This window comes from Sinohyriopsis cumingii, chromosome 2, assembly GCF_028554795.1.
Source record: "Sinohyriopsis cumingii isolate HCF-2022 chromosome 2, ASM2855479v2, whole genome shotgun sequence".
NCBI lineage: Eukaryota > Metazoa > Mollusca > Bivalvia > Unionida > Unionidae > Sinohyriopsis > Sinohyriopsis cumingii.
Window position 1 is genome coordinate 37,146,708 of NC_142962.1, and position 72,089 is coordinate 37,218,796.

General features: G+C 38.4%; 1 protein-coding gene across 3 annotated transcripts; it reads left to right on the top strand.

The window, feature by feature from the left end:
• The first annotated feature begins 15,026 nt into the window (after window positions 1-15,026).
• Window positions 15,027-45,875, top strand: LOC149804652 (uncharacterized). Of its 3 annotated transcripts, none has more exons than XM_089942882.1 (2): window positions 15,027-15,162; window positions 40,137-45,875. In XM_089942882.1, the coding sequence occupies exon 2, from the start codon at window positions 40,220-40,222 to the stop codon at window positions 41,459-41,461; it is 1,242 nt and encodes a 413-aa protein (XP_089799008.1). In that variant the 5' UTR covers window positions 15,027-15,162; window positions 40,137-40,219; the 3' UTR covers window positions 41,462-45,875. The 3 variants fall into 3 exon arrangements, with proteins under 3 accessions (XP_089799008.1, XP_089799022.1, XP_089799015.1); XM_089942896.1 differs by lacking the exon at window positions 15,027-15,162 and adding an exon at window positions 15,175-15,267; XM_089942889.1 differs by lacking the exon at window positions 15,027-15,162 and adding an exon at window positions 26,278-26,418.
• Window positions 45,876-72,089: the final 26,214 nt, after the last annotated feature.

Here is a 72,089-nt window from a genome sequence, read left to right on the forward strand (position 1 = left end):
AAATTCTTAACCACACCACAACTTTCAGTTTCTACCACACATCATTTGAACTAGTCCAAACCAAACTTACACTGGAACAAAGGTCAGTCCATTTTTTTCTGCCTATACCGCCCTCCTCCTAGTAGAAAAAACAAGCTGACTGAATCTCTCTTTTTGGAGCCGTTTCCGAATCTCTTGGAGTATGGAAATTCGATAGGTGGCAACCTGATTATTCTTGGAAATTTCAATTTTCACTTTGACTGTCCCGGAAACCCAAACACATCAAAACTCCTAGATTCCATTAATGTTTTAAACCTCAAACAGTCAGTTAACCAACCCACCCATAAACATGGTCACATTTTAGACTGGATTCTTCATAGACTTGATGCTAATATTCTACGTTCCTCCCTGGTATCCCACGAACTTGCATCAGATCACCTCTAGATTATATGCCATCTTGGCGTATCAGTCCCTAACCCTCCACCTTTATTTGCTACTAAGAGAAACCTCCGTATGATAAATAGAACCAAGCTAATGCATGACATCAATCAAACCTAACAGCTTGCTTACCACCTACAGCAGAACAACTCGATAACTGTCTGCGTTCATTGCTCGACAAACATGCCCCAGCCACCAAGCACAGAGTAACAATTCAAAAGTGTTCTCCATGGTATAGCAGTGTTAGGGACCAGCTTCTCACTGCTAAAAGAGATCGCTGTAAAGCTGAGAGACTTTGGCTTTCCACCAGACTCACTATTCATAAGCAAATCTACGAAGCCGCTAAGAAGAACGTCACAAACATAGTCCATGCAGCAAAATCAGTCCACTACAGTACCTAGATCATGGAAAGTTCCAACTGCAAAGAGCTCTTCGAGATTACTAACAAGCTAATGTCAAGGTACACCACTTCCAACTTCCTTCTCTCTAGTGGACCTTCCGGACCTGATTGCAAATTTCTTCCGTGACAAAGTACAAACCATTAGAGATAAGCTTGACAACACAATTTCATTTGACTCGTCATCACCGTACAGTTGGGCTACATAATTTCAGCGGCAACCATCAGCAGCATTTGAACCTGTCTCTATCAATTTAGTACGTACAATCGTGATGAAGAATGCACCAAAGTCATGTGAACTTGATCCAATTCCAACATCACTGCTGCTCGAGTGCTTAGATCCAGTATTGCCTTCACTAACTGATGTTATTACCTCTCTCTCTCATCAGGGGAATTCCCATCATTTTTCAAAACTGCCATTGTAAATCCTCTGCTGAAGAAACCAACACTCGACCATAACGATTTAAAGAACTACCGCCCAGTTTCTAATCTCCCATTCATATAAAAAAATCTTAGAAAAGGTTGTTCTATCCCAGCTTGCATCTCATCTGAATTCAACGTCTTTTTAGCAATGTACAATCTGCATATCGCCCTTGACACAGTACTGAAACTACTCTTCTAAAAGTAGTTAATGACATTCTCTCTGCTTTGGATAGCATAAAGATTACAGTCCTCACCCTCCTTGATTTGTCTGCAGCATTTGCCACAATAGACCATGATATATTACTTCACTGTCTCCAGCATGTATTTGGCATTTATGATACTGCCTTACTTTGGTTAAAGTCCTACTCGGTCAACAGGACACAAATTGTGTCTGTAAATGGAATACACTCCAGGTCAGTTGATCCATATTGTGGTGTTCGACAGGGGTCTGTTCTTGGACCTGTTCACTTCATTCTACACACTCAGCCGCTCTCAAGTGTCATAGATCATCATCCAGTGTGTCACCAATTGTACGCTGATGACACCCAAATATACAAATCTAGCCACCCAGCTGAAGTTGATGCTACCATCCAAGGTGTAGAGAGGTGCATTTCTGATGTGAAATCATGGAAGTAGTGTATGGGGATACCGTAGGGACAAGGGGACTTTAATGTTAAACTAGGAGGGTTGTACCCTGGGGACTATGTAAATTTAACATGGAGAGGACAGAGTTTGTACCCTAGGGACAATGGGAATTTAAGATGGTGGAATGGGACTGTCTAGGGACATTGGGAATTTAACACGGGAATAGATCGTAGGACTGTCTAGCGTCAAGGGAAAATGGAACAGGGTGAGACTGTCTAGAGACAAAGGAAATGGAACAGGGTCGGGACCCTATTTTAATAAGGTCCCGACCTTATGGGTCTATGGAGATTGAACATGGGAAAATTTAAACAGGGAGGGTCTCTATATTTTTTTTTAAAAAAAATAAAAAATAAAAATGAGGTAGGCAATGAAAGTCAAGATCTTTTCGAGACCTATGAGTGGCCCTCAAAAGGGCCTTTGGTTTTATGTTAATATACCCTTAATATTAACATAAAGGGCATCTGTGAGATACTTCTTCTCAAGCTGCACCTGACTGCAGGGCCATATACTAATACTCTCTTTAGGCATCCTTGCCTCTCCACATATATCCTTCTTATCCACATGCTGGTGTCTGTCCTGTGGACAACTGTCCACTTGGATCGGGCATACATCGGTATGTCCGTCCGGAACATTATGGAAGAAACAAGAGTTGATGATTGCACGTCGGTCCACATGTTGGGGGTGCCGAGAACAGGTGAAGGAATGCAGTGAACTGCGCTTATTTATAGGGAGAGGAAGGATTGAAATGGATTGAGTTGGTTAACCAATCCAAACACGCGTTACAAAATTCAGTCAGCCCACGTCCAATCCGAAGAGAGCAGTCTGTGACGTCACATGTCCTATATAGATTCGCTAGCGCCTGTGCGTAGTCAATCCATGTGACAGTTTTTCAACATGACGGAAACTCAGGAAACGATAAATTGGGGTGCACCAGCAGTGGAGACTACCCAAGCGAACCCGGACCTACTTTCAGAAGAGGTGATTGGGATTTTGTGGATTTTCTTACTTCGCAAGAATTTGTTCCGGAATCTTCGCCACCTTCTCCTTCATTACCGCAAGAGGATAATTTTAGACAGAGACAGAAAGAAGAATTGGAGAAATTTATACAACAGCAACAGGAAGCGGAGCAAGCTTTTCTCCTACAGCAACAGCAACAACAAGAAGAGGTAAGAAAAAAACAACAACAAGAAGAAGCAGCAAAGAAACAAGAGGGTGAAAGTCAAACGGTCACGGTACTGTTGGACATTTTAGCGGAGTTAAGAAGTCTGAAACAAATGTATCAGACTTCTTTATTACGACCGAAGAGAATACGACCTTCCCGAGCTAAACACTACAACTCTGTGACTAAGCCTACCGTACCACCCTTAGTGATTTCAGCCAAATCATCATCATCATCAACAGTACGCAGTCCAGAAGTAGGCCTTGGCCGTGGCAAAGGCTTAAGGCAGTTAAAGTTGATTGTTTAAACTCACCCATACACCAAAAAGGCCCTTTTCAGGGCCACCAATGTTTCTCGAAAAGAGATAGTATTTCAAATGCCAACATCCATTCAAACTCAAAAATAACCCCATTTTACCCATATAGTACGTGTCTGTGTATAAGTGCGTGAGTGTAGGTTCTTATTTTAAAATCAAAACCCAAATACACTTACCTTTTTATACCTAATTTACTCTTTGATAAATATTTACAATCCAATTCACAATTCACATCATAACACTTTAAAAAGTCCATAGACATCATCTGTCTCATTGTTCACTCTCTCTGTTTTTTAAATTTCTTCACAGTCACAGTCTTTCCCTCCTCTTCATCCTCACTTTCTTCCCTTCTTTTCTTCTCCTGTTTCTTTTTCTTCACCTGTCTGCTTTCTTCCTCTTCTTCTTCTTCCTCTTCTTCTTCTTCCTCTTCAGAATCCTTCTCTTCTTCTGACTCCTCTTGTTTCTTAGGGAAATCTGCAGACCAATGTCCTTTTTCTTGACAATAATAATAGGTGTCTTGACTTTTATCTCTTCTAGCCCCTTTTTTCTTTTTTGATGGTCTGGATACTCTGAAGACCAATGCCCTTTCTTCTGACAGATATAGCAAGTATCTTGACTTTTATCTCGAAAGGAAGGAGAGTAGTCCGACGACTGGTCTGAAGAAAAAATTTTAATGACGCCTCGCAACGCTCTGATGAAACGTTCGATCTGGGTAGTCTCTTCCATCGTTCTGCTCGGTTTGAGAGTGAAATGAATAGTGAAAGGACAAGACACATACCATTTATATACGCTGGTCTGGCATGACTATAAAGTAGCCCATGGTGTTTAAACTTTAGTCATTTGACTTTTTGCTATCAAGATGAAACGATCCAATTCATTTGAGAAGAAAGAAGAAGAAAGTAAGAGGCAGAAACGTGATCTATCGCCTCGTACAAGAGCTGAAGTTTTGGCACAAATACATGCCAGTGATTTTGAAGAGGACATGAGTGAACCAGAATCCAAACCCAGAGTGTTTTCCTCTAAATAAACTTCACCACCCTTAGTCAACCCTGAAAAGTACTATTCCATTCAAGAGACGGAAAAGCGTCCCTCTAGAAAATTTAGAACCACGGCTTACAAATACACGGTGAAGTTTAAAGATTTCAAGTCCGAAGTACCGTTAGAGAAAGCAGAAGGGTTCATCACCGAGATGTGGGATTCTTTGCTCACCACACTCAAGCGACAATGTCAACCCAAAGAAGACGATCGCTTGAGACTTTCCATACAACACGACGGCTTGAAATCCCCTGTTTGGATCGAGTTTAGCACCCCTGCAGAATTGACCGCTTCCAAAGTCATAGACAAGATTCAACACGTGCAACATTCCAATGACCAGTTTGACATCACCGATGGAAAAGCCACACTGGACATGACCCACGTCTCTCCTCCTCAAGGGACTGGACGCAAAAAGGTTTTATTAGTGAACGGTCTTCGCAGCACCAAAAAGAGCCTCGTCCAAATTCACAATTCTCAAGACCAGATGTGTTTCGCCAGGGCTATCGTGGTGGGACGAACCTATGCCGACAAGAACGACACGGCAGAATGGAAAAGAGCCTGGGAGAGCATTCGAAAATCGGACTGAGCCAAACAACGAAATGAAGCAGAACTCCTGTTACAACAAGCTGGCTTTTCCAAAGACACACCCTGTGGCATTCCTGAAATGCAAAAATTGCAAAATGTCCTAGCTCCACGCTACACCTTGAAAGTGTACCCTCAAGAAGTGTGTGGGTCTCTGTTGTTTCGAGGCCAAGATTTTAAGGATGGAAAATACATTCATGTCTATTATCACGATGAACATTTCGATACCATTACCAGTATCACCGCATTCCTGGGATACAGTTATTACTGTGAGAAATGTGACTATGGCTATAACAATCGAGAACAACACAAACATTGTGGATCGAAATGCTCAGGATGTTTGGCTTCTCAACCCTGTCTGGACGAAGGACAAGAACGAGTGCATTGTCCTGCTTGTCTGCGCACGTTTGTCAGTCCTACCTGTTACCAAAAACATTTGAAAACACAAGGTTCACAGAAGAAATGCGCTTGTCAACTGCTGAGATTGTGCTCCGCGTGTGGACAAGGCATACGTACCAATAGTGCCAAGGCACACGTATGTCGAGGAAAGAAAAAATGTCACATTTGTCACCACATCGTGGACTTGGAACACCAATGCTACATGCAAAAATACCAACCCCAACAAGAGAAAGAGGTTGGTCACAAAAAGAAAGGCAATTTCATCTTTTTCGATTTTGAATGCATGCAAGAGACCGGCATTCACATTCCTAACTTCTGCGTGGCTCATCGAGCGTGCGAGAAGTGCATTGAAGAACCTATCTTGAGTTATTGCCCTCACTGCAGCAAGATTCCTGGAGGACGTGAAAAAATCTTTCGGGGACCGAACACGCTAGCCGATTTCGCTCGATGGGTCTTAGAACCCATCGACAAGACGTGGAGCCAAGAGGACATCGAACGTTACGGAGATTGTCATCGTCATGCCACAGTGATGGCTTACAATTACTCCGGATACGATGGACAGTTTCTTCTCAGATACTATACGGAACAAGGCACCGAGCGTCCTAAAGTGACTTTGAACGGAGCCAAAATCATTTTCATGCAAGTGGGAGAAGTGCAGTTTAAAGATTCGATGAGCTATTTGGCCATGCCTTTGAGTCGAATGCCTAAAACGTTTGGAATGACAGAAATGGCTAAAGGGTACTTTCCACACTTTTTCAATACGGAAGCCAATCAACACGCCGTTCTACCTCCATTTGCCTGAGGCTCACTATTACGATCCCGACAACATGCGTACCGAACAACGAGAAGCTTTCTACGCTTGGTACCAGGCCCATGCCTCGGACCCTTTTGACTTTCAGGAAGAAATGCTAAAGCATTGTCGTTCCGACGTGGACATTTTACGGCGTTGCTGTGGAAAATTTCGAGAACTGTTCATGGAACACGGAGGGGTCGATCCTTTGAAAGAAGTTTGCACCATTGCCAAAGCGTGTTCCTTAGTGTACAGACAACGATTCATGCATGAAAACACCGTGGCTGTCATCAGTCCTCAATCGACCAACTTTGTCAAACGTCAGTACTCGGTCAAAGCCCTAAGCTGGTTACATTACTTGTGCGACAAAGAAGACAAATGGATTCAGCATGCCCGCAACGGAGGAGGCGAAAAGACCATCGGAACGCATTCGGTCGATGGTTGGGACTTAGAAAACCCCAAGATCGTGTACGAGTTTAACGGTTGCTTATTTCACGGATGTCCCGTCTGTTACCCTGATCGTAACACTAAAAATCAGTTTTTACATCGAACCATGGAAGACTTGTACCAGGCCACTTGTCAGCGACGCCTAAAGTTAGAACAGCAAGGATACCAAGTGGTGGAAATGTGGGAACACGAATACGATCACCGTTTGAAAACCGATCTCGAATTTAAACGCACCGTGGAAAGCTACCAGTTCATGGACCCGCTGAACCCGAGGGATAGTTTGTACGGAGGAAGGACCAATGCCACCTGTTTGCTGTACCAACCCAACGAACAGAAAGGAGAAGAAATCAAATACTTGGACGTGTGTTCGCTGTCCCCAAGAAAAGTGGAGTGTTGGCCGTAGGAGATTGGGTACGCATTGGCAAAACCAAACGCACTTTCGACAAAGGTTACTTACCTGACTGGACTACCGAATTGTTTCGTGTCACTGAACGAGTGCATAGTCGTCATCCTGCCGTCTATAAACTGGAAGACATGAACGGAGAAGTGCTCAAAAGAACGTTTTATTTGCCCGAGTTACAATGTGTCACCAGAAAAGAAGACGACGTGTACGACATCGAAAGCATTCTCGAACGCAGAAACCGTAAAGTGGGCAAACGACGTGTCAGAGAAGTCAAAGTACGTTGGAAAGGATATCCACCCAGTTTTGATTCTTGGATCGACGAATCGCAAGTCATCGACTATAGAAAGAAGTGACCATCATGCCCTTTCACACAGACGCAGCTACGGCGACCACTTCTTCACCCAGTTCTTTTCTGTAAGATTTACAAAAATAACCCTTGTGGGTGTGGTGTGGAGAACGTGTGCCTAAAACGCAAATCCTCTTTTTCTGCCAAATCTTTGTGGTGTATTGTGTCATCGGGGCAGCCATCGCCAATTTGAGTTTGCAACAAGGAGACAAACAATTGTGGACCATTTTATTGAGCAGTTGCATCGGTTACCTGCTTCCCAATCCCTCCCTGAAATTCTCCTCGAACGGGAACAACGGAAACCTTGTGTCCAGTACCAGTGCCAGTCACCACTCCAATAACAACAATCCCATTTTGAGCGGAGACACGCCTCTGACTTCTAGTAACCCCTCAGACAGCCACAGAACTCTGGAATTATGAGCAGTAACAACCAATTTTACTTAACCTTACCCAGTGACAGTTCCGTGGAGGTGTTTCCCAAGAACACGTTGTGCTGTTACACGGTCAAATTACCTCAGACCATCCAATTAGATCACGAAGCCCATTGGGAAGTGGCTTTGGTAGAAATCATTCACCCAACCCAAGTCCTCAATGTCCTTCCTAATCAAAATTTTTTTTACGGTGGAAGTTCATGACGAGCAAATGCAAAAGTACTTGAATTCCCATGTCAAATATGATCACAAAACCTATGATGACAAAACTCAAAAGTGGTCCTACCACTTGTTCGTTCCTTCAGGCTATTATTTTAGTGATCAACATTTGGTCAGCACCATTACCTCCAGATTTAATGTCGTGTTTCTGAAAGCTTTGGAAAGTGTCAAAAAAGTGTCACCGTGGAGTACCACAAAGCAGCTCGTTGTTTCCTAATGAAATTTGACGGGGGTAAAATCATGTCTATTTTATTTTGTCCTGAATTGTTTGACATGTTGGGCGGGGACATGGACATGAGGATGACTATGATCAAGAAAAACGAATTACCAGTCATTTCCGACAACGATTCTTTTACCAAGTTATTTCGTTCCCCGGTAGAACTGAACCAAGGACTGAATTTGATCTTTGTGTACTCCGATGTGGTGGAGTATAACGTGGTGGGACACACCTCCGTACCGTTACTGCGTGTCATTCCTTTCAAAGTGGATTCTGCCACGGTCGCTGACGAAGAAGGTGGAAACACTTATCACGTTCACCGCGAATTTGTACATCCTCACTATTTGCCTGTCAGCAAGTCTTATTTGGACACGGTCAACATTGCTATAAAAGGAGATCTGGGACAAAATATTCCATTCACCAAAGGGAAAGTCACGGTGAAACTCAATTTTCGAAAACGGTTCTCTCACGAGTTGTAAGTCATGTATCCAGTGTACCGAGGGTTTGCTCGACAGCGAGGACACGGTTTAGGAGATATGTTAAAATCGGCTTTTCATTCAGTGGCTCCGTTGTTGAAAGCGATGGTGACACCCGTATTGCATGCCTTGAAAGATGCCGCATTGACACACGGTAAAGAATTTCTCCAAAAATGTCATCATTGACAAACAAAACCCCAAAGAAGCTTTCTTGAGAGCAGGCAAAAATGTCTTGTTGCAAGCAGGCAAAGACCTTTTGGGTCAACGAGAAACTCCTATAAATGCCCTGAACCCTCCTGAGTCAGGCATTCCAACTTCCCTGACGAGACAGCAAGGACAAGGCAGAAAGAGACGAAGAAGAAAACACCCTTTCACCAGACTTCACACTTCTAAAGCTAGAAAGACAAAGAAAAGAAGAACCGTTCGAGACTTAGACGTTTTCGATTATTAAAGTATTGAGAAACAGAAGAAAAAATGATGCACCGAGAGTCTTGCGCCTGTTCCAAGTCGGAACTGGATCTGTTTGCCATGCCTCCCACCATGATGACCATGCAAGAATACCAATGGGTGGAATTTCATCCCGTCTCCTCTTTGACCGATTCAGCTCCCATCGAGTTTGATATCAAAGGTCAGCCCGAAGATTACATCGATCTGAATAGCAGTTACCTGTATTTGAAAGTCAAAGTAATCAAAACGCACAGCACCAATCCAGGAGACGATGCTAGAGTAGCTCCTGTCAACAATTTCATGCATTCCTTGTTCAGCGAAGTGGACTTGTACTTGAATAACAAACTGGTCAGCAGCAGCATGGATACTTACCCTTATCGTGCCTACCTGGAAAATCTCTTTACGTACGGAAAAGAAGCCAAGAATACTCATCTGGATGCTTGCGTGGTATGGAAACCTGACACAGCGGGTGATAATTCGTTTAACGATACAGCCCTCACAGCAGATGACGATCCTCACAATGTGGGGTTTAACACACATAGAAATAAAATTCTGCAAGGACGTAGTTTAGAACTGATGGATCGTTTGCATTTGGACATGTGGTTAGAAGAAAAGTATTTACTGAACGGAGTGGATATTCGCCTGAGACTGAATCGTAGCAGTACCGCTTTCCATTTGATGGCCCATGCTAACGAGTACAAAACCATCATCCAAGAAGCCAGGCTCTACGTGCGACGCGTGGAAGTGTTACCCAAAGTGGGAAACGACATCAGTCAAACGTTGAGCAGAACGACCGCCAAGCATCCGATACGACGCGTGGAAGTAAAAACGTTCACTATTCCTGCTGGACAGCGATCCATGATCGAAGATCATCTGTTCCAAGGCCAGTTACCCAAGCGTTTGATCATTGGTATCGTCAAGAATTCAGCCTTCAACGGAGTCCACAACGAAAATCCTTTCCTGTTTCATCATTACAACGTAGCCAAGATCGAAGTCAGTCGCGATGGCAAGACTCTGTGTACCCGACCCTTTGAGCCTAAGTTTGGTGACAGGAATTACTTGAGGTCGTACTTGTCCCTGTACGAAGCCACCGGACAGTTAGGAACCAACACCAGTCACGGCATATCGTGCGAGGATTATACAGGAGGCTACGATTTGTGGGCGTTTGATTTCACTCCAGACCAAGGCAGCGACGAGGGACATTTCCACCCTATAAAATCCGGCCAGATTCGTGTGGAACTTCAGTTTACTAATCCTCTACCTGACACAGTGAACGTCCTCCTGTATGCAGAATTTGACAATACCATAGAAATCAACAGTTTAAGAGAAGTCATTCTAGATTATTAGAAGCTATGGAAGACTGTTATCCCTCTTTACCTAGTGGAGAAACTTTAGACATGGAATGTGAGGAGACTGTGGAAGAAGAAGAATCCCAAGACAAAGACGAAGAAGTTATCATGATGAAGTCAAGATGGCCAGAACAAGAAGCCCATTTAGTCTCCTGTTTTGCTACAGTCCTGGCAGATAAAATGAAAGAATTGATCAAGGAAGAGTGCTATGGATGTCACAACGATCATCCCAGTCAAATTCAACACGACAAATGTTTGATGTTGAGTCAAGAAGAAAAATTGGACGAATATCTGGACAAAACTTTGGGTCTCATCGAGATAGAATTCGTGTTGCATCAGTGGTATAAAGGCTTACGTGGACATTCTTCTCCTCCATTAACGCCTCTGGAGTGCCGTCGCATCGAATCTCTCTTTGACCAGAGTAAGAAGTCGGAGCTAGACGCCTTTTACTTGTCAGGCATTTTCCAAGAGAAAATCAGGATCGAATTGATCACTTATCATTACCTGTGAAGAAAAAATCACACAAATAGATGGATACCTGGGAAATTTATTCTCTTTTGAACCACAGTTCGTACACTGCTTCTTGGAATCCTGTCGTCTGTGCTAAAGATGATCTCCCTCATCGCAAACCTCAAGACCATCAAGCTTATGTGATCAACGCGGACGACGGTCATCTCCCAGGAACCCACTGGGTAGCCGTCTACTTTCCTCAAGAAGGATGTGTGGAATATTTCGATTCGTATGGGTTGCCTCCTTTGGAAGACGATATCATTGACTTTATGAGAAGAAATGCTCAGACCACCCGATTCAATAATGTGAAATTACAAGGCACAGATTCCTTGGTGTGTGGACAATATTGTGTGTATTCTCTGCATCATCGCAGCCTGGGCTATTTCTTAGAACATTTAGTGACTCATTTTGATCCTCGTTCTTCTTCTAGAAACGATGTGAAAGTAGACAAATGGTTTTGTGACTATTATGCTTATCTTTTGTCTCAAGCTAGGAAACGTAGTGTCCATCAATGGCCTAATCACTTCCAACAGTGGAAATCACAATTTCATTCACAACGTTGTCAGCCCTGTCCAAAATAATGTGTTAGTTGAAAAAAATGTTTGTAATTTGAAAAAAAATGTTTTGATGTTATATTGTTTGATTATTGTTAAAATGTTATAGTTACTTGTTAGTGTTAAGTGATTTTGAATAAAAAAATGTTGTGTTTTGAAAAAAATACCTTTGTGGTTTGTTTGGCTATAGGAATCTTGATTCATGCTCTTTGACTTCTTACTATCCCTCTCATGACACTCATTGAACGGTCCGACTCGAAAACCCTGTAGGGATGTTATCTTTCACGTCCGCGCTTTGACTTTAAAGCCGGGGGTAGCCTCCAGTCTAACCATCCATTGTCGACTCATCCTCCTACGAAGATGTGCTCCAGACTAGCTAAGCTAAACGAAGCCTACGTGAATTTGCATAGGGTCAGACACAGTCTGATACCGAAGCCAGAAGAGATAGAGAATGTGAGAATGTTAAAAGTCACTGAAGACCTGATAGAAGAGCTCTTCAGAGAAGAAATTAACAGGGAGAAAGAAGAATGGACAGAGAAGTACAAACTTCAGAAACAGCAGAGAGAGCAGCAACAGCAACAAGAGCAGCAGCAGCAGCAACCTGAACCTGACAGAGGCTATGTCGACTGTCGTATCGATACCAAAGAGTTCTTCTTCTCTTTCCGAAGAAGCAGACCTTATCCTGGGAGAAAGCCTATCGTCAGAGGAGGCCGCAATCTTAGAACCTAAAAGATGGCCATAGCTTCAAGTTCACACGCAAAATACAGCCCTTTTCAGGGCTACCCCAACCTCTAGAAAAGAAATAACAATCAATTGCCTATAATAAGTTAAAAAATAAAAGTGCATGTATAAGCACATGAATTCTTTATCTTACTTAGAAAGAGAGAGAGAGTGTGTGTGTGTGTGTGTGTGTGTGTGTGTGTGTGTGTGTGTGTGGATAGTAGATTATGGTTATGTTATTTGTCTAGTCATTACTGTGTGAATAGTAGATAATATGAGAAGAGAAAAGTAGGGGATGTTTTCCTTCACGTCCGCGCGTTTTAAGTGATGATCTAGGTAATATAAGATTTGGGTCTTAGAGGGATGTTTTCCTTCACGTCCGCGCTTTTTATATAAGAACCCACAACGTTCGTCGTTCGCACCATTCTACAAAGAATAAAAAAGAAGATGGCTTCGAACCACCTTGACAAAATTAAAAAATTGCAAGACGTTTTGGACAATTTAGGAATAATGGAGCAGATGTTGGTAAGACTGGACGAGGATCGCTATTCTTATAGTCCACATAGAATAAAGATGGAGATAAACAACTTAAGAAAACTAAAGGAAATCATCAGTTATCTGTTGAAAGAAATAAAGGAGGAGAAGGAGGATGAAGAGGAAAGGATAAGGATGAGAGAGTGGAACGAAAAAATTGAAAAGGAAGAAGAAAATGAGAAGAGGAAGAAAGAAGAGGAGGAGAAGCAGAAAGAGAAGAAAAAGAAGAAAAAGGAGGAAGAAAAGAAAGAAAAGAAGAGAAAAAGTGTAGGACAGAAAATAAGAAGCTGGTGGAAAAATAGAAAAAAAAATAAAAGAAGAAGAAGAAAACCAAAAGCCCTTTTCAGGGCCACTCATAGGTCTCGAAAAGACCTTGACTTTCATTGCCTACCTCATTTTTATTTTTTTATTAAAAAAAAATATAGACCCTCCCTGTTTAAATTTTCCCATGTTCAATTTCCATAGACCCATAAGGTCGGGACCTTTTTAAAATAGGGTCCCGACCCTGTTCCATTTCCCTTGTCCCTAGACAGTCCCACCCTGTTCCATTTTCCCTTGACGCTAGACAGTCCCACGATCTATTCCCATGTTAAATTCCCAATGTCCCTAGACAGTCCCATTCCACAATGTTAAATTTACATAGTCCCCAGGGTACAACCCTCCTAGTTTAACATTAAAGTCCCCTTGTCCCTACGGTATCCCCATACACTACTCATGGATGACTTGCAACAAGCTGCAGATGAATGATGATAAAACTGAGGCCATTCTGATCACAACACAAAGACTTTCTCATTCACATCCTTTACCTCAAACAATAAATATCAGTAACACTAACATTAAATTCACGCAGTTAGTACAAAACCTAGGTGTTACTCTCGACAGTACTCTCACATTGCACCAACATGTCATGAACATATGCAAGGCTGCATATCTTTATCTGAGATGCATCAGCTCCATTCACAATTATTTTTCAGCTGATGCCACTAAAATACTTGTGTGTTCCTTTGTACTATCTACACTGGACTATTGTAACTCAATTCTGTCTGGTTCATCTCAATATCTACTCCAGAAACATCAAAAAGTTCAAAACACAGCTGCTGGGATCATCCTTAAAGTACCAGTCCAGAGTATACATAGCCCCCACTCTGTACCCTACACTGGCTATCCATTCGATCCAGAATCAAACACAAAATTTGTTCTCCATGCTTTGTTTCACTGACGGAATCCAGCCCAACATACCTATCCGACATCACCCATGTGTATACACCAGCAAGATACTTACGCTCCTCTTCTGACAATCGTATACTCATTATTCCCACTACAAAAACGAAGTCATATGGACAACGTTCTTTTGCATACCAGGTCCCAGCAACATGGAATGAACTGCCCACTGAACTTAGACAAAAAAGACACATTGATCCCATTCAAGAGTGCTCTTAAAACTCACTTATTTCGACTGCAAGAACAGACTTAAAAACCCAATAATGTTTCCTAACTTAAATATTTACAGCATGTTTTTATGTTTTCTAATTTCATGGTGTTTGTTTTTTTTTTTTTTTTTTTTTGTTTTCTGTAATAATATCAGTGTATATGTTTTTTATGTTATAGGTGTTGTCTAATGTTGTAAAGCGCTTAGAGCTTATAAAGACTAGGCGCTATACAAAGTCCTTATTATTATGATTATTATTATTATTATTATTATTATTATTATTATTATTATGATGTCCTTCTAGTTATCTCCGAAACTAAAGATTTGGATTTGATAATAGCTTAGCCTGCTACCCCTGGCCTCCCATCATACTTCTCACACTTCGCAATATTCTGTTTTGCAAAAACACTTGTTGGCACGTTTTTACTAGTATATTACTTAGTTGAAGTTATAATTAAGGCATATATTAAAATCCTTTGGCAAGTCATGAAAATAAACAATGTAGTGCGTTCATGAATTTGAAACTATTTTGTTACTCTTAATGTTCCGAAGTGTTCTCAGAGTTGATCGGCGTAGTGATAATATCCAAAATTGATAAGTAATTCTCCAGAACGCTGAGCAGCTTATTTGCCTACTATATTCTGTATGCAGTGATCGAAGCGTTCGGTCATTTCCGTCAAGTCGAGAAATAAACCTGAGGGTATTCTATCAACTTTACGGAAAAGGCCGAGGATAATCCCATTGATTTTGCATGCTGTCAAAGCCGTGTGTGTTATTGGTTCTTTTGCATAACGATGAAAGCCGCTTCAACGTAGACTCACGCGGAACGTGTCAGACTATGTAAATTGCTCCAGTTGATGTTTGTTTTTAGGTGGAAGAGTAAAATGCGAGGATGATAAAGAATCAGTGCAGAATGAGTAAGTCGTCGGTGTAAAAAAATTTTTTTTTTGAAGTGATTGCGATTTTCTTAAGTAATTTCATCCATCTGGAGTTTGCACACGCCAGCGAGACTTCCTCAATGAGTGGGTAGTTACTGTAGTACCATTCGCTCCTTTTTCATCATGTAAAATCACTATTTATTGTTCTGTTAGTGCTAATATTAGTGCCGCTGCCGATTTCTTGAGGTTATGACAGCACACAGCTTAAACAAGGCTGTTGAGATGAAACATCGCTATTTATAGCGTTCTGTTAGCGTTAAGTTTAGTCCAGTGTCGAGGCTTCCACATCGTGGCTGATTTACTGTATGGTCAGTCCTACAAAAAAAGACGCATCACATTATATTTTTGTCTGAGTGCACCAAAACATAAATAACATGTGATACGTCTTACATTGTAGGACTACTGTAAGGTATGGCATGTTATGAGACTCAGCATCATGAGCTATAAAACTCAATGTTTAGTGTTCTTTTAGTGCTAACATTAGTACCCTGCCAAGTTGTTGAGAATGTACACCATGAATACGTATTCACACTGTCCATTTTGCTTTTGTCAGCCAACACTCCTATTATTGCACCCATTTATTACCTGCAAATGCACTCACTTGCTATATCGTTAAGTGTAATTATTACATAGCATCCTTTCAGGTAATCTGAGTTTCCTCTGACCTTTTCCACTCTATTTTTGTTTTTTGGACATTTATGTTGGTGTGTAGTGTCCCTAAAAATGGGATGGTAGGTGTTGGAGGACACTAAGATTACCTTTCACCCAGCACTCTGTGTCAGCATTGAACAGCAAGTAACGTGTAAAGTCAGTGTCCAGTGCAGCAGATTTGATAATGAAGGATTGTTGTTGTTTTAAAATTATTTTTTATTTCTGTATTCATTTAAATCTACTTTGCACCATTGCTGCTGAGTAGCATCTTTGCTATTTGGTCATACACTGCACTATTTTATATTTTAACCCTTGACCAGTCCTCAACAGGACATGTAAGTGTATGTTGAGAATTTTACTATTTTACAAATAGTCCCACACTTGACCCTGTTACTTTATTTGTTGTGATGGTTTGCTAATTTAAATCTAATAAATGTCTTGATTATGATTTAAAGTAAGAAAAATTCTTCTTAAAAATATATTAACATATGTTAACATGCCCATGCTCACTGAAGCAGTTTTTCATTTATTTGTTTTTGGAGATGAATAATTCATGCACATTGTCAGGCTCTTCAGTTTTGGAGGTTAGCAGTTCATGCATGTAGACCATAATCTGATAATGACTAAATGGAAGTGATCAGTTGTGAAGTTTTCAGTTTATACTGATCTCTCAGTTTTGTTTACTTATTACTTTAAAAGACGTGTGGAAAAGCTAGAAATGGGTATGGTACCAGTACTTTTAGCAGAAGTAAATTAATAATAATTGTAAAAAATAATTAACAAAGTTAATCAAAACATGCATATTGTTTAATTTGAACAATACTTCCAAACTTGCAGAGGTTTATTAATTTCCATCCTGTGATAAGACAATTTTTTAAAAAAATTGCTTTGTTAAATTCCCAATTCACAGTTATCTATGTATACATATTAGGAAGCTGGCAAAGAGGAGAATGCCAACGCTTCATTTACAAAAAAACCAAATGTACCCAGTGGGACTCTTGACTCTAACTATTCAATGGACACTATTGTAGATGCAAATGTAAATGGATTTTCAGGGTTTGTATGTGACTTTGAAGATGCTAATATATATGAACATTTAAATATAGAAATAGGATGTCAGAATGATAAAAGTAGTATGGAGACAATCTCAGTGAGTACCCCATTGCATGATGACATACATGTAATTGATATGAAACTAAATACAAAAGGTTTTAACATAGGTCACTTAAATGTACAAGGTATAGTGGGAAAGATAGACCAGATTAAGTTAATGTTGTCTTCCATGGAAAATAATGTACATGTTTTAGGACTCACTGAAACCAAATTAAATGCTAACCACAGTGATGATCTATTTCACTGTCAAGGCTACAATAAACCATTTCGTAGGGACAGAGAGACAGCGGGGCGGGGTCTTGTTGTATACATTAGGGAAGATGTAAATGTCAAAAGGCGACTTGACTTGGAGTCACATGAAATTGAGAGTATCTGGGTGGAAATTTTTCAAAATAATGCAAAATCTTTCCTAGCTGGTTTCATTTATAGACCACCTTCCTCCAAAGCATTTTGGAATGATAACTTTTTGAAACAAATAGAAAATGTTCTAGCACAGGAGAAAGAAACATATATACTCGGAGATATAAATAAGGACCTTCTCAATACTCAGATAAGGAACAACTGGATGGAATTTATTGAATCATTAGGCCTAGACCAGCTGGTAAATGAGCCTACAAGGATAACAGAAAAATCAAGCACACATTTATACTAACCTACCAGACAATGTGGCTTGTGTTAATGTACCGAATGTTGGTCTTAGTGACCACTATCCTACTTTTTTGACAAGAAAGGTTAAATGCAAGAAAAATAAGAAAAATACACATAAAATAATCACTTACAGATCGTTCAAAACTTTTAATGAAGAACAATTTCTCAGTGACCTATATAAAGTTCCATGGAGTATGATCCAAAATTTGGATGACATAGATGAAGCCATGAGGGTGTGGACTGATTTATGGATGTAGTATCTAAGCATGCACCACTGAAAGTACATCGAGTAAAGACTGATATTCAACCTAATTGGCTTACTACTGAAATCCTAGATGCTATGAAAACACGAGACAAATTCAAGGCTATGGAAAACCATGCACAATATAAAGTATGGAGAAATAAAATAACAAGTATGATCAAAAAAGCTAAAAAAAACTTATTATCAATCATTGCTTGAAAACAAAAAGAGCAATGCAAACTCCATTTGGAAAGTCTTCGATGAACTCACTGGAGGAACGCACAAAAAACAGACAAATAAAATTCACTCACTTCTGGTAAATGACACCATAGTCACTGATGAAACTGACATTGCAAATGTTTTCAATGATTTTTTCATCAACATTACCACAAAGTTAAAAGAGCCAGTGATAGAAAACAACTTTAATGAACTGAAAAAGTTCTGCAGCAGTAAAATCTCAAAGGAGGTATGTTTCTCTATCCCACCAGTGTCAAAAAACTTGGTTAAAAAATGTCTCAGTGAACTTGATACCAAGAAAGCTACAGGACTTGATCAGATTGGTCCAAGACTCATTAAATCTTCTGCCTTTGCTATTGTAGATAGCATAACATTCATAATTAATTTAAGTATTGCAACCTCATCTGTCCCCAAAATATGGAAAACTGCAAAAGTAACTCCTATTCACAAATCTGGTTCTAAGGATGATGCTGATAACTACCGACCAATTTCAATACTACCAAACTTGTCAAAATTGATTGAAAAACATGTCCATGACTCATTCATGTCATATTTAACCAAACACTTGCTGTTACACCCTAATCAATCAGGCTTTAGACAGAACCATTCCTGTGAGACTGCCTTGATCTCCCTAACTGATAAATGGCTTCAAGCACTTGACCAAGGTAGAATAATAGGAACTGTATTTGTAGATTTCAGGAAAGCTTTTGACATGGTGGATCATGAAATCCTTTTGAAGAAACTTAAAATCTACCAGTGTGATGAAAGAACAATTAGATGGTTTACTTCGTACTTAAATGAGAGAACAGAACATGTTTACATAAATAATGTTCTGTCTGAACCTGAAACAATTAGATATGGAGTACCACAAGGCTCAATTCTAGGTCCACTACTATTCATTTTATTTATTAATGACCTACCACTTTTACTAAGAGACTCAATATCATCTACAGATCTCTATGCAGATGACACAACATTGTCAGACATCCAAAACACAAAGCATGAGCTCGAAATTTCTTTACAGAATGCACTAAACAAACTGGAAAACTGGTGCACATGTAATGGCATGGTGGTAAATACTGGTAAAACTAAAATATTACTTATCTCAACATGGCAAAGAAGGACAAATCTTGATAGTGATGAACTATGTCTGACATGGAAGGATACAAATCTGCAAATAGCCTGTCATGATAGGCTACTTGGTGTTCTGGTAGATAATAACCTATCATGGACTGAACATATCAAACATACCAGTAAAAAAGTCAATTGAAGTTTATGGCTTCTCAGTAGGATAAGACATTTTCTCCCTGAAAGGCACAGGAAACTATTTTATAACAGTTACATACAACCCTATTTGGACTACTGTAGTACAGTATGGGGTAATTCAAATGATAAAAACATAGCAAAGCTGGCACATCTTCAAAAAAGAGCATTTGGACTAATATCAATCCAGAAAGAAAGCAAGGAAAGTTTAGCTGGTAGGTTAAAAATATTACCTATTAAAGACCGAATCTGTTAGAGAAATGCCAAATTAATGTACAGGATATCTCAGAATAGTGCTCCTGAATATTTACAATCACTATTCCAGTATAGGCTACCTGGTAATACTCCCCACCTGCGATCCATGTCTACCAAACAGTATAAAATTCCCAAACCAAATAAGGAGTTATTTAAAAAAAGTTTCCAGTACTCTGGAACTCTGCTCTGGAATAGTATTCCAGCTGAGATTAGAAATGCCCACTCTATTTCCTTCTTCCAAACCCAATATATCCAGTGGAATCAGAGATGCAGCTTAAATAAATGAATTCCTTTGTATGAGGGCCTCAAGGTAGATTAGTTTTTAGCTAATTGTGGTACCCTCTTTAAATAAGGTCATTATTATTATTATTATTATTATTATTATGGGTCATTGGAACCATCTCAAAGGCTACTGAATAGGCCTGTAAATGAGCCCCACACCTATGATGATAATGATTGACAATTATGGGGTTACCGTAGATAGCACCTATTCATTAAAACCTGCAAAAATCTACAGCAAATTTTGGTTGCATACATATGTGTATATTTTATACACTTTCTCATGGCTTAGGAGCTGCTGTCAGCTGAAGGGTTCTTTTGGTGTCATGTACATTATACATGCATTTCCAAAACAAATCCCAATAGCTCAATCCTCTGTCCTGTGGTCATTTTGAATTTTGCACAAGATATGGCTGTTACCAATTACTGGTATGTGTCTAAATGGTATGCAGGTTTGTTCCAGAAAGTTTTGCATGAAGCAAAATTTAATATTTTAAAGAACAAGTTACACCAGACTATCATGTTATCCATCAGTATCAACACAGATTTGGGGGGTCGGTTGATTTATCAGACTATCTACCGAAAACATTGAGATATATATATATATATATATATATATATATATATATATATATATATATATATATATATATATATATATATGTATGATAACCAATACAAATGATTGATAAGATGAGCCACAATGCAAGAAATATTCATTTTGAAAAGAGACCGCACACAAAACAGAGGTATACTATTTGAGATTTTCATAGCCTTGATGAGTTACTAGCTCAACATGTTCATAGATGTAAAGAAATTATGGGATTGTCTACTGTCTGTCTATGCATTGGCATACATTTGTTAACACTGCTCCTCATAAAACATTACACACACATCATGCACATTCATCCCAAGGTCTAGTTGGTTGTAAATGAAAATGGCCCTGCTCATACATCCAGTATGGCTACCTTAGCATCCATCTTCAAAATCTTGTTATCACTATTCCACCTGAATGGATGGTCATATCACCATGTGTTTTTTTTGTAGAAAGATTTTTTATAATGTCCAGTAGGTCCTAAACAAGCCTACAATTTAAGATAAATTTCTTAGTTGCCAGGACTTGTACATTGAGACATTTACTAGTCCTTCCCACAAAATTTCAGACACATGTCAAGATTATTTTAGCCATTGTATTATTTAAATTATGAAGACTACTAGTCATACAGGAAACTGGCTAGCCTCAGCATAGTGTACTGCCAGAGATTTAAAGCCTTGCTAAATGAAAATGGTTCCCAACTGACATCTAGTAGGTTGCCATCTTAGCCAGCTTAAATATGTTGATATCACCTCTCCTAAATGGATTGTCATATTGACATGGGTTTTCATTTGAAGACTATGATGTCAAGTTGTTCTTAATGGAAATGGTGCCACTCATACATCCAATATCGCCAACGTAATGGCCTGCTTGAAAATATTGCTGTTGCTTCATCTAAGTGGATGATCATATAAGCATGGGATTGCACTAAATGATTCCTTGTGATGTTGGTTCCAAATGAAAATAATGCTGACCTGAATGTCCAGTATGGTTGCCATGGCAACCATCTTCAAAATGTTACTTAGTGGCCATCTTAAATTGTACTAACACATTGTTATGTATATCTATATTTTTATTTAGGTGAGTACATATGGTATGCACTGGTATAGACCTAGGGCCTCCTGCCAAAATATCCATTGACTTTACATGCCACTTCTTTAGTTTGCTCATATCTTCTTCAAGTTGGCACTTGTTCTGTTTGTTGCATTTTGGACTGGTGCATGTTGTAGTACTAACTACGTGTTGCATATTTTCCTTTTCTTTATTTAGTGCACAGTTCTGTTTTGTTTTAACAAGTATTTAGCTAAGTTATGTTTTTTACTTTCTCAATACTGCATTAAGATTAGCTTGTTCACTTTTGATAATGATCATGGAATCATTATCAATATATTCCATATTGTCAAAGAAATTGTTACTATATCAGTGAAGGTGAGTTGATGCCCTGAGTGGTGAACCTTGAGAAGGAGCCAGGTGTATTGGCACTCATTAGAAATTTAGAAATCCAATTTAGGGCTTTGTTAAGTGTAGCCATTTTGAGAACTCCTTTGTTTGATTCTCTTGGATATTTTCTTCCTGTATTTTCATCAGTGTTCACACTGTTTAGTTCATTTGAGGTAGCAAAGAATATTGTCAAGACCCTCTTGCAGTTATTACATAACATGAAATTTCAGTTCTGCACATTGTTAGAGCAGTATCACAGTTAGAAAGTTGAGCTCAGAATGCTGAACTTACATGGTAGCCATCTTTATTAACCTCCAATGTGAAAAGCAGAACGAGAACAAGGCAAATGATAAACTGATATGCTTTCAGTGAAGATTTTAAGGAAGACAAAAACAAAACACATCCATGCTGGTCGATGTTTTGCCAGTCAGACAGTCTCCTTGACATAATTGGGGCTTGAAATTAAGGAGGTTTAATCCTTAACTCACATGGTCAGCAAATAAAATTGGTACTATTCCTGCCTAAATTTTACTGATCCAGATAAAATAATACAGGTGCCAATTTAGTCTCTAATTCAGACTTTACTGTTCATTAACATTAGCTCAAAACAATAAAAGCTTATTTCTCCAACAAGATTCATGTATGAAGTACTATGTACACTTTTATATTTCTCTGAATACTCCGTGCAGAACATCACAGCCCATCATTGGTCATGTTTCAGAGGGTAAAGTTTTGTCCTGCTGGACTATTGTTATTCTTTTATAAGATGTTTATTTGAATTGGAACTCAAGACTTAGCCTCAATTATGACCTTAGAATGTTCTACAAGCAAACTTTTTTCCATGCGAAATTTCCAACACCCTGGGCACTTTCATCTGCTTCATAGGCCTGGTGACAGTTTGTATTTAAATAGAGGTTGTAAATGATGTCTTCATTCCTATCTCAGGTTCAGTCTGTGAAATCATTCACTGTTGTGTACAGGTATAATTCTATAGGAAATATTTATTCATATTATTCAATGGAGTTACACAGTGCTTATTGACTTTTTGGACTAAAACACTACTTTGGGATTATTGAGGACTCATTCAAAGACATTCTTGATGATATCATCATCATACATCAGCATATTCAAAACTGTTGGAATGCATTGTGATTGAACCTTTTGTGTTATTTAGAATTAATTATAAATACTGTTAGTTCCTCTCAAATTTTCACTTTGTATTTTATGAAAATACATGTAGTGTTTTTGATAAAAAAAATTTAATCGTTTTTTTTTCTTCAGTTATTTAGTTTTAGAATGTAGAGGTGTAACAGTGTATTAATATGTAAAACACAAACTAGTGTTATTTATCAAAGTATTTAAAAAAACATTTCTTATTGACCAGAAGTCCATTGTCTTTATGTCAAGCTCATAACTGACCTCTCCAGTGGCCTAGTGGTTAGAGCATTCGCCTCGGATGCAAAAGATCGTGGGTATCAATCCCCGGCTGCGTCATACCAAAGACTTACAAAAATAGTACTAACAGCTGCTTCGCTTGGCGCTCAGCATTAAGAGGTTAGTGTTAGGACTGGTCAGCCTGGTGTCAGGATAATGTGACTGGGTGGGACATCATGCTTCATGTCTGTGGCATGATGCCCCAGTGCTAGACATCACTATAAGCTGTCACAATGCAGACATCGTAGCGATATGACTGAAAAATTGTTAAAGCTATGTTAAAAATCCAAATCACGCACAGAAGCTCATGACCACAGTTAAAGCACTGCTGTCAGATGTGATTTTAACCCCAAAAGGTTTTCACTAAAAGGCTTCTTGTAATGTCTGGTTGTTTCTAAATAAAAATTACGTGATCTGACTTTCATCATGTCACCCATAGCAGCCATCTTAAAAATCTTATTGCAGCTAGAAAGTCATTTCACCATGGGGTTTTCACCAGAAACTTATTATAATGCCTGGTTAGTCTGAAATGAAGATGAAGCTGCCCAGTCATGCAGTATGGCTACGGTGACATTTAAAACTACTCCACCTGATTGGTTGATTACATGCATATTACCATAGGGTTTTCATCAAGAGACTTCTTAAGATGTCTAGTTGGACTTGAATGAAAAGTGTATACCGGTAAGTCTGACCTTAAATATAGCAGTCATTAAAAATCTGCTTTTTGCTACTGACCCTAAATTGAATTATATTTACATCAATCTTTCACCTGAATACATGTACATTATTGTGTCTAGTGGCTTCTGAATGAAAATAATGCTGATCTGACATCCATTATGACCACCGTGGCTGTCATCTTGAAAATCTTTTTTTTTTCTCTCATTGTGATGCTCCTTTAGAAATAACAATCACTTTGACAGGAGCTCTTTGCAAATCTTTTCACTAATTCTTCTAAATTGATGGTCATATTGGCATCTGGTTTTCACCAAAAGTCTTCTAATGGTATTTAGTTTGTCCCAAATGAAAGTGGTGCTGATTGTACATTCAGTATGGCCAACGCAGCAGCTACCATTGATTTGAAAACCTTGTTGCTCAAGAATATTATAAATGGTTTCAGCATTCAGCAGTTTACTTTAGGTTATTCTTGTTTGAAATATAGTTTTGCCCCTTAAAATAATTTTTTGCAAAACTTAATATACAGAACAAGACCAATGCTCTTGCTGTTACAAGAGAAACAGTGATATTTGTATTAATATGTACTTTAAAGCAGTGATATTTGTATTAATACATGTATGTACTTTAAAGCAGTGATACTTGTATTAATATGTACTTTAAAGCAGTGATACTTGTATTAATATGTACTTTAAAGCAGTGATACTTGTATTAATTTGTACTTTAAAGCAGTGATATTTGTATTAATATGTGCTTTAAAGCAGTGATATTTGTGTTAATATGTACTTTAAAGCAGTGATATTTGTGTTAATATGTACTTTAAAGCAGTGATATTTGTATTAATATATACTTTAAAGCAGTGATACTTGTATTTGTACTTAAAGTAATGATATTTGTATTAATATATACTTTAAAGCAGTGATACTTGTATTAATTTGTACTTTAAAGCAGTGATACTTGTATTTGTACTTTAAAGTAATGATATTTGTATTAATATATACTTTAAAGCAGTGATACTTGTATTAATTTGTACTTTAAAGCAGTGATACTTGTATTAATATGTACTTTAAAGCAGTGATAATCGTATTAATTTGTACTTTAAAGCAGTGATATTTTTATTAATATGTACTTTAAAGCAGTGATATTTGTATTAATATGTACTTTAAAGCAATGATATTTGTATTAATATGTACTTTACAGCAGTGATATTGGTATTAAAATGTACTTTACAGCAGTGATATTTGAATTAATATGTATTTTATAGCAGTTGCTATATTGAATATTAGGTTATTCAAATTTTTCGGTTGCAGTGGGAAGAAAATATCAAGGTTAAGTGTGATGCAAAATGAGCAAATTGGACGATAATGGCTACATGCAAAAGAAAATATCTTAAAATGAAAGAAAAGACTTATATGCTAACAGAATAAAGTAATTAGTTCATACTAAAAACAAAATACAAATGCTAATCTTGGTGGAACTTTCAGTATCTTTTAAACAAGTCATGTGTATGTGTATAATTGTAATGCAGCACTGCTGAATATTCAACAGAAGAAAGACAATAAAATCAATCACAAGTTGTAAAACTTGATACATCTATTGGAGTTAAGTGCATACAAATAATATATGCACCATCATTCTTAATAGAGCTGAACTACAGTAAACAAATCAATAAACTTGTCATCTCTGATAATCATGCATATCAGGAGTATTTTGTAGATGTGAAGTCCCATATATACCAGCTTGTAAATCAGGTCCAACTGCACACAACGTAGAACCTGATATGTTATTGCATAGTGTGCCAGCAGATCAGGGTCTTTGTTGTTTGTTCCACTAAACAGTTCTTACAAACTGCATAGACCCGATCTACCAGTCCATTATGCAACAGCAGATCTGGGCCTGTGCAGTTTGCTGTGGGACTTGACTTGTATGCGACTATGTATGGCCCATAAGAACAGCTCTCCCCAATAAGCCATGGGTCCCACCCTTTTCTTAATTTTGAAAAAGTTGATGTTAAGCTTTAAATTATGGAATAAAAACAAAATACAAATATTGTAAATATATGGAAGGCTCCACCTCCATTGTAAGTATAAAAGTTAAGAGTTCTGGTTTTGCCTGTTCACTAGGATACTGACACGTACTTGATTTACTGCACATGCTTGTACAAACAAAAGATTGAAAGATTTTTGGGGTGTCACAACTTACCTACACTCAGTATTGCCTTTCATATGATGTAGTTAACAACAATGCCATCTAAACCATTGGAAATGTCCCATATCAAATATACATGTATTGGAATGTTCATAAAAGTAATAGTGAGAAGGAACTAGATATATATCATTAACTAGAGAATATTTATCACTAAATACACAACCGCAGCATTTCTTGTGATAGTGTTCTACAACATCAGGTAAGTATTATCAGTATTTTTATTTCTTCACTAATTGTCCTTTGGTAGTCTCTTTTGTTCCTTCACTTCTGGTTAAATATGGAGTATCTTGTCTCCATTTTCCTTTGTAGTTTCTTCTTGCATCTTTTTTGTATGCTATTTTTTCAGTGTTGTGGAGGAGCAAGTTTTAGTTTAGTCTGTCACCAGCAGACCTTATGGGATGGTCTGTCATTTGTAATCAGTCCATTATTATCACTACTCTTCCTTAACTGCTATGAGGATAGCCATTACACTTTACAGACTCAATGAAAATGGTGCCACTCAGTGGCCATAGTGAAATTGTGCTGTCACCACTTCTTTTAAGTGACTGGTCATATATCAACATGGGGTTTTCAATGAAGGACTTTTTGTGATATCTGCCTGGTTAATCTTAAATGTAATAGGTGTAGCTCGTATGTCCATTAGGGCTACAACCACAGCTGCCTTAAAAATCTTGTGATATCACAATTTCTGAATGAAAGGTCATACTGACATGGGGTTTTCATCAGAATACATGTACGTCTTATCAAGTTATGATGTCTAGGTGGTCCTGAATGAAAATGGTGCCACATGTACAGCTAATATGGTCACCACCTTGGATGGCAGTCTTGAAAGTCTTATTATTATAACTCCACCAGAATGAAAAGTCATAATCATATACTGTCTAGTTGGTTGTAAATCAAAATGGTGCCAATCTGATATTCTGTATGACCACCACAGCAGCTACTTTGAAGAAAAACTCTTGTTATCACTACTCCTGGATGGATGATCATGTCAACATTGATAGATCAAGACTGTTAACACATCAACCTCAGATATCTTGGAAATGCTTAATTACGCGTATTTGGATGCCAATTTTTTAACTGGGACGCAGAAAATCGCTGAGGCGGGAGTCTTCCTTACACATGCAATAGGTGTGCGGCAAAATTCAAAAACTTGTCAGTCCTGCTTCAGCCACCTGCTTGGTGGGAAAATGTGTTGATCAATTAGCTGTGCTGATATTTACAATGACAGTTGTTGTTGTTGTAGGGTTTAACGCCATTTTTTCAGCACAAGATAGGTTATACATGGCGGCCAGTATAAATGGTGGAGGAAGAACCCGGGAAACCCCTGGAAAGAACCACCGACCCACGAGAAGCTACTGTCAAGCTTTCTCACATAACCACATTAGCCGAATCCGAGACTCGAACTCATGCAGACAGAGAGGTGAGATGGCAGTGATCCATAACGGTGAGCGCTTTAGACCACTTGTCCACTTAGGGCCCCACAATGACAGAATTCAGTGACTGAAAGACCCTTTGATGTACATACATGTTGCCATTTTATAAGAGTACATAAAAAAGAACATGATGCAATAGCTGGGTAGCAAGTTCAAAGGCTTTGACTGGCGGCCGGGTGGGAAAATGTACTGATATTTACAGTGATTGAATTGAGAGTCAGAAAGACCCAGAGATGTACATGCGGTCATTTATAAAAGTACATCAATAAACAACTTTAGCTTTCGTTATTGTGTTCATTTCCGAATGTATCGGAATAAGTAGTGCACATGACCTCAGAATCAAAACCTGTTGAGACTTAGACAAAATAACATTCGTAAATTCAGATAAGTATTTTGGGGTTAAACGGCAAACTTGCGAAGATTGTAACGAGATTCAGAAGTGTGCTAAAGCTGCTAGAATTGATAGTTCGGATAGGAAAGTAGCTAAGTGTAAGAAAGTGTGCAATGCCTAGCTTAGTGTTTGGAACAAGTCCTTACTTGGATTGACAAAGTTCAGTATCACTCTGATGGACGAACATTAGCTATTTAAGAGGTACATTGACTGACCATACTTTTTTTTAAAAATGCCCCTTGCCTTAACCCGGTTAGTTCTAGTGTTGTAGTGAAATGTATTCATCAAGACATCAGTAGCTAGGCCTAGTTTTGATATCAATTATGTTGACAAACAAACTCTTGCCCATTCACAAGCATATGTTTTGATAACCGATTGACCATTAACCTTTTTCCGAGTAAGGTAGCAACTATCAATTTCCTGCATGCTATCCTTTGATGATAAAACATACAAACATGTGTTTTAAGATCAGAATCGGTGGTCTGGATATATTTTAACTGCCTCTTGTACACTATTAATCATAAAATTAGTTTGAAACTGTAAGTGAACCAGTAGGCCTAACGGGAAATAATGGCGGACTTCGCTAAGTCTGGGATGTACCAGTTTATTTGATTGTCTGTTTTCGTACATCATCGGGCATATTTTTTCAGAAAAATATACAAATCATTGAAAGCAAAGCCAAGGTATTATTTTATTAAAGATTTAACTTTAAAATGCAGATTATGTAGGTCAGAAATGTAGGAGACAGTGCTACGTTGTGGAATTCGTGAGATGCACTTTATGGTCTAAGCTGTTTTCCGACTTGACACGTATTTGCGAAAATACGGGCGGAAAACAGCAAATCAGATACTATTTAACCATTGCCTACAATTACTACAAGGATGTAGACAAATAAATAAACCATAAATTTGCAATCCTGTCAGTGGACTCTTGTAATGAAGCTATATTAAAGTGAGTGATTACATTACGAAAACCTCTCCATCTAAAAATAGATGCACTCACGTCTGTGTTGATTCTGTAGGAAAGAAGGGACTGCAATTTTTGATGGTGGGACTCCTGTTTTTACCAAAATGTGAGTCCTGGACTCTTAGTTTTAAAATCCTAGCGAGACCTCTGAAGCTATTTAAGGCTATTAGTACGTCAGCACAAATGATATTGAAATTCATTCAGAACACAGAATACTTTTGGACTTGTGATAGAACTTTTAGGATTATTTGGGTTCAATTCACAATACTCTTAGTTCCTCTTAAATCTTTATTTTATAACTTGGAAAAAAAATTTATTTCTTGATTTTACTAAACTGGTTGGTTTCACTTCTTTCTGTTGCTATTTTTATTTTGTTATTTTTAAGATAATAGAGTCATAACATCATGTGACCGCTTTGATGGCCATAGCAACTGCCTTGTTGGTTCAAACCCTGGCTAAGTCATACCAAAGACTTATAAACAAAGAAAATGTACTAGCTGCTGCCTCACATGGCACTCAGCATTAAGAGGTTAATGTTGGGACTCATTGGCCTGTTGTCAGGATAATGTGACTGGGTGGGAAATGATGTTTCATGCCTGTGACATGATGCCCCAGTGCTAGACATCACTATATACTGCCACACTGTAGACATTATAGTGATATGAATGATTTTTTTTCAAGCTCCATTAAAAATCTAAATCACACACACACTCCTAACATCATACAATCTGGAAATAGTATACTGTACTGTTGACTGCCTCATCACATTGGTACTAAGGGTAATGATGAGACAGATAAGACAGTCAGAACTGCCCATCAAGTCGCCAGTTTCCAAAGATTCCATACATTGTCTTTAAGTATTATATAAATATTAAGCATGTTCTTTATTCTTGGCAAAATATGTAGAATGATGATTCTATAAACAAGTTTCCAAACATCAAAGCCATTATTGGAGAGTAGCATCCTTTGCATAGAGAAAATCACAGATTAAAGCTGGTGTTGTTCCAGTCATGTAGTGGGCACAAAAACCTAGCTAATGCATACCTCCTGAGGGTTGAACCAGGTCCACAATGTATCTTCTGACTCTGAAATACATTTTTTTGTCAATTGTGGCTGCTACAGGCCTGTCAGACAGAAGAATTTTTATGTGAACTCAGTAAAGAAACTTTATGATAATATATCACAGAATAAAATCTTGGACTTATTGAGGGAATGTGGTTTATTTAAATTTTGTCCATGTTTTTAAGAATTTTTACACGTTTTACCTTTATCTTTTTTATTGGTACCTCTTACAGAATTTTAACCAAAGAAACTAACATGAGTAAACACCAGGCTTCATATAAACATTGTTAAATGAAACAAAGAAGGAATGATAAAATATACCAATTGTCATATGTGCAAAAAAGTATAATAATAATTAAAAATAAATGTATTAATTAGCATACAGTGTTCAAAATGCCCTATGAGTGGATTCTCAGGAATAAAGATGGGATATAACATGGGCTTCTTAGAAAAGATGAATTTATCTTGTGCATGTACGATACCTAAGCACATGTTTCTCACCCATGTGACAGAGAAATCTAGCTGTTTTGCTAACCTAACTCTTCTTATCTCAGTCTTGTCATATCAGACCAGTCATCTCATTCAAGGTGTCCACACGCTCATAACTACTTGTAAAAAAAGAAACCCTTGTTGTCTTCTGCTGTGCCTGATGTAGTTGTTCTAAAATCAAACAACAACAACAGATATATAACAAGAACGTAGTAACTTAAGGTCAATCCATCTTTGAGAACACACCATACAAAAACATTTCGAGAGAGACAAAGACACACACGCATATGATGTCAAGCTTTTTTGTGTTATGCTTGTTTGTTCCACTCAGCATGGTCAGTTTTATCCTATATGCAGGCCTAGCTCATTACATTTTCAGGTCAGCGTCATTAAATTAAATTTTGGGAAAACTTTGATTTCATGATTTATTTTTGTGTCATCACGAATTTAATTTAAACACCATTACAACCAGAATAGAGCATCATTTATTTGCCAATAAATACATGCAATAGAGCAGTTTCTTTGAGGTATGTCAGAGTAGCCTTCAGAGGGGAAGTCCTTGACACTGATAAAGATCATAAATAAGCCACACTGGCTTCTTGACAGTTTCACTCAAGTCTTCCCTTCAGCTATTTTGCTAGTCAGACAAGATTGACTAGAATATGAAAAGGAGAAGTGTCCAGGGAAAATGAGACACATCATGGAAAATTTTATCTTCATAAAGTTTATGTGCAAATCTTGTTAGATTTTTCAGGACTTTTAATTCTCATCATTGAGCCTTTGTGTGGAGATGTTGTTAAATGACTATACATATAAATTTCAATATCACCAAGTGCAACAGATCTAGTTAAATAAGAATATTTTGTAGAACTGTTATCATCATTTCTGTAATTGTTTCAACGTGTCTCCTTGTCAGCTGCAAATGCCTGGACTGGCTCCAACACACTTCCCTGTGAACACTGATTTACTTGGAAGTTTACTTGACCTCGACTGTATTCATCCGCTTATACTCGAGTATATTAACAACAATCCAGTTTGAAGAACGTTTTGACATGAGTCTCGTGGGAATTAGAATCAAATACCTTGCTGAAGTTAAGGTAAAAGACATCAGAATTTTTACCTGTCAACGTAACTCTTTCAATTACATTCATAAGGACAGCTTCTTCACGTTTCATTGGCCTAGTGGTTAGAGCGTCCGCCTCGGATGCGGGAGGTCGTGGGTTCGATCCCCGACCGAGTCATACCAAAGACTTACAAAAATGGTACTAACAGCTGCCTCGCTGGGCGCTCAGCATTAAGAGGTTAGTGTTAGGACTGGTCGGCCTGGTGTCAGAATAATGTGACTGGGTGGGACATCATGCTACATGTCTGCAGCATGATGCCCCAGTGCTAGACATCACTATAAACTGCCACACTGCAGACATCGTAGCAATATGACTGAAAAATTGTTAAAGCTACGTTAAAAATCCAAATCACATCACATCTTCACGTTTCAATTTATTCTTAATATTAACAACTATCCTTAATATTGAAAAATATGCTGTGTGGTGTAAGCTGTGTGAAATAACTAAGCTGGGTGAAATAAAAAGTATTAAACTAAACTGTTTATTTAGACAATCAAAATGTTTACAACAAGGAGTTGAGTTTGCTACATGCAGAAATGGATATAAAAACATTGATTGGACATCAAAAGCTGCCTACTTTGTCATTATAAAACAGTGAATTGGGGACTGAGCTCATTTACTTCCTATGAATCAGAACCCAGTCCAATAAACGAAGGAAAGAATCTTGTGTCTTTTTGGACAGACTCTATCTTCTGTCATTATAATAATTTCTAAGGCCATTCCTTGTTGAAATATTAGAACATGTTTTCTTAATTTTACTTTCTTTGTTTACAAATTCTGCAATAGTCCAAGATTAAATTCTTATTTTAATTACAATTCAGAGAAGAAAAAAATTGTGTAGGGATGCCTTCCTAAACAAAACTCAGATATTTATATGCAAGCATTTTTTTTCTTCCATTCATATCATTATCAGTTTCATTTTGGTTCTAATGATAACAGACTAGAGCTTAGATGATGGCCTGTGACCATCATCTGTCTTCTGTCATCTATCAGCAAAGTTTTTCATTGCTACTCTTGCTGGAGATTACCATCAGACCCATTCATACCAAGGTCTTGTTGGTCCTAAATAAATATTCCACATGGACATCCATTATGGTTGCCATGTCAGCCAGGCTGGAAATCACGTTGCTAAATGGATGGTCATATCAGCCTGGGGGTTTTCACTTTAATAATGTCTGATTGGGCATAGATACAAATGGTGTCCATCTGTCCTGGTGGCAGGCTTGACAATCTTGTTATCATACTCCAGAAAGGGTATTTTACTTTGCCTTGGGGTTTTCACTTATAGTGTGTAGTACATGTCAGACATCCAGTATAGATGCCATGGTGGTCAACTTGAAAATCTTTTCATTAATCATCCTAAATGGATCATTTAATCAGTATTGAATCTTCTAAACTAAAAGATTTCTTTTGAGGTTGTGAGTGAAGTTGGTGCCACTATGACATTCAAAATGTCTGCCGCAGTGGAAATCTTGAAAATCTTAATAATTACTCTTCCAAAACAGATATTCATATTGACATTGGGCTTTCACGTCTTATGCTTTAAGATGAAAAATGTTGTTGTTCAGATATCCAAAATAGATGCCATGATGATCATCAAAATCTTATCATATTTTCACAGTGGATGGGGCTTTTCACTAAACAGACTTTTTATAATGTCTAGTTGGTTCTAAATAAAAAATGGTGCTGGTCTGACATCCATTATGGCCATCATGTTGATCATTTTGAAATTCTTATCACTACTCTTCCTGAGTAGATGGTTTTATTGACATGATTTTTTTCAGTAAAAGACATCATATGATGTCTAGTTGGTCCTGAATGAAAATAGAGTTCTTCAGACATTCATTATCACCATGATGGTAGCCATCTTAGTTTAACTGCTTGTTTTGACCAGATAGTCATATTGACATGGAGTTTTCACCAAAACAGCTTATGTCTATTTGGTTCTAAATGAAACTGGTGCTGGCTTTCTGTCCAGTATAGCCACCACAGAAGCCATCTTGAAAATCTCATTATTGCTACTTTTTTTTCTGAATGGATTCTTTTTTCAGTATGGGTTTTGCGCTAAAAGACTTCTCATGATGTCTCGTTGGCTGTAAATGAAAATTGTACATCTTGGACATCCATTATGTTGCCATTGTTATAACAGTGGCCATGTTGAAGTTCTTGTTATAGCTAGTTTGAATGGATGGTTATATTGATATGGGGTAGTCACTGAAAGCCTTTCTTATATCTACTTGGTTCTAAGTCAAAATAGTTGGTCCTAACAGAAACAGTGCTGATCTGGCATCTTGACAGTTTTGTTATTGCTACTCCTCCTGAACATATAACCTTATCTACATGTGGTTTTCACCAAAACTGCTGCTTATAATATCTAGCTGGTCTTCGTTGAAGACGTTGCTCATTAGACATAAAATTTCATGGCCTTGGTGGCCATAATAATAATAATAATTATAATAATAATGAGGACTTTGTTTAGTGCCTCATCTTTAGAAGCTCTAAGTGCTTTACAACATTAGACAATATTATAACATGAAAAAAAACCATATATGATGATATGATTACAAAAATCAAACACCATGAAATTAGAAAACATAAAAAACATGCTGAAAATATTTAAGGTAGGAAACATTATTAGGTCTTTAAGTAATTGCAGTCGAAATAGGTGAGTTTTAAGGGCACTCTTGGATGTGATCACTGTGTCTTTGTGTCTAAGTTCAGTGGGCAATTCATTCCATGTTGCTGGGCTCTGGTATGCAAAAGAACGTTGTCCATATGACTTCATTTCATAGTGGGAATAATGAGTATACAATTGTCAGAAGAGGAGCGTAAGTATCTTGCTGGTGTGTACACATGGGTGAGGTCAGATAGATATGTTGGACTGGATTACGTCAGTGAAACGTAGCACAGTGAACAAATTTTGTGTTTGATTCTGGATCGAATGGATAGCCAGTATAGGGTACAGAGCAACGGGGATGTGTGCTCTGATTGTGGTACTCTGAGGATGATCCAAGCAGCTGTACTTTGAAGTTTCTGGAGTAGATATTGAGATGAACCAGACAGAATTGAGTTACAATAGTCCAGTCTTGAAATTACTGATGAACACACAAGTGTTTTAATGGCATCAACTGAAAGATATTTGTTAATGGAGCTGATGTGTCTCACCTCAAGATATGCAGCCTTGCATATGTTCATGACATGTTGGTGCAATGTGAGAGTACTGTCCAGAGTAACACCTAGTTTTTGTACTGACTGTGTGAATTTAATGTTGGTGTTGCAGATATTTAATGTTTGAGGTAAAGATTTGGATGAGAAAGTCTTTGTGTTGTGATCAGAATGGCCTCAGTTTTATCATCATTCATCTGCAGCTTGTTACATGTCATCCATGATTTCACATCAGAAATGCACATCTCTACACCTTGGATGGTAGCATCAACTTCAGTTGGGTGGCTAGATTTGTATATTTGGCTGTCATCAGCGTACAATTGGTGAGACACTGGATGATGATCTATGACACTTAAGAGCGGCAGAGTGTATATAATTAAGAGAACCAGTCCAAGAAGAGCCTCCTGTGGAACACCACAACATAGATCAACTGGGTTGGATTGTTTTCCATTTGCAAACACAATTTGTGTCCTGTTTGACCAAGTAGGACTTGAACCACAGTAAGGCTGTATCATGAATGCCAAATACATGCTGGAGACGGTGAAGAAATATATCATGGTCTATTGTGTCAAATGCTGCAGACAAATCAAGGAGGGTGAGGACTACTTTTAGAAGAGTAGTTTCAGTACTTTGGCAAGGGCGACATGCAGATTGTACATTGCTAAAAAGACTTTCAATTCAGATAAGATACAGGTTGGGATAGAACAACCTTTTCTAAGATTTTTTATATGAATGGGAGATTAAAAACTGGGCAGTAGTTCTTTAAATTTTTATGGTCGAGTGTTGGTTTCTTCAGCAGAGGCTTTATAATGGCAGTTTTGAAAAATGATGGGAATTCCCCGGATGAGAGGGGTATTAATAACATCAGTTAGTGAAGGCAATACTGGATCTAAGCACTCAAGCAGCAGTGATGTTGGAATTGGATCAAGTTCACATGACTTTGGTGCACTCTTTATCATGATTGTACTTACTAAATCCATAGAGACAGGTTCAAATAGCTGCTAATGATTGCCGCTGAAATTCTGTATCCCAGCTGTATGGTGATGACGAGTCAATTGAAATTGTGCTGTCAAGCTTATCTTTAATGGTTTGTACTTTGTCACGGAAGAAGTTTTCAAACAGGTCCAGAAGGTTGACTGGAGAGAAGACAGTAGGAAGTGGTGTACATTTGTTCCTTGACATTAGCTTGTTAGTAATCTCAAAGAGCTCTTTGCAGCTGGAACTTTCCATGATCTTAGTACTGTAGTGGGCTGAAAATCTAGTTATTGCTACTTTTCCAGAATTAATAGGCACAGCAACATATGTTTTCATTACACATGTAGTCCATCTGATTAAAATCAGATCTCCACTGTCCTGTGTGAAGATCTGCCATTGAGCGCATAGGGGTCATGCTGTGGTGGCCTTTGAACTGAAATGGAGCTCATCTGACCTACTGTGCGTAGTATCAAGAGGCCATTTCTAAAAAACAATTTGAATGTTATCTTGAATGATGATGCAATATTTTATTGATTCTGGGTGCAAATGGTGCAGATCTGACCACCAGCATATTTGCAGTTTTGTGAAAGAATTTTGAAAACCAGACCTAATTGACCTTGGCATCATGTCAAAGGTAATTAAGCTTATGAACACATTGATGTGTGTGTGCACAAAGTATTTTTTTTTTTCCCTAAATTTTACAGAAACTGAAAGTCACATATCAAATAATTACTCCTGTTGATCTTCAGGTAAAATTAATTTAAAGTCTTATTGTAAGTGAGTATAGACAGTATGTGATGCAGTTATGGTGCAGTTCTAAGAAAAGGAACTCAGTTAATTACATGAAATTACATTATTGATGATAGTAAAAATAATTATAATCTGATTATTAAGTATGAAATATTAAATTGAATTATAGTGTTAAGACAAACAAAATCAATACTATTTGCCGTTTCTAAATTATTTAACAATTTAAGTACATATTATACAAAACAAAAATATGTGCTTTTTTCTGCTCAGCCGACCATCCCTGTTTCACATTGCTGACCCAAGCAAAAAATCTCTTCCCAAATTCTGCCCACTAAATCATATTAAATATATATAATGTTTACAAAAAAAAAACTATCTGCCTATTCTAATTTTAAAACTAGTGCAAATGGAAATAATATTTTTAATCTGGTTTATTATGATTGCCCTTTCTGTGTCACCATCTAGTAAACAGAAAATAACTGAGCAATGAAGGCCGTTACTAGATTCAAGACATTGTGTTGAATGATTTTATAACTGGATCTTGTTTTCTTTCCATGAGCATAAAGTTACGGGCAGTTGAATGTAAATAACATAAAAGTCTGAATTTTATTATGGCAGCTGTTGCATACAGATATTACAGTGTACATAATATAGCAGCTGGAGGCTAAACTCTTTCTGCTGGATCAGTCCTATTTAAGGTGTATTGTTCTATAATTGATGAAAAGTATTGTAATTTCTGTCCCATTAATTTTCTAAATCATTGATCCAAATCTGCACAAATATTCTTATCGTTAAGGATGATGAAAAACTAGGATTATAACAAAAGAACCAATTATTTGTCTGGTGCTGTGCTACTCTAGCAGTTCCCTCTGACATCCATGACTTTTCACCTCATTTCTGCAAAGTAAAGGAAAGCTTATATGCTGCCCTGGAGTTGGTTTCAGCATCGGCATCCACATATTAATGCTTTTACATGAGTACAGCCTGTTTGCCTCTCAGTCATTTTTTCCTAGGTCCCGTGCAACATTTTGGAGTGGGTTTCATAACATTTTCCCTCTGACAAGGAAGTTAAACTTTGTATATGCATGTACATCAGTTGTAGATTCTTGATCAGGTTTTTGTGTTTAGCACACTTTTTAAATCCTGTGTACATACCGTCGTAGCCCCTTTCAAAAAAGTTTTATTATCCCCCCCCCCTTATTGGGACCTCATCAGAGTTGAGGTGTATATGACGGACAAGTGGCCCAGCTTTCAGGCAGTACTGACTGTAGCACACTAAACTGATTCAGATGTCATGATTTATGAATTTTTAATCCCATGCTATGCGCCATATCATCGTCAGTGATTCTGTTGTTTTCCAATTCTTCAAATTGACTAGAACTTATTCCCTTATTTGAACAGGGTTGCATATTTTTTTGTGATCATTATGGAATAATAAAATAACAAAATTCTGATAAATTCTCTTTGTTTAAAAATATCAGAACTTGAGTTCCATTATTTCAAATGCTTGTGTCACAATAAACATGGATCAGCTTGGACAAAACTTGAATATCGTCTCATAACAGAATTCTTAAGACTGGGAGATGTGGAAACATAGAATCGATAGAAGTGCGAGATTTGTATGCTTTGTGACAATCATGATATTGAAGATAAATACAATTTTCTTTTAGTGTGTCCTTTATATGTTAACTTAAATGTAAACTTAATTATGAAGTGCATCCTGAACAAACCATCCAATAATTTTTTAATTCATTTAATTTCTAGGAATAAGAAAACAAGTACAGTTCATTAGTAAAATTTGTTCATGAGCATTTAAAATAGGAGATATTTCAGAGAACGGTTGGTGAAAAGTGCACAAAATATTCGCAAATTTAAGATTCTGTAGAAATCAGGGCAAGTTTTCCTTCTGCATATGTTCTCAACATATATTTCCCATTCTGTACTTTCAGATGTGTCTAAATCCAAATAAATCAACATTAAAAATACTCTAAACATAGATAGGGATTGACTTCGTCTTAATTGTGTGCCAAGTCCTTTGAGTGGAGAAATTTCCATTAGAATAGAAAAGACTTGTCTGTGATGAAACAAATGTGTCAAAATATTGGTGTAAAGTTTTATTGGATAGTTAGTCTTTCTTACATCATTGTTGAAACACATGATCAAAATGGTTAAATTCTATTCATGAAATTTTAAGGTTTAATTGTGAATTATTTTTTTAAAGACAAAGTTTGGTCATATTTAAAGAGGTAAGCATTGCTGTAAAAAGCAGTAGATTGATAGTTTCTTATTAAAAACATCCAGTTGATTATTTGGTTTAATAAACAAAGCAAACGTTCATTTTTACCTTACTATATATGCCAGGTTATATTTTTTTACCTTATGTTTACTAAATACAGTTATATGAATACCCTCTATTGCTGGTTCATAAAGGTAATGTGAAATGCGTTCTTGCAGTAAACCGATAGACATTGTAAATGAATATCTGAATGAATGTGTGTGTGTGTGTGTGTGTGTTAGAGAAAAAAAATATGCACATGCAAAACCGGTCTTGAACAACCACCTGTCACTGATGACCAAATTCATACTGCATACATGGATTTTATTATATAAATGCACTGTTGTTGATAACCCACCTGCAGAATGCAACCAATGACCAGAGCATTTTGGCAAAATATGCATTTCAACTCAGCAATGAATGACTGCATTACAAAAACTGATCAACACCACTGACCTTATTTAATCCATTGTAACCGTGACTGTTTCATATGTTATGCATGCAAAGGGTATATTATCCTGTTGCTTGTGTCAAGCTACTGAAAAATTAGCATACCTGTATGGTATCACCCCACCACTACCACCACCCTTGTTGCAAAATTTAAAGGATTTTATATCCGTTTTGCCCCCCTTCCCACCTCCACTTGATACTTTTGTATATATATATATATTTATATTTCTAAATATGTCAAACTTAATTTTGAGTACAAAAAATAAACATATTTTTTACTTCTTTTTTTAATCACAGAAATGTTTTTTTTTTCAAATTACTATTTCCACTTGTTCTATCGCCTGGTGTAAAGTTTATTGGTTTAATATGCATTTGTAATTCCTGCTGCAGGCTTTACAGACTTAATTGAAAACCGTTAGGTAGAAAATGGGTCAACATTTCACTCTCAGGGTCACTATGGAATGAATTTATTTTTTGCAAAATAATTAATCATTACAGTGGCAGCTAGTAAGTACTGGAAGCTTTGAGGGGCAATGTAAGTAGTCACTGATTACATTTCTTTTCCTAAGGAAGCTTTGTTGAATTCAGCCATCTAAGGTTTTGGTTATAAGTTAGCTATTGTATTTTTGCAGATTCAAGAATACTGAGTAAAATACACTGAATCCTTATAGTGAGGCCAATGTTGGACATTCTAATTTTGATTGAAGATAAAAACAACAAAAAATACCCTCAAAAGTACATATGTACCTGATATAATGATGTTGCTGGATTTTCATTTTGCTTAGTTTTATGTAGTAATCTAGATTTATTTAACTTGCATATTTTGTTTTGCAGGAAGACTGTGTTACCATCAACATCTTCAGCATTGTGCAGAGAATAGTATAAGCTCCTAAAGATCATCTATACCATTCCAAAAAATGAAACTCCTTACTGTATTCCACAGATTCCTTAGGTCAGCCTTCACAAAATGTACAAACAGAACCTCTGCTAAAATTGGCATTTTGACCTGCTTGATGTTCAGTTTGTATGCATTTGTAATGTACATTCCAGATTTTCCGAAGGAACTAACACCCTTGGTTCACCCATTTAGTAAAACTTTGAAATTTCTTCGAAGTAATGGAGCTGTTCATCCAGATGACTTTGATGTGATGGAAGGAATGTCACATGAGGAGAAACTTAAAGCCATGTTCTCACTAAGGGAGGGAATTAATCAGATTTTTAATGAATGTCACATATCATCAAAGTATGACCACTGCAATTCTCCTCAACCTAATAATGACCAACCCATACTCACATTGTTCACAACTTGGATATATGATGAGGAAAAATTTTTTGTAAACAACAATACCTTATACAACTGGAGAAAATTATCAGGTGTTAACTTAGTTGTCTTTACCAATGATGCAAAGGTGAAATATTACAGTAAAAAGGCAGGCTGGCTGGTCTTGCCAATTTGGACCACTGTTGCCGGTGATGCACCTGTTCTGAAGCAGATGTTCCATACAGTCCAGCAAAAATTTAAAACTGATTTTTACGGCTATTCAAATGGTGATTTGTTATTTGAGGAAGGTCTTCATAAGACATTGCAAAAAATTGCATGTCAGATGAATGAAACAATTCATACAAAGCCTCTTTTGATAGTAGGAAAAAGAACAAACATCGATGCTGAGATTCTTGATTCTGGAGTTGTGACATCTGGTCAGAAAATGCAGGAGTATGCAATGTCCTTTGGGAGTCTTTTTCATGCTGATGCTTTAGATTTCTTTATAACAAACTCTGTGTTTCCATGGCAGGATTTTCTTCCATTAGCAATTGGACGAAGAGGATATGACAACTGGGTGGTTTCAGTTGCTCGTTATTGGAATTCTACTGTAATAGATGTGACAGATTCTGTTCTTGCCTTGCATCAAACTTTACGAGAAAGGGGAAATTTTGAAGGTCTTCACAAACCTTTCAATAACTACAACCTGGATATGATAGCAACTCAAGATCTTTCTATTAGGTATGGATTGTGGGGACAGACTCATTGTGCTGAATGGCAGACTTGGTATGATCTGTGTGGCAGAGTAGCTTTGACTCGAAGGAAAAATATTAAAAGTGCCTGCTTCTTGAAAAAGACATTTTTCCAGAATCTGTTTAATTTTAAACAACCTATTTGATATTGTCTTTATACTGAGATTAATGATCTTGTATGCTTGAAATAAAATCACCTTATACATTGTAGCAAATTCTGCTTTTAAATTAAATTGCTTGAAAATATGTAAAGCTTTTGCAGCACCTAAACCATGATAATTATTACTTGTATTAACATGTATTTTTTCTATTATTGTTTAATATTCAGTTTGAAACTTGTATGATGGACCATTTTTGTTAATAATCAGTATATTCCACCAATACAGGTCATGAGATCTGTAGAAGAAAAAAAAACATCTGTTGACAAGAGTTTCCATTTAAAATTACACAGTGGTAATGGAATTCCACCATGTGTGTTGTTGATGGCAAAGTTTGTAGATGTTTTTGGAGGTGTTTTTAGTTTACTTGCACTTTAACAGCAAAAAGAAATGCATTGTCATTTCACTTCTGGCGGTAGATGAAAATTGATTTGCCAGAACCAGTCTAAACCAGTTTTGAAGTTACCAGTGTTACTATAATCACTTTGTAACTAGCATAAACCTAATTCAGAAGCAAACAGCAGAACTTTCCTTATTAGCCTATGGCAGATTTGCCAGTATTTCTGTTATTTTTTTACATTCCAGTACAGGATGTGCATGTTGATGTCCTTTCTATCTATACTGCGTCATAGTAACATAGAAGACACTTGGTGGACATGTTTAAATTCATATACATGAGCTATGTATATTTTCATAAATTTAAACAACTGGTTTATTCTGTGAATGCCTGTAATACTCCTATATTTAAAGAATTGGTGATGTTGTTTTTGTTTTTCAATCGTATCTGGCATTTTACCAGCCATGCATTCTTAAGCATTGGTAAAATTAATATTTACACAAGTAAAACCACAGTTAACACACTTTAGATAATATTAGTGTCCAAAACTAACAGAAAATCCTATTGTTCTTCATAGATGTACTGATTCATGGGGAGATTTTGCATGACAGTAACGTTGTTGTTGTTGTTGTTGTTTTAGGGTTTAACGCCATTTTTCAGCACACGATAGGCTATACATGGCGGCCAGTATTAATGGTGGAGGAAGAACCCGGGAAAACCCCGGAAAGAACCACCGACCCACGAGAAGCTACTGGCAAACTTTCTCACATACCCACATTAGCCGAATCCGAGACTCGAACCCACGCAGACAGAGGTGAGATGGCAGTGATCCGTAACGGAGAGCGCTTTAGACCACTCGGCCACTCGGGGCCTCACAGTAACGTAAATTAACAACAGAATATAGTCTATTTTTCTTGCTGTAAATATTGATCATTTGACCAATAGGAAAATGTCTTAACAATAGGAAGTGTTTTTATGTGTAAGTGACCTGATTACATATTTTATTGTCATATTAAGTTTGAGGGGTATTTATTTATTTATTTATTTATATTTTCTGGACTAAGACCTTTTAGTAAAAGCCTTGTTTTAAAAAATTGTTCAGAAACCAGTTGATCTAGGTAACTGAAGTCTAGAAGGCATAGTTGTATACATGTATATTTAGATGATCTGATATCTCTGAGATTTCCAGACATGTTTGAAACCATTGCATGCCTGCTCTTTTATAAAAGAAAGCTTTGTTTTCTGCCATGCCTCATACGCAAATGAAAGAGGCTGAACAGTAAAGATTAGCTGGTCCTAAATGAAAAATGGTGCCACTCTGATATCCAGTATGGCTACAACAGTGGTCCTCATGAAAATAGTGTTATTTACCACTCTACATGGGGTTTTCATTAAAGACTTTTTAATATTGTTATTACCATTCTACATGGGGTTTTCATTAAAGACTTCTTATGGTGTCTAGTTGGTCCTAATGAAAATGGTGCAGATCTGATGTATGGTGTGTTTTCCATCATCTCTCATCTATCCATCCATTTGTACAAGTTTTTTATTCACTTATCTTTCTACTACTTGGAGGATTACCATGAAAATGTACTCATGCAGTCATCCCATGGTCTAGTTGGTCCTAAATGAAAATGGTGCCATCCTGATAGCCAGTATGGCCACAACAAGTCATCTTTAAAATCTTGTTGTCACTATTTCTGGATGGATGGGCAAATCAAAATGGGGTTTTCACTAGAAGACTTCTTGTGAGGTCTGATTGGTCCTAAACAAAAATTTCCAATATTAAAAATCTTTTTATCACTACTCCTGAATGAAAGCTTGTATTGACATGAGGTTTTCACCAGAAGTCTCCTTAAGCTTTCTTGGGCCTAAATGAAAATGGTGTTGATCTGATGTCACAGTGGTCAGCTGTCTTAGAAATACTATCACTGCTCATCCTGAACTTTGCTCTGAATGGTGCTGCTCAGACATCAAGTTTGCCTGCCACAATGACCATCTTGGAACTTTATCATTATTTCTCCAGAGTGAATGGTTATATCAGAATTGAGTTTTCACTTCAATACTTCAATATGATATCTGTTTGGTCATAAATGAAAATGGTGCTGATCCAAATTCTAATATGACTGTTACAATGGCCATCTTGTTATTACTAATTCTCCTGGAGGACTGGTCATATTAACATTGTGGTTTAAGCAAAAGACTTTATCATGTCTGGTTGGTACTAAATAAAAATGGTGCAAATCGGATATTGAATATGGCTTCCATCGTAAAAATCTTTTTATTGGTACTTCTCCAAAATGGAGAATCATAGCAAGAAGGGGGTTCTACCAAGACAATGCCTTGTTGGGCATAAAGAAAAAAGTGCCGATTTTCATCTCAGTAGCTAATTAAAAAATCTTGCTACTGCTGAAGAATATAAAAGATAATTTTTAATACTCCACGGTTATAATAAAAAAATGTTCTTATCTTTAATTTTTTAAAGCCAGTATTGAATTGGTCCCTTGGAGGCACTCTTATTTCAAAATGTCAGATACAGATTTTTACTGGTGCTTGTGATATTTTCACTTTCTTGTCATGATTGTCATAAACATGTAGTTATACGATCATTATATTATTTTATTTGCCAACATATGTATTTATGCACAATTATTCAGGTTGTCCAACATCTACAGTTACCAAACATTGTTGATGGATTGCACTTGGAACCTGGATGAACCCTATCAATTTGGGGGTCAAAGTCACCAAGACTGAAAGAAGATAAATAGTTCCTGCACAATAACTCAAGTTCTCACCACCTTATACAGAAAAAAATCAATTTGCAAAATCCTATTTCTACTGGAACTTTTTTTTTACCGCTACTATTATCTTGGGAGTAAGAAGAAACTACCAGTATAATACATCATCCAGTTTGCATTTTTTTTAAATGGCCATGTGACCAGTCATTTGGCACAAATATTTGGTTTTTGAGGTGGGGGACTATTTGCTGAAATATAGTCTACCTACTAATATTTTCCACTTTTCTAAGGGGTTGAAATAAAGCTAAAACAGGGGTCTCAAACATGCGACCCACCAAGCCGTATCCTGTGGAATGCAAAATTATTAGCATCACAAGGTGTCATGAGATAACAGAGGTGTATTATCAGTAGGTACATATGTGGCCACAGTTTTAAGCCGTGTACTAAACCTTGTGAATAGCTGTAACTTGGGATAAGGAAGCAGTCATTTATTTTACATGAAAGGTCAAGGTCACTGTGGCTGTAACAAAATGGTATTTGCATACTAATTTTAGCTCCCAACCACCTACATTACTAAGGTTTGTGGAAAATTACACAAAAGGTATCAAACAGATCTGTTCATTTGGGGGTCAAAAGATCAAAGTTCAAGATCATTGCAGTTAAAAGAAACAGGTTGTATGGATGGCTTGCAATTGGGGTAATAAAGAAACCTATAAAATCTGAAATCTGAAGGTCAGAGGTCATGTAAGTTTAATTTAAAAAAAGTAATGGTTTCTGCATCATGTATTCTCATTATTCAGTGATTATAAAACCAGTATTTCATTTTATTTAATCTTATATGTAAAATTATAATTTTACTATTTATCTATTTTACAAACAACTTGTATGTAAATCATTTCTGAGGCTAATTGTAGTTCACTGTCAAAGTATTTTCCTATGATTTATGTTGTCTTACATAGCTAAAAGGCAAATGAGGTTATGGTATGGCCCTGCATCCATTGTTCTTCAGTTTGTCATCCATCTGTCAACACCCATACATTTTGTGAACAATCATTTGGCTTCATTGGTTATGTAATTTTATATGATCATGATCTCAGACAAGTTCAGTTACAAGCAACATTCATGCATATTAAGAATGTAATCTAAAGCCCTTATGGTACATAGGCCTATATCATCAAGATCTCACATGAGTTTGATTTTGAGTGGCAGTCACACTTATTTGTGAGTAGAGCTGAAAAAATACACAATTTTATTTTTTGAACATCTGTAGAATGTATTTTCAAAAGGATTTCAATATTTGTTGATGTTAATAAAGATATAAAATACATCATCTTTTTGGCTGCCTTAATTTGTTGTTTATTCACACACACACACCAAGCTACATCAAAAACTTATAAGAAAGAAGGCTTTGAGGGGATCTTGAATATATTTTTGTATGGATTCCAACTAAAAATGAAATTAATGTTGGTGCTAATTTGTTTGTTTATTTTCAAACTTAACCATAAACACTTCTTTAATATTTAAATATTCAAAATCAAAATCACACAGACATGTGGACAAGTGAAATTAATTTGAATACATTGATTGCATGACTATATAATTTGTAACAGAGATATTGGATGTGACCAGCGGGACTGACATTTTGACTGACTATAAACTATCCTGATCAAACATTTACAGGTTGTGCTAAGCTCATATTCAGACTTAATAAATAATTGTTTAACTGAAACCCCAATCTGATTAAAATCAGAACTCCACAGTCCTACGTGAAAATCTGACAACGACCACTTAGGGGTCATGTTCTGGTAACCTATGTTATTACCATAATAGCTAATTTTATCAACCAGTAAGATGAAGTCTTATATATTCATGTTTGGAGACTGAGCAGTGGATTAAGAGCATGAGTGTGTATTGAACAATTTGATTCACTTTTAAATTTTTGAAAGTTGCATTTCAAAGATGACCAGAACATGACCCTTAAGCGATCATCGTCAGATCTTAATGTAGGATAACGGGATCTGATTTTAATCAGATTAACTGAAACCCATACATAGGCATCGACCTCATATGTAGACCACACATTCCATACATTGCAATAGGTGTGAAATGGCCAGGCTGCTTCTGTACACAGTAAAATCAACCTAAACCAGGGTCAGGTACCAGAGAGCTAGCTGCCTGCCAGAACCAAGTTTGGAAGTATGTTTTAGTATGAAAAGAAGGATTCCCAATGAACAGTTAAGCCGTTTTCAGAAAGGCACAGTAAAGAAATAGGGAAATAATCTCACCACAATTTAATTATATTATCATAACTATGTTTTTGTACTAATAAATATGAAAAAAGAGAGTGGCAAGCTTTGTTGTAACAGCAAACTCCTCGACCTCAACAAATTTATTATTTCTGTTACAAGGTTGTATCAATTGGCCCATTAGACCTATAAGTAGGTCTCCGCTTTTTCTTTCCCCTGACATTACTGGTATTCGAGTACTGTCAGGAGAGAAAAAAGCGGAGACCTACTTGTTGGTCTACTGGCCCATGTACATACATCTCCATGATATGAAACTGACAGCAACATTTAGCCAGTGGCGTCGCGCAGGTGGTGCAGACCGCACCAGGTGACACCATCTCAGAGGAGCAGCAGGGAGGGCAAACGGACCTAGGGGTTCCGACAAAAAATAAATCTTCACAGAAATCTTATCCGGAGAAAGGTTCTATTTACCAAATAGAGGCTTCCTGAAAGAGTTACATCTTTATTGACCCTCAATCCAAAAATAAAACCTTAGTTTGAAGATCTTGGCCGCAGAATAACCTGTTCATGATTTTTTTTAATTTTATCGATTTAAGATTGACGACCGACTATCGGTGGGCGCCCTCCCTGCTGCTGTCGTGTTTAAATGGATTTTAAGATTCTCAGATTGTTAAAAGATTCTATCTAGACCGACTCGATATCTGGTTCGTGGATCACATAAATTTACTGTTACAAATCCATATGGTGTAGATTGAGCTCGTCCAAAGAAATTTTTAAATTTATTTATGTCCATGTCACCGCTACACCAAGTCTGATGAATGTTTCTCAGAGTATGTGTATCTACGGCGTTAAAGATCGCTAACATGTTACAATTATCTCTGGTTACTTTAGGTATTTGTGTATATCTCTGAGTTACATAAATAACATCAGTATTTTTATGACGTCCATGAGAGAATATTCTAGCAGGATTCGATTGTTTATCTAGCATCACATCGTCGTATATAACCAAATTATTTATCGAACCATCCAGAACATCAACCGAGGGAGCTTCTTCTACATCAGTGATAAAATCAATTATATTCTCGCCGTTATTCAACAACGCCGCATTTTCATTAAACTCCTTGAGTACCTGATAACACCGTTGACCATCTACTGATGGTGCAACCAAATACAATTTATCCCATTTCAACCATCTCATAATCAAATTCAGTAATAACTGTGTTTTACCTGACCCTGATGGTCCTATTATAATCATTCTAATCGAATTAGGTAACGCGGCATGATGTTTCACAGGAACAGATTTCTTTGTAGCCGAAAAATCAATTACATTCATGATATAAATATATTATGAATTTATATTGTGTGCGGTGTAGAACATGAACACCAACTGTGGATCTAGCGACTGTCGTTACAAAAAATAATAGATCAGCCGTCACTGGTAAATGCGAAATATGTGGTACAAAAAAGTTTAGATTCTCTTCATCTGATCAAAAACCGGTTAAAGTAAAAATCATTAAAAAAAAGAAGAAAATACGGAGGTGATATTACCTCAGGATTATCGTCGTTACCAGGATTCTTCTGGGCGAAGTATCCAGGGGAAAAACATCTACCAGGATATAACTACTGCGGACCAGGTACCAGACTCGATATCAGATTAAATGATCAAGATCAACCGAATCCTGGTGAGGATCCTGTAAACGCAATTGATCGAGCCTGTCATATTCATGATATCGCATATTGAAGCAAGGATCTACAACAGCAACATCTAGCTGACATTAAATTAATTCACGCATTAAATTCCATAAAAAATAAAACTCTCAGAGAAAGATTGGCCAGCTGGATAATTAATGCTGCTATGAAAAGTAAATTAATTCTAGGTGGCAATTAATATTATATGGAAGAGATTTATTATTCTCCTGTTGGATTTTGGAAAGGTAAATCAGCAATCAAAAAACTAGCAAAGGCTGCTAAAGTAAAACCATCAGTAGCTGCTGCGTGGTTATCTAAACAGGCTATATGACAGATTTATTTACCACCACCCAAGCGAATAGAATACGCACATTTTGATGTCAGCATTCCAAACGAGGTTCATCAGGCTGATATAATGTTTCTGCCGCATGATACCGTTAACAATAAAACCTACAAATATGTACTAACCGTGGTAGATATCGCTAGCAGATACAAAGAAGCTGAGCCGCTGATAACTAAAACAGCAACTGAAGTAGCTAATGCATTTGAGAAAATATATCAACGAGGTCCATTAACGTGGCCGAGATTACTTCAGGTTGATCCTGGACAAGAATTCCTTGGTGCTGTTACTCATTTGATGAACAAAAAGAATGTAGCAATACGACGCGGTAAAGTAAATATTCACAACGACCAGGCTATTGCTGAAAGATTTAATAAAACATTAGCTAAAAAACTATTTGGCTATCAATACGCGAGAGAATTCATTCAGGATAAACGATCTAGCGACTGGGTCATTAGGCTACCGAGTGTTATCTCGGCGATAAATGACGAGATAACAAGATCGATAAACATGAAACCAGCAATAGCTATACAAAAAAATTTTATACCGATCCATAGAAAAGATTTTTCAATTCGACCGGTCCTCGGTGATGTTATTGTTAGATATTTATATAAACATGGTGAGGCTGAGGGAGGCAGAAAAAGAGCAACAGATCCTATCTGGAGCGTAACAACACACAGAATAGTATCTGTAACAAGATCATCAGGTAGACCTGCAATTTACATACTTGATGTTTTCGCTCCTCAACGTGGTTTTACTCGTGAAGAATTACAGGTGATTCCGGTTGATACTCAGTTACCTCCTCAGTCACTCAAATAATCAATCCCGCGTCTGTTATACTCTAAACAGGCTAGAGTAACATTTTTTCTGTTATGTCCTAGATTATTATTTATTCTATGTATAGTAAATTGTCTTGAATCGTTCTTTTGATATGTCCAAGTCATAATACAATTACAGCCGGAACAGAGATTTTTTTTGTTTTTCTTTCAACGATACAATAAAATCCACATCCAGATCGAATTCATGATTATTTTTCTTATCAGTTTGTTTATAACTGAATAATTTTTTTTTAATCACGTATTCGTTCGTTTCGTCGTTAATAACTGATCTATCTAGGGTGATTCTACCCAACTGAGATATTTTTCTCACTGGATACAGCTAAATACACCAGATCAGACCATTCGATGTGGTCATCTACAATCCAAACTCGACAATCTGAGATAGTTAATCCCTGTGAAGAATGTATCGTCATGGCATATCCTAACGGCCACGGTGATTTTTCTGCACCTAGCATATCATTAACGAAACAGATATCAACAACAACAATATCATTTAATACAAGATTTTGTTTACCCCGTCCTGGTATATCGACGTCAATATTTTGTAATCTGGTATCGATTGGTCTATAGCATAACGGAACAGGCATAAGAGGGAATTTTTCTTGATGTATTTTGAATAATTTTTGTTGAAGAACATCTCTGATTATTTTTCTGCTGGCTACTATCAGATCATTTGGCGTCCACATTGATAAGAAATCCTTCACTGATGTTTCTGTAATTACCTCTCTCATTACATCACACTGAATTTTATTTGATTTTAATCGAATTAGTTTCTTAAATTCACTCAATCTGCCATCAAGTGATCTATAATCGGTGTCTACCTCCTCATAGTAATCAACGAAATTTTTCAACCACTCGTGAGGAGATTCACCATCAATAGGATTTGGTTGGCCGTGATCACCGCACATAATTACAGCGGTATTTTTTGTTGATAGCCACTCTAGGAACATTTTTAATGTACCAGCAAATACAGTACAAACCTCATCCCATATAATTTTTTTTATTTATATATTTTTCTCCCATCCTAGATGGATTCCATGTACCACCGTTATATTTGAAAAAACTGTGATATGTACATGAATTGACTCCTCGTTGTTTCATCTCTCGCGCTAATCTGTGTGTTGGCGTCAGAACAATCATATCGGAGTTCTTAAATAATTCTATCATTCTAGTCGTTTTTCCTGATCTACCTGGTCCGTTTATGCAGATCATTTTATATCTTGCAGCAGGATCATAAACAGATGGTGCTGCTGATGTTTCTGATACGCTATCTGAGTAGTATTTTTCTTCATCAGCTACGTCAGCGTCTTCGCAGTAGCGTAATATATATTCATCCTTTACTCGCCACGTACCCCATGATCCGTCTCCGGTTAATTTTTCTAACTCTGGTAGATATTTTTTATCAATATAGAATGAATCAGTAGCTACTCTAACTGCGGTATCAGGAAATCTGTTTATCATCGATAAAAGATTTATACTCGCATACGCTAACATTGATGATCTTAGATGAACATACTGAGGTGATTCTCCTTCAAGATAATTAACCACGGTACCTAATTTTGTTCCATCCGCGACATAAATATCCTCTCTGGTACAAAATATACCTCTCTCAGCGGTATCAGCTATTATAAAATCTAACTCAGCCTCATCCATGATCAATCTACAGCTACGTCTCTGATGATCATAAGCACCACCCTGAGTGAATTTGCCGATTATTTTTCTACCTAAATCTTTTGCGTCATCGTGTTCGGTAGGTAGCCAGACATCAGATTGCTTCTGATACGAAATAATTGCCTCGCTGACCGTCAACGATGTTAACATAGCAGAATCTAGCATATATCTCAATAACACTATCGGAACCCATTTTTGTTATGATAAGTGTCTTCCAAACCAAACTAAACATATTTTGTGTAACCCTGAAGAAAATTTAAACGATGTAACCTTAGCGAATCCTGTCAGGGGGAAATCCGGTAACGGACCATTAATTGATACTCTTGTCATTTCATCACATGGATGACCAAACTGAGTGAAATATTTGTTACATTCTCCCATTCCTAAAAAAACTACCTGGATAACACGCTATCATGTCAAACGAAATCATATTGATAAAATTATATTTTGTGTTCCATAATCCACCATGACCATATTCAACGCAGCTATCTTGAACATCTTTAAGAAAATCTTTTCTGGTTGGTTTCCACGAATTTTTCTCCCTTGCTGCGTGGGCAACAACAGACGGAATCGTGAAACAATTAATAAGCAATTCCTTATTTACTGAATATTTTTCTGCTATCGATGTCATCGAATCATGTAAAGATTCACTTCGATAAGTATCTCCGTTGGGCCTGACGAATTGATCATATCGATCATCACTGGAAAATAACCAAACAGATACAGGATCTGATTTACTTATTTTATGAATAAAATCAAACATATTTCCCGCATTCGCAGAATAGAATTTGATAACACGATTCCGAGGAAAAACGGTGACTGCGCTACTCCAAGCATGCGAATTATGATCAATTATTTCGATAGGAGATCCTTTGGATTTATACGCAGAAGAATACAGTATCTCACCCGATATCGTTTTTACCGTGATGGGAAATTTTAATTTCGCTGATAACGTAGCAACATCACTTATTGATGCTCCATCAGCAACTGATTCCGCCCAGTCATTTATTTTTTTCTTTTCTTAAATCCGTTAATCCGCTTCCGCGTTTTATGTTCGTGAAGTGTTCTATGACTCGTTCAGCTACGCAATTTATCTTTACTGACATTTTCATTTTAGTAAGATTTTCAACGGTGGGTTTATTCAGTCTATAAATGCCATAAACAACAGCTGCTACAGGATATGCTCGTACATAATACGGTTTATCAATTCCTGTCAATAATCCTGGTTTAGAATTATTACTTACCGTGACAGATTTTTTTCCGTTAATTACAGGATCTCGTTTATCACGAGTAATCCAAACATCATTTTTATTATTTACAATAAATTTTATTCTGAATATGTATTTATCGTTACTGAGTGAGCTAATTATTTTTTTAGCTCGTGCGTCGTTCATAGTATTATCGATATCAGCTGCTCTCCACGTCAACCACACATGAGCTGCTCCATCATCGTAGAATTCTTTCTTAGCCCGATCTACTTCAGGAATAATATATTCTGCTTCATCGAGATCAAAAACCATTTTGTTATATTTCAAACAAGTATATCTTTAAATAAATATGAATAATTGTAAATGGCTTATGGTTGGTTCGTTTACTTGTTGTGATAGATCGTGTAGAAAAGAGTACTGTGGAATACATTCAGCTTACATAAAGCGAGGCGGAGTTGGTCCTACGAGATGTATCAGATGTAATATTGGAATTCGGGGAAAAACCAGAATATGTTCAGAATGTGGTGGAAAAAGATACAGAGAGTTAAAAAGACACTACGATAAAAAATCTCCCATTAGTGATATCGCTATCAAGTGTGAGGAGGATTATTTAAGTAGGTTCTCAGACAAACTTTGATTTAGACAAATAGAATATTATATAATGAATCCTATATGCAAGAAGCATCCGATCTATGAAAACTATGAAGCATCAGCTGATGGTACGATCAGAAATTGCAGATTGAAAAAAACAGTCGGTAACATTACTAAATTTGGTTATCTCAGATTTACTTCGAACCGCGGTGGTAAAAAAACTTATTTCAATCACAGATTTGTATACGAATGTTTTCACGGACCAATCGGGTGCGGATTAGTAGTTGATCATATTGATGGAAATATACTTAATAATTCCATAGATAACCTTCAGGCTATAACGATCAGCGAAAATAATCTGAAAGGAAATGTCGGTTATGGAAGAAAGGTTTCTAAAGCAGTAAAATCAGTAAATACAGAGACAAATGAAGAAATATATTTTCAATCCATGAACTCTGCTGCAAAAAATTTTGGTATTGATTCAGCTTCAGTACGAAGATGTGCAGAAGGAATAATCAGATCAACCGTCTCATATAAATCCGGTAGCTGGATCAAATTCTCTTACTTTCCTCTCATATTAGATAAATAAATCATTTATGAATATGAATCAAGAAAATATTAATGAAATAATAAAATCTATTGAAGCATTAAAAATAAAAGAAATACAATTATCAGATGATTTAGATTCTGATAAGATCGTATCAGATTTTGATACAATAATGCAACACAATCAAGAAAATAGATATACTCTGTCGTCCGAGTACAGATTCATAAAAAAGATACAATCAGCGATGTATAAATCACTTATTAATATCGACGAGGCTAACATAGCAGATTTTACTCCGTTGGCGCGTGTTGTTGAAAAGATTCGATCATCGTTATCTGATGAATACGAGTCCAAAAAAATGATAGATAGTGACAATTACGAAAGCTGATAGATAGTGAAAATCAATAAATATTTTATTTTCTGTAAATATTTTTTTTCTGTAAATTTTAGTGAATTTCTTGTTTTTTGGCCATTTTGATCGATTTTTATCTATTTTGGACGAAAAAATGACCATTTTGGTCGATTTCACTCATTAGATAGGTTAAGTAGGGTACCCGTTTCTTTAATTGATTTCAATTAGAGATGATACAAGAGTCAATAAAAACCAGTAAATTTTGACCTTTTTGACTGTTTTTTGGCTGTTTTCTGAGTTAATTTTGTTGATTTTTAGTTGATTTTTGTTGATTTTTACTGGTTTTTATTGACTTTGTATTCCTTCTAATTGAAATCAATTAGAGAAACGACCATGTTAGGTAACCCATCTAATGGGTAAAATGAGTAAAATGGTCAAAAAAACGACCAAAATGGCCAAAAAATCAGCAAAAACAGTCAAATTTTACTGAATTTTACAAAAAAATCACTAAAAAAACAAAAAATTCACTGAAATCCACAGATTATAAATATTTTTATGATTTTATTAATAAATTTATACTTAGTGTTTCTCCGCGTATATCGTGCAGATGTCCAGATTGATCAGTCAGGGAAAAATTTACTTGTTGCAACAAACTATTGTGGCATCTAAGATAAACAGAATTAATTGGCTCTTGTATCAGTAAAAATCCTGGTGGATCCTTTGACGAAAACGAATACAAAACGAACCCCTGCTTCGCTTGATCAGAAACAGATGCATCAGCGATGTAGCTGTTCTCGATGATATCACAATTAAGATTGACCGCGATGGTGGTGGTTATATTAACTATATCAGGTGAGAGATGCCTACCGGTACCATCTTCGGCGTTGTCGTGTTTAAGAATAGATGGTGGAGGTAATCTTTTTCTCCACGCGGCATGTAATCTAGCAAAATTATCATCAACGATATCAGTGAAAGATTTTTTCATTTTATCTGCGTTGTATCCTGGAAATTTATAATTTGGCAACTCAGCCTCAATTAGCGAATATGCGGTTAAAATTTTTTGTTTATTATCTGATTTTTCATTAATTACTGCCTGAACCAGAAAATAATTAATAGTTTCAATATCGTATATATAATTATCTATTATTTTTATGATATTGATGATTTTATCACATGAAATTGATACATCATAAATACAATCCTGAAAATAATTCTTTAGTTGTTGTATTTTTTCTTCATAATCTTCATTAATACCTTTAAGTAATTCAGGAATTTGTGAAAATGATACAGATTGAGTTCCTATCCAAGTATTATTTTGGATAAAATCGACAATAAATGTCCAGGATGGATTACTTTCATTAAATCTAAATTTAGTTTTCCATCCAATTCGATTTGTCTTGTATACTCGTATATCATTTATGTAAATTGGATTACTTTTACCATATGATCCATATCTTCTGTACACATAGAGTGGTTCGGTTTCGTACTCACCGGGAATAAATATTTTACCGCCCATGGTAAAATTCTCTCTCAGTGGTTCTGTTGGTTCTGGTTGTTCTGGTGGTTTGATCACTGGCCAACCTAATACGGTTCCTTTTGAACTCGCATAAATATCAATCCGATAATCAGAACCCACTTTAATAATCGATTTTGATGTTGGTTCGTGTACAGTTATCTTTATTCCTGGATCAGCTCCTGTTATATTTTTTATTCTTGCACGAGCTCATCATTAATCTGATCGATCTGGTAACTACCCGCTGGTAATCCAACCACATTCCAATCAGGAGTACCATCGGATCTGTTTTTATAAGCAAAAACAAAGGAATTATTTGAATGCAGTCCACCAAATGATTTTGATCTGATATTTGGCCAACTGTAATAAACACGTAACTGAGCTAGTGCTATCTCGCTGATAAAGATAGGAGTAGGAAAAATAATACTGAATTCGGGTTTAGTTGAACTAGCTGATATCATCGTTGTTCTTGTTACCGTCGTGTTCGTCGCGATCTGTTGCAGTAACTCGGTCATTATTTATATTGATATCTTTAATCGTTTGATTGTAAATCTTAGATATCAGGGCGAATTCTACGTCGGATATAGCGCCGTCGTTGAGACTTTCCGACAACAACAAAGATAATTTAGAATACGCTGCCGATGCTGTATTCAGTTTATCTTTATACGCGATCAATTTTGTGTTGGTACACGAAGATATCTTTTTTGTTATGATACCGAATACACCAGCTAGCGTAGTGGTTGTAGAAACAATAACCGTGATAACAACAGGAGCGGTCATCGTTAACGCGGATAGAATTATTCCAGCACCAGCTATGACTGCTGAAACAGAATAAACGGTAACATCGATAATAACTAATCTGCGTTGACATTTTTTTATTTTTACCTGATAGACGTCGATGATACTCTTCAGCGATATCTGCCATGCACGAGCTTGACTGTATCTATATTCCATTTATATTTATCGATCAAAAACTAAATGAAGGAGGTGTCTCAGCGAGGAATTCTATACACCACCATATAGGTGTATCTGGCGCTGGTTGTGGTTTATTTAGGTCAGTTGGTTCGAATCTAAATATTTCTTCAACATCTTTATTTAGTAAAATATTTAATGTACCAAGAAATCTTTCTGAGTGATGTCTCCATTTGTATTTATCGCAGGTGATTTTGAATCTCTCTGAGGAAAAAATATTTATTCTATAAACGCCAGTGACAGGTGCTGTATACTTGAAAAAAGTATTTGTTGTGTGCGTCCACTTGAATACTCCTGATGCAATAATAGGCGTTAGATTGATGAATAAATTTGATATCGCTGATGGAATTTTGTTAAGATCGATTTTACCATCAACCGAGATATTAACGACACCGAGTTTTTTATTGATTTTATCAATATCATCTGAGCTAGCTTTTCGGAGCATCTGACCGGATATGAGCTCAATATCCCCGCAATTTATCCTGATGGCGTTAGTATTTTTCCTGGTATCTTCTTTAACGGTGTTAAAATCAACCATGTGAGCGTCGTATTCGTTTCGTTTGATTATATCACCTATTTTTACGTTACTCGTCTTTAGTTTTCCGTACTCATCCTGAAAAACAGCAACCTCACCAGGATCCGCTTCCGCCAGCGATAAAATATTGTTAACATCGTCCTTTGTAGCGTATCTTGATAAATCACCGATATCAAATTTTTCTCTCTCTAGTATTTTTCTTATTGTTCTTGTTAACAGAGATCTACCGTAGATGTCAACCATTATACTCTTTGTTTTTGATCTAATTTATCTGATGTATACTCGTGGACTGTTTTATGATACGGTTTTTTTTACCTGGATATCGCTGATAAAATATTGATTGCTTCATCACCACATATCGGTGGATCAGTTAGTGTTTGTGTTGGTAGCGTAGAATACCACGTTGGAATATTCAACTGGGCTACATAATTTAAAAATTCCCTAGGTGGGGCTAACCCGTATGAGTCAGCATAAATAATTTCACGTGGATTTATGGCGTACGCTACCCAGTGAGTACCCGGTCCGGTACTGTTGTCGAGGTTTATGATCCCCGTTTCGTATTTATTCGGACGAGATGGTAATTGATCTCGCATAAATACACCATCTTGTATTGATCTATCTCTTGCTATTGGTTCCTCCAGATTAAAAGCGTCATTAGTTGCTGGTGAAAACATTATTACAATAAATTATTTATCTTCTAAAACGAAGACCATCTCCGTACGAGCTAGTATTAACTCGACGTGGTCGTACTGGTGTATCTTGAACTAACACCGCTGATGGTTGTTCTATCACTGATGGTTGTTCTAACGCTAGTGTCGCTAGTTTTTGATTAGCTGCATTATTTATTATTTTACTAACATCACCTGGCATCTCCGCAGTAACAGGCAATTTAACAGGCTTTTTTCGTCTTATTAATCTTAATATTCTATCCTTAATGGCGTCGTATGCCTTACTGGTAGCATCACCAATTGTACTTATGACTTTATCGCGAATAACTCCTATAGCTTTCATCGATAGTAGTATATGGGGATCTTATAGGGTCAATGGGACTTATCATTACAAATACCCTTGGGAACATATAGGGTCTATGTAAATTTAACATGGAGAAAAATCGTGGGAACATATAGGGTCTATGGGAATTAACATGGCCAAAAACCTATGGGACTGTATAGGGTCTATGTATATTTAACATGGCCAAAAACCCTTGGGACTGTATAGGGTCTATGTAAAATTGAAACAGGGAGGGTCTCTATTTTTTTTAAAAAAAAAATAAAAAATAAAATAAAAAAAGGGGTAGGCAATTCAAAGACTATCTCTTTTCGAGAAATATGGCTGGCCCTGAAAAGGGCCTTTGGTTTATGTTAATATGCCCTTAACATAAAGGGCATTTGCGACATCTTCTTGTCCTCAAACTTCGTCTTACAGCAGGGCCATACATCAGAGTCCTCTTGAGGCAACCTTGTCTCTCTATATAGACTCTTCTTATCCACAGGCTGCTGCTGGTCCTGTGGACAACGGTCCACTTGGATCGGACATACATGAGCATGTCCGTCCTGAACATCATTGTTGACACAAGGGTTGAAGATTCAACGTCTGTCCACATGTTGAGGCTCCTACAATAGGTGAATCAATGCAGTGAACTGCGCTTATTTATAGGGACAGAAAGGATTGAAACGGATTGAGTTCATTCACCAATCCGAACACGCGTTACAGAATTCAGTCAGCCCGCATCCAATCCGAAGAGAGCAGTCTGTGACGTCACGTAGTCTATATAGATTCGCTAGCGCTTGTGTGCAGTCAATCTATGCGACAGTGATTCAACATGACGGAAACTCAGAAAACGATCCAATGGGGTGCACCAGCAGGGGAGACCGCCCAAGGGAACCCGGACTTACTTTCAGAAGAGGTGAATTGGGATTTTGTCGATTTTCTCTCCTCGCAAGAATTTGTTCCGGAACCTTCGTTACCTTCTTCATTACCGCAAGTGGAGAATTTTAGACAGAGACAGAAAGAAGAATTGGAGAAATTTATACAACGACAAAAGGAAGCGGAACAGGCTTTTCTCTTACAGCAACAGCAACAAGAAGAAGAGGTAAGAAAAAAACAACAGCAAGAAGAAGTAGCAGCAAAGAAACAAGAGGGTGAAAATCAAACGGTCACGGTACTGTTGGACATTTTAGCGGAGTTAAGAAGTCTGAAACAAATGTATCAGACTTCTTTATCACGACCGAAGAGAATACGACCTTCCCGAGCTAAACACGTCAACCCTGTGACTAAGCCTACCGTACCACCCTTAGTGATTTCAACCCAATCATTATCATCATTACGCAGTCCAGAAGTAGGCCTTGGCCGTGGCAAAGGCTTAAGGCAGTTAAAATTGATTGCTTAAACTCACCCCTGCACCATAAAGAAAAAAGGCCCTTTTCAGGGCCACCCACATTTCTCGAAAAGAAATACAATTTCAATTTGCCAATAACTCAAAAATAAACCCCACACATTTTTATCCTTATAGTACGTGTCTGTGTATGAGTGCGTGAGTGTAGCTTCTTATTTTAAAATCAAAACTCAAAGACTCTTACCTTATATCATTCATTTATTCTTTTCTCCATTTTTTACAATCCAATTCACAATTCACAACACAACACTTTAATAAAAAGTTCATTGATTTCTTCTTTTCTCCTTGTTTAGTCTCTCTGTTTTTTGAATTTCTTCACCGTTACACTCTTTTCCTCTTCTTCCTCCTCGCTTTCTTCCCTTCTTCTTTTTTTCTCCTGTTTCTTTTTCTTCACCTGTCTTCTTTCTTCCTCAGAAGAATCCCTCTCTTCCTCTGAAGAATTCCTCTCTTCTTCTGAAGAATCCTTCTTTTCTTCTGACTCCTCTTGTTTCTTTTTTGGGCAATCTGGAGACCAATGTCCTTTTTCTTTACAATAATAACAGGTATCTTTACTTTTGTCTTTTTTAGCTCCTGTTTTTTGACGGTCTGGACACTCTGAAGACCAATGCCCTTTCTTCTGACAGATATAGCAAGTATCTTGACTTTTATCTCGAAAGGAAGGAGAGTAGTCCGTAGGCTGGTCTGAAGAGAATTTTCTAATGACCCCTCGCAAAGCTCTGACGAAACGTTCCATCTGGTTAGTCTCTTCCATCGTTGTGCTCGGCTTGAGAGTGAAATGAATAGTGAAAGGATAAGACACACACCCTTTTATATACGCTGGTCTGCTATGACTATAAAGTAGCTCATGGTGTTTGAACTTGAGTCATTTGACTTTTTGCTTTCAAGATGAAACGATCCCATTCATTCGAGAAGAAAGAAGAAGAAAGTAAGAGGCAGAAACGTGATCTATCGCCTCGAACCAGGGCTGAAATATTGGCACAAATTCATGCCAGTGATTTTGAAGAGGACATGAGTGAACCAGAATTTGAAACCTCTAAACCAAGTTTACCACCCTTAGTCAACCCTGAAAAATACTATTCCATTCGAGAGACGGAAAAGCGCTCCTCTAGAAATTTAGAACCACGGCTTACAAATACACGGTGAAGTTTAAAGATTTCAAGTCCGAAGTACCGTTAGAGAAAGCAGAAGGGTTCATCACCGGAGTGTGGGATTCTCTGCTCACTGCACTTAAGCGACAATGTCAACCCAAAGAAGACGATCGCTTGAGACTTTCCATACAACACGACGGTTTGAAATCCCCTGTTTGGATCGAGTTTAGCACCCCTGCAGAATTGACCGCTTCCAAAGTCATGGACAAGATTCAACACGTGCAACAATCTAATGACCAGTTTGACATCACCGATGGAAAAGCCACATTGGACATGACCCACGTCTCTCCTCCTCAAGGGACCGGACGCAAAAAGATGTTATTGGTGAACGACCTTCGCAGCATTAAGCGTAGCCTTGTCCAAATTCACAATCCTCATGACCAGATGTGTTTAGCCCGTGCCATCGTGGTGGGACGAACCTATGCCAACAAGAACGACACGGTAGAATGGAAAAGAGACTGGGAGAACATTCGACAATCGGACCGAGCCAAACAACGAAGTGAAGCAGAACTCCTGTTACGACAAGCTGGCATGTCCAAAGACACACCCTGTGGCATTCCTGAGATGCAAAAATTGCAAGATGCCCTAGCTCCACGATACACCTTGAAAGTGTACCCTCAAGAAGTGCGCGGGTCTCTGTTGTTTCGAGGGCAAGATTTTAAGGACGGAAAATACATTCACGTTTATCATCACGATGACCATTTCGATACCATTACCAGTATCACCGGATTCCTGGGATACGGTTATTACTGTGAGAAATGTGACCATGGTTATAATAATCGAGAGCAACACAAGCATTGTGGATCGAAATGCTCAGGATGTTTGGCCTCTTCACCCTGTCTGAGCGAAGAACCAGTGCCTTGTTCAACTTGTCTGCGCACGTTTGTCAGCCCTACCTGTTACCAACAACATCTGAAAACGCAAGGTTCACAGCAGAAATGTGCTTGTCAACTCCTGAGATTGTGCCCTACGTGTGGACAAGGCATACGTACCAATAGTGCCAAGGCACACGTATGTTCAGGAAAGAAAAAATGTCACATTTGTCACCACATCGTGGACTTGAAACATCAATGTTACATGCAAAAATACCAACCCCAACCAGAGGAAGATGACGGTCACAAGAAGAAGAAGAAAGGCAATTTCATCTTTTTCGATTTCGAATGCATGCAAGAGACTGGCATTCACATTCCTAATTTCTGCGTGGCTCATCGAGCGTGCGAGAAGTGTATTCAAGAACCTATCTTCAGTCATTGCCCTCACTGCAGCAAGATTCCTGGAGGGCGTGAAAAAATCTTTCGAGGACCAAAGACGCTAGACGATTTTGCCAAATGGGTCTTAGACCCCATCGACAAGACGTGGAGCCAAGAGGACATCGAACGTTACGGAGATTGTCATCGTCATGCCACGGTGATGGCTCACAATTTCTCCGGATACGATGGACAGTTTCTTCTCAGATACTATACGGAACATGGCACCGAACGTCCTAAAGTGACTTTGAACGGAGCCAAAATCATTTTCATGCAAGTGGGACAAGTACAGTTTAAAGATTCGATGAGCTATTTGGCCATGCCTTTGAGTCGAATGCCTAAAACGTTTGGAATGACAGAAATGGCTAAAGGGTACTTTCCACACTTTTTCAATACGGAAGCCAATCAACATGCCGTTCTACCCCATTTGCCTGAGGCTCACTATTACGACCCCGACAACATGCGTACCGAACAACGAGAAGCTTTCTACGCTTGGTACCAGGCTCATGCCTCTGACCCCTTCGACTTTCAGGAAGAAATGCTAAAGTATTGTCGTTCCGACGTGGACATTTTACGGCGTTGCTGTGGAAAATTTCGAGAACTGTTCATGGAACACGGAGGGGTCGATCCTTTGAAAGAAGCTTGCACCATTGCCAAAGCGTGTTCCTTAGTGTACCGCCAACGATTCATGCCTGAAAACACCGTGGCTGTCATCAGTCCTCAAACGACCCACTATGTCAAGCGTCAATACTCGGTCAAAGCCCTACGTTGGTTACATTACTTGTGCGACAAGGAAGACAAGTGGATTCAGCATGCCCGCAACGGAGGAGGCGAAAAGACCATCGGAACGTATTCGGTCGATGGCTGGGACTTAGAAAACCCCAAGATCGTGTACGAGTTTAACGGTTGCTTATTTCACGGATGTCCCGTTTGTTATCCTGACCGTGGCACTAAAAATCAGTTTTTGCAACGAACCATGGAAGACTTGTACCAGGACACTTGTCAGCGACGCCTAAAGTTAGAACAGCAAGGATACCAAGTGGTGGAAATGTGGGAACACGAGTACGATCACCGTATGAAAACCGATCCCGAGTTTAAACGCCTCGTGGAAAGTTACCAGTTCATGGACCCGCTGAACCCGAGGGATAGTTTGTACGGAGGAAGGACCAATGCCACCTGTTTGCTGTACCAAGCCGACGAAGAGAACGGAGAAGAAATCAAATACTTGGACGTGTGTTCGCTGTATCCCTACGTGTGCAAATATTGTCGCTTTCCTGTAGGGCACCCGCAATTGTTCACGGAACACATCGACCTGGTCAACATTCGACAATACGAAGGCTTGATCAAGTGTAAAGTTTTGCCTCCCACGAACCTATACCATCCCGTCTTACCTCACCATTGTCAAGGCAAACTGATGTTTCCCTTGTGCCGTACTTGTGCCGAAACGTGCAACCAAGACCAGCCTTGTCATCACAGCCAGGAAGAACGGGCCTTGACGGGAACCTGGGTCAGCGTAGAATTGTTCAAAGCTATGGACATGGGATACCAACTGTTAGAAGTGTACGAAATTTGCCACTTTCCCAAGACACAACAATACCACAAGGGTGACGCTACTCAGAAAGGCATTTTCGCAGACTACGTGGATGCCTTTTTGAAACTGAAGCAAGAAGCCAGTGGCTATCCTTCCTGGTGTCACACTCCCGAAGACCAAATACAATTCAAAGAGAAATACTACGAACAAGAAGGCATCACTTTAGACCACATCGAGAAAAACGAAGGCAGGCGATCGTTTGCCAAAGTGATGTTGAATTGCTTGTGGGGTAAAATGGCACAACGCCCGTGTTTACCCAAGACGGAATATTTGACAGAACCTTCCCGCTACTTTCAGATGATTCACGACAAAACCAAATTCATGAAACACGTGGACGTCGTTCGCGAGGATTTGATCTTAGTCAATTACGAAGAAGATCTGGACTTTGTACAAGACGACCCCTTTGGAAATGTCATCATTGCGGCTTACGTGACAGCCCATGCTCGCTTAAAATTGTACGAAGCTTTAGAACTGTTAGAAGAACGCGTCCTGTACTTTGACACGGACAGTTGCATTTACATCCATCACCCGATTCAACATCACCCTGACATCGAAGGAGACCGTTTAGGAGCCTGGACAGACGAGCATCCCGACGACAAGATTCTAAGTTTCGTCAGTGGCGGTCCCAAAAATTACGGCTACGAATACCGGGACAAACAAGGAGAAGTGCACACGACGTGCAAAGTGAAAGGACTGACTCTGAATCATCGTACCAGTCGTGTGGTCAACTTTGGGGTATTGAAAGAAGCCTTGCAATCGGAAGAGGATGGAAACTTTAAAGTGACCACTTACCAACCGAACAAGATTGTACGTTTACCCACTCACCACATCGTCAGTCGACCTTTGGAAAAAGTTTATCAAATCGTGTACCAGAAGCGAGTTCGACTTCCCAATCATTTCACCTTACCGTACGGTCACGTCGGTATTGGTCTGTATATAAAAAGGAACCCTAGGCAAGATCGATAGTTCATTGTGACTACCAAGACCGAGCAAACAAGATGAATACTTTGAAAGAGACATCGTTCCAGTTTGGGGATTGTAAAAAAGTTGTATCTTCCTCTAGTGTGACTAATACTGGATGGATAAGACACAGGCATTGCGACGGAAAATGTCCAGAAGGAAACTGCGATTGTCCATGTGGTTACCATTGTAATTGCGTAACGGAGTTTGCAGACGAGTGCGATTGTGAACCTTGCGATGGATACGATGCTGTACGTTGTGACCTGAGCGATGCCGTAAAGCATCATGGGAACTTTAGTGCCCCTACCCCTATCATGGAAAGTGATGCTGTGCGTGTCAAACCTGTGGGATGCGAAAGTGATGCCGCTCGTCCTCTTGGACATTTTACTGGGTTTCGTTTTAAAGGGGAATGTTCACCTTCACGTCTACCCCCCTACGGATGTCATCCAGCCTTGAGCAAACTCCTACCCATGTCACTTAACCCTCATCGAAACGAACCTGTGAAAAACGAATATTCGTTTCCTGTGCGTTTGTCGGAATACTGCGACTTTGAAAATCGTCTTCAATCGTTCAAAGGAAAATGGCCAAAGTATCTGGGAGGACCGACCCCCGAAGAATTAGCCAGAGCCGGATTTTTCTACTTGGGCGAAGGAGATAAAGTCAGGTGCTTCAGTTGCGATGTGACACTTCACCACTGGGAACCGCAAGATTCGGCCTACGTAGAACATGCTCGATGGTCACCGAATTGTCATTACTTACCCTTAGTGGGACCGAGACATTGAAGTAACTTCTTACCATAATAATCTGTTCATGGATACTTTACAAGAGAACATTCGTGCTTTGCCTGTGGAGTTGAGAGAACGCATTTACCGAGAGAAGGTCAAAATACAAGTGAAACGTAAAGAACAATTGCATCCGTTACGTCACCGGTGTTTGAACCAGTGGTACCTGAAGGCTATGCAAGGATTGATTCAATTGAAAGTGTTCCATCGGACAGACATTGATCAACGATCCTCTAGTTTTAAAAAGGATTGGTTTGGTATGGACGATTCTACCTACATCATTGTAAACGTACTGCATCGAATTCCAGAGGAAGAGTTAACGAATTACCAACATCTTGAACACAATGTCAACTTAGTGAAAGAGGAAACTTCTGAACGAATTGTAATGTGTAGATTAGTGACTCAACGATTTAAATTCGACACTGAAGTGAAACCATGTTTGTGCAAAGAGTACATTTCTTGTGTCAGACCAAAGAGGATTTAGTATGACCTATTCATGGATACTTTGCTAGAGAACATTCGTGCTTTGCCTGTGGAGTTGAGAGAACGCATTTACCGAGAGCTGGTGAAAATACAAGTCAAACGTAAAGAACAATTGCATCCGTTACGTCACCAGATCTTTAACCACTGGTACCTGAATGGTATAAGAGAACTGATTCGTCAGAAATTGTTTCAGTGGTCAGACCTTGTTCAACACTTTGAGTTAGTGAATGATCGAAATGTTCATTATTTTGGTTACTTCGAGATTCACCTACAGCAATACATTGAGGAAGACAAGTTAAAGGATTATCAACATATTTTACGTGGAATCTACTTAGAGGAAGAGGAAACTTCTAAACGAACTCTGAAGTTTCGGTTACAGTATGCAAGATTTAGATTCCCTACTGGAGAACGAAGATCTCTGGCTAGAAAGTACGTGTATTGTTTCCGAAACAAAGAGACTATAAAAACAGGCTGTCATGCCACGACTTATGTCACATGTCATCCAACAGATTCCGTGGAAGGAACTCAATGACCATATTCAAACCGTGGATCATTACCATCGATTATTACAAGAACTGTATCCATTCAATTTGGGACGACAAGTGGTGTGTGTCTTAGTGACTTGTTTTTTGGGATTTCGTTTACCAGCCGATTCTTTGTGGACTCTTTACGATCAGTACTTACCACCTCCATGGCCTTAAATGGTCACAAAAAACTCCTTTTGCTCAAAGCCTTGCGTTTTCATCTGGATACTTCTCGACCTCTACGGGAAAAAAAGATTCGTCAACTTTTAGCTACCCAAGACGTGTATGACGATGTGTGTGTAGCTTGTGACTTACATCCCCATTGGACAGATGTCCGTGCCTGGAAAGAATGGGATTTTGAGGCTTGGACCCAAGAAGTGGCCCAGTATGCACGAGAGTTGTTCAAGGAAAAAAGTTACTTTTCAACCCGTGTTAGTGACGGTGCCAGAAGAACCCGTCACCCAGGACAGGACTGTCGTGGACAGACCTGAAAGACCCTTTCGGGAGGACACTTGTGTGACCTTACCCCCTGTTGAACTGGTTAGAACATTACCCAAAAGATGTGATTGTTGTACAGACACTTGTGTTTATTCCACGTTCATCGTTATCATGTGCCTTTTATCCTTGTACTTAAGCCTTTGGCTTTTATGTATTTTTGTCTTTCGTATTCATGTTTGAAAAAAAACATTCAATAAACGTGTTCTGAAAAAGTATATAAACTCTTGTCTTGTTTGTTTTCGTGTCACAAGTGACATTTCTCACACCATGGCTACCTCTGCTGTCTCTGCTCCCTCTTCCTCTACTGTCAAAGTCATCGACGAACACTTAGATCGTGCCAGTTGGGAGGCTTTGTATCTTCGCCATCCCTTTAACATGCTCATTGCTGGACCTAGCGGTTCAGGCAAAACCGAATTCGTCAAACGTTTGATCGAACATAAACATCATTTGATCGATCGGCCCCCTCAACGGATCGTGTGGTGTTACAAAGAGTGGCAATCGGCGTACAGCCTCTTGCGAGAAAGTCAAGGCGATTCCATCGTGTTTGTGGAAGGCATTCCTAAAGAAGACGACGGCATCGTCTCTGACTCCCGTCAAACCCATTTGGTCATTTTCGACGACATGTTAGGAGAAGACGAAGAAGAAATTAAATTGTGGTTCACGCGCAAAGGGCATCACCGTAATGCCAGTGTCATTTACATCACCCAAAATTTGTTTCAACAAAGTAAAGCCCATCGCACCATCAGTCTCAATGCGCATTACGTGGTCTTGTTTAAAAGCCCTCGAGATAAATCGCAAGTGCAAGTCTTAGCCAAACAGTTAGGAACGCCTTGGCTGACTCAGGCGTACGACGATGCCACTCAAACGCCACACGCCTATTTACTCGTCGATTTGAAACCTACGACCCCCGAGGATTTGCGATTTCGTACCCACTTGTTTCACCACTGGTGCCAAGACGGAGGGCCTGTCCTGTACACGTCTCCGTCCTCGACTTCATTTCACTCCCCATCAAAAAATCTATAAAAACCTCAGACCCTTTTTCGTCTGTCTCACACAGTGTGAACATGACGTCCCTTCAGTCGCATCTTCCCGTCAAATTGATTCGTGCCTTGTATGGCATCAGTCGAGAAAAAGATCCACAAACACGAGCCCGTGTCTTAGAAGCTAGTCTCAAAGAAGTCTTGCGATGGTTCACGGTGACGGCACGTCAATTACTCCAAGGAATCATTCAGATTCCTCATCAAACCCAACGCTTTTTTGATCGAAACAAAGTCGCTTTGGTGCAACTGGCCGATCCCCGCATTGACACTCAAACCAAAAAACAAATCATTTTGAAACCTGGAGGGAGCGGTACTCTAGGAGGGGTCATCATTCGCTCACTCTTAAGATGGGATCCTAATGCCCCCAAAGTTATCCCCAAGACAAAAGTCCAACGAAGCCCCAAGAAGAAAAAGAAAAAGACCAGGTCCCCAAGAAGAATAACTTCTCCAGTGGCAGGACCCTCCTCTTACCAGACACCACCACCCCGGAAAAAGAAAAGAAGCCCCCAGAAAAAGAAACAGAGAAAAAGTCCCCAGAAAAAGAAAAGTCCACAGAAGAAAACTAGTCGCAAGAGAGGCACTTCGGCCAGGACGCAACCTTACACTCGCAAACCACGACCTGCCACGGCAGTGACTGCGTCTCCGGCATCCTCACGTTCATCCACTTCTCCGTTGATGACACCCAGAACTGAAGAGTACTTGGAGACGTTGATCACACCAAGAACATCTCCGTTGATGACCCCCAAAAGAACTTCCCCAGTGGCAGGACCCTCCAATTTAGTGGCAGTGGCTGCTGCTCACAAAGTACCTTCTCCCAAAATCAAAGTCCAAGAAAGATCGGGCATGTTACAAAGTTTACTGGATTTGTCCAAGCAAGAACTGGCTCGATTTAGTCCGTTGCGTACCCCTGCACGACGTGTCATGCCTGTCCTCAAACTGATAAAACGTAAAGACAATCAGTGGCGACGCGTTCCAGTATAAAAAGAGCCTGTGACCAAGTCGGGGTATCAGTGAACTTGTAAAAAGATGTCACCTCCAAGAAGCCACAAAAGAAAGAGACAAAGGCAGACGCGTCATCCGACAAAGCGCTTAGCCAAGCATCGACATTACCCTAAGAAAAGACACAGTCGTTCCAAGAAGAAGAGGCGTCAACAAAGGGGAGGATTCCTTGGCGATTTTGGGAAAAACATTGTCACCTTTATGACAAAGCGATAGTCCCAAAAAAAAGATAAAAGGGTGTGCGTTAAGTCATCGACGTTAGTGTCTGTTCGGTGAATGTCCCGGAACCCACAAGCAAAAATGTCACCCTCCAGAAAACCCCAAGGAAAGAAAAGGAAAGGACTGCCACCACGTTTAGCTAAACATGGGGACCTGTTATCTGTCCTGTCCAAAGCTTCTTCACCCCTACGAAAAAAACTCATTCAAACGGCCTCCAAAGAGGTCATCGATACCGTGTGCGAATGTTGTTTGAACGTTTTGAAAGGCACGATCCCTTTGTCCAAACACCAGAAACAATGCTTAGGCAAACATCGTCACGTTCTTCGCCAAATGGTTCAAAAGAAAATTCCCATTCGTCAAAAAAAGAAAATGTTAGTGCAACGTGGAGGCATTTTGCCTCTCTTGTTAGGCCCCATACTGAAAGGAGTCTTGGGAACCATGTTGGGAGGACTGGTGGGAGCAAGATAAAAAGGCCTTCGGAAGTCCCAAGATCTCAGAATCGACCCCTGACAACCCCATGGAAGGACGAAAACTAGCTTTAGTGCCTTACAAACGATGGATGGAATACCATCGGTGGCAAGAACAACGCACCCCGCATTTACCTCCCAATCCCCATTTGAGCGAAATGTCCCAGTTACAACACGAATTGCAGTCCTTGATGGATCGCCAAGATTTGTCCGAAACAGAAAAATCGCAAAAGTACGGTCAACTCTTGCAACGACTGCAACTCTTTCACCAGAAAGCTTTAGACGAAACAGCTCTACCCACTCTGAAAGATTTTAAGACCTTGATGAAAAGTCCAGCACCATCACCAGTACCAGTACTAGTTCCACCACTACCCGTGACCAAGACAGAAAAAGGAAAAGAAGAAGAAGAAGAAGGGTTTCAAACTCCACCAGAAAAAGTACGCAAGTTAACAACACCACCTACCTCCAGAATTGGATGGATTAAAAAGATGATGGCCACCCCTTCTTCCTCACAAGAGAAAAAGAAAGTGAAGACAGAAGTGAAACAAGAATCGATATCCCCTGCTCAGACATCCTCCTCTTCAACACCTATTGCCGGTCGCACACGCAAAGCCTTGCAATCCAAGAAAATACCCCAAGAAAAAAAGAGTAGCCTCTTCCAAGAGTGGGTGCCTTATTAACACACCAACACAAAATAAAAAATGGAAAAAGTCTTAGCCAGCATTTACTACGATCCCTCGCATCCTGCAGGTTACGCAGGAGTTCAAAAATTGTATCGTGCTGCCAAAACTCGACTGAAAAGTCTCCGTTTACCTCAAGTGCAACGATGGTTACAAGAACAAGCTACCTACACTTTACACAAACCCATTCGACGCAAGTTTGCCAGAAGTCGCACCCGAGTGGAAGGCATCGATCATCAATGGCAAGCCGATTTAGCCGATGTCTCTCATTTGGCCAGCTACAATCGTGGTTACAAATATTTGTTTTGTGTCATCGACGTCTTTTCCAAATTTGCCTGGGTCGTGCCCTTGACTTCCAAATCGAGCAGCGAGTTAGTGCGAGCCCTGCAACGGGTGTTGAAACAAAGCGGTCGTCACCCTCTTCGATGGCAAACGGACAAAGGCACTGAATTTCTGAACCAAGCTTTCCAAAAAGAATTAAAGAAACGTGACATTCATTTTTTTACCACCGAGAATCCCGAAACCAAAGCCAGCATCGTGGAACGTTTTCAACGCACTTTGAAAGAACGCATGTGGAAATATTTTACGCATCACCACACTCTGAAGTACATCGACATCTTACCGCACCTGGTGCAAGCGTACAACCAATCTTACCATCGAAGCATCGGACGTGCCCCGCAAGACGTGACTCCCGAGAACGAAGTGTTGGTGTTTGAGCGTCTGTTTGGTACGTCCCCGACGAGGGCTGTCCCCGAGAAAAGTGGAATGTTGGCCGTAGGAGATTGGGTGCGCATTGGCAAAACCAAACGCACTTTCGACAAAGGTTACTTACCTAACTGGACGACCGAATTGTTTCGCGTCACTGGACGAGTGCATGGCCGTCATCCTGCCGTCTATAAATTGGAAGACATGAACGGAGAAGTGCTCAAAGGAACGTTTTATTTGCCCGAGTTACAACGTGTCACCAAAAAAGAAGACGACGTGTACGACATCGAAAGCATTCTCGAACGCAGAACCCGTAAAGTGGGCAAACGACGTGTCAAAGAAGTCAAAGTACGTTGGAAAGGATATCCACCCAGTTTCGATTCTTGGATCGACGCTTCGCAAGTCATCGACTATAAAAAGAAGAAGTGACCATCATGCCCTTTCACACAGCAGACGCAGCTACGTCGACCACTCCTCCTTCCCCTAGTTCTTCTGTGCAAGATTTACAAAAACAACCCTTGTGGGTGTGGTGTGGAGAACGTGTGCCTAAAACGCAAATCGTCTTTTTCTGCCAAATCTTCGTGGTGTATTGTGTCATCGGGGCAGCCATCGCCAATTTGAGTTTGCAACAAGGAGACAAACAATTGTGGACCATTTTATTGAGCAGTTGCATCGGTTACCTGCTTCCCAATCCCTCCCTGAAATTCACCTCGAACGGGAACCCCGGGAACCTTGTGTCCAGTGCCAGTGCCAGTCACCACTTCAACCACAACCAGAACCCCATTTTAGACGGAGACACGCCTCTGACGTCCAGTAATATCCCCTCGGACAGCCACAGAACTCTGGAATTATGAGTCACCAAAACCAATTTTACTTAACCTTACCCAGTGACAGTTCCATGGATGTGTTTCCCAAGAACACGTTGTGCTGTTACACGGCCAAATTACCTCAGGCCATCCAGTTAGATCACGAAGCCCATTGGGAAGTGGCTTTAGTAGAAATGATTCACCCGACCCAAGTCCTCAATGTCCTTCCCAATCAAAATTTTTTTGATGTGGAAGTTCATGACGAGCAAATGCAACAGTGGATGGATAGCAATGTCAAATATGACAAGAAAACCCGTACACAAAAGTACACCACCTATCACTTGTTCATTCCCCCAGGCTATTATTTTAGTGGTCAACATTTGGTCAGCACCATAACCTCCAGGTTTAATGTCGTGTTTCTGAAAGCTTTGGAGCATGTCAACAAAAATGTCACCATGGAGTACCACAAAACAGCTCGTCGCTTCTTGATGAAA

Coding starts and splice junctions, on each gene's coding strand:
- LOC149804652 (XM_089942882.1), top strand. CDS start 40,220: ATGAAACTCCTTACTGTATTCCACAGATTCCTTAGGTCAGCCTTCACA.